The 67,116-nt window shown below is 36.9% G+C and overlaps 2 protein-coding genes across 2 annotated transcripts; both read left to right on the top strand.

The window, feature by feature from the left end:
* The first annotated feature begins 7,210 nt into the window (after positions 1-7,210).
* LOC145803952 (small ribosomal subunit protein eS6-like) lies at positions 7,211-12,357 on the top strand. Its single transcript, XM_082897341.1, has 4 exons — positions 7,211-7,228; positions 9,710-9,774; positions 11,287-11,344; positions 12,004-12,357. Exons 1-4 carry the CDS (start codon positions 7,211-7,213, stop codon positions 12,355-12,357), a joined length of 495 nt encoding a protein of 164 aa, XP_082753467.1.
* A 45,350-nt stretch (positions 12,358-57,707) lies between these two features.
* On the top strand, positions 57,708-65,985 carry LOC145804844 (ATP-dependent RNA helicase DEAH12, chloroplastic-like). The gene is made up of 2 exons (XM_082900050.1): positions 57,708-58,673; positions 61,940-65,985. Exons 1-2 carry the CDS (start codon positions 57,996-57,998, stop codon positions 63,449-63,451), a joined length of 2,190 nt encoding a protein of 729 aa, XP_082756176.1. The 5' UTR covers positions 57,708-57,995; the 3' UTR covers positions 63,452-65,985.
* The last annotated feature ends 1,131 nt before the right edge of the window (positions 65,986-67,116 follow it).

Here is a 67,116-nt window from a genome sequence, read left to right as displayed (position 1 = left end):
TGAAGGGTCCTAACTCATTTGGAATTAGTAGTTGTGAGTTGCTTCATAATCTCATGTTTAGGGCCATTTCTTGCATGCTAGTTTTGCCCTATCTTGGTTTGCTGTTTGGCCATATTTTGTACTGATAAAATGCTGATTTTGGGGCTTCCTTGCTTCTTTCTTCACATTCCACGTCCATATTGTGCACACATTGCATAGCTATAGGCCATTTCGGGTGCCTAAATTCGCATTTCGGGACTATTCCATGCATTTGGTGTTATTTCGCCTCATTTCGGGACTGTTTTACCCCATATTTCATTGCTGAAAATCCATTAGCATGCTTGCATGCCATTTCTGCCATATTGCATTGCGTATACCATTGCCTCGGTTTGCGTGCCCGTGTGCACGCATTTCGAGGCACTTCATTTTCGTCCATCGGCATCCTATGTGAGTGTGGCTGAGGCTCACTCATGTTGGTATAAGCCCATATCATGTTTTCATGCCATTGCATTGTATATACCATTGCCTCGGTTTGCGTGCCCGTGTGCACGCATTTCGAGGCACTTCATTTTCATCTATCGGCCTCTTATGTGAGTGTGGCTGAGGCTCACTCATGTTGGTATAAGCCCATATCATGTTTTCATGCCATTGCATTGCATATACCATTGCCTCGGTTTGCGTGCCCGTGTGCACGCATTTCGAGGCACTTCATTTTCGTCCATCGACATCCTATGTGAGTGTGGCTGAGTCTCTCTCATGTTAGTGTAAGCCCGTATCGCATTTCATATCATTTGCATTGTGTATGTCATGCCTCGGTTTGCGTGCCCATGGGCACGCATTTCGAGGCATCTCATTTTCACAGCATAGTGCATACTAGGTTGTATCTTAGATCGCATTTATGCATTTTCTCGGTTTGCGCGCTCGTGTGCACGCATTTCAAGGCGTCTCATTTTCATAGCATTGTGTATGTTAGGATTGTATCTTAGTTGCATTTCATGCATATCATGCATATTGCATCGTGTTCGGGATAGGAGTTAGTCCGGGCACGGGAAACGAGGTGCATTTCGTACTCCAAGTGACGGAATGTGTCTCAATTCCCCAGTCACCGACACTCCGGATTACCCATGATGGAGTTAGGTTTTTGTTGTGTTTTCATGTGCATTCATCCTATATTGAACTGTGCAATTCGACTCCTCGGCCATCATGCCTCGGTATGCGTAATTGATGGTACGAGGATCGAGACATGCATATATCTGTGAAAATACATTGCTATGCCCCTTTCCCGCTCTCTGTTGCAGCAAATGAAGAATCAGCAAACTTCCGAAGTTGGGTGCGCTTTCCAAGAAAAGGTGTAAACAGAGGCTAATTGGGGCATCCCGGTGGATTTCCGCGCAAGACAACCCGGACATGCATCATCCATCAGAAGCAAGGCAGTCCCTGGCTTGCATGCCAGTTTTATTAAGTTTTCTTAGTTAATTTGATTGATTAATTAGGAATTTGTATATTATTTGGACTGTAACCTTTGGACTGTAATATTCTTTTATTCGGGACTGTATATTTATTCGGACCCTCTGCGCGAGGGCACAACTGTAATAAGTGTGCGTGAGTGTGATGCATGTCTTCCAACCCCACGTCTTTCTCCCTTTTATTTATCTACTTATGATGGTTAGATTAAGGCATATTTAGATTAGCATACAGTATGACAGCATGTTTACATCATTCATCTGTATTACATGCACCGGGCTCGGCGCATCATACTAACTGCATTTGTATTTCAATTCCAAATTGAATACATGATTAGTTGTAGCATCTCATATGTCACGTTTAGAATAGCCGAGCCTACTATAGTTGCATTTTGCATGTGTTGCATTAGGCATTTCTGTATACTTAGGATTCATGCATGGATTTCTAATGAGTTTCTGTTTTGGCTTGGAGTACCCGGTGAGCTTTATGCTTTAGCATCCTTGCATGTGTGTGAGTGACTGCCATGAATAGCATACTTAACATGAGGCTATTTGCTTACATGATATAACTGCCTGAATGCCTGTGAGTGAAGGTCGGGTTACTTAAATTGGAATAAATCATCAAATGTTTTAAGCCTACCAACGGGTAGCAAACCATTTTCAAAAAGCGAACACGAAATGTTCTGTTCCAATTTAGGCGATCCAGTCTATACTTATATGCTGTGCGCATCACATAGTAACCTAGGCTAATAACCGGAATAAGAACTCACAATGTTTTCAAAAATGGATATCATGGTTAGTAGAGGCCGATCTTTGATCGGGCGAGCGGGGGTGCTCACGAAGTGACCTTCCCCAATCGTACCCAAGTTCCCGAGCCGAGGCAACTTTGGTGATGACGGACACGTGGCCTTTGGCACCGAGTCAGGGTTTCCTAAATTTCCCATTAAAAAACATTTAGGTGGCGACTCTGTATCCGGCAAAGCAGTCCATGTTTGGCACTTCTTTCAAAAATCTGTTTTCTCAAAAACGATTTGCCGGATTTGGACTCTTTGGTTCAGATTAAGAACCGTGAAACGAAATCGAGTCCGAACTGTAGCGAGGTCCCCCCGCGGGCTTGTTACAATATATGTCTATCAATTCTTAACAACATTCAATTACATCTCATGTCAATTTTGAACCCAAAAGTACAAAGTGTTACATATGCAATACAAATAAATGATGCAATCATGCTAGCATAAGGTATGCTAATTGAAAAAATGTCCCTAATCTAACCAACAAAGCAGGTAAATAAAAGGGAGAAAGACGTGGGGTTGGAAAACATACACACACTCACGCACGCTTATTACAACATAGCTGTCGCAAGGGACGAATCAAAGTCCAAATGTCCAAAATGTCCAAAGAATACTAGCTATTACAAGCCAAATGAATAAAATAATTAACTAACTAATTCTAAGTTAACTAATTATTACAACACAATGAATAATTAATTTAAACTAATCTAAGCTAATTAATTAAATATTACAAACCAATTAATCAACTATTCTAGTTAATTGAACACAAATAAACTAATTAATTAAACACATTAATTAACTAATAAAAAAACAGCTAATTAAACAGTTAAATGGCCTCCCGGGCGAGGGAGACATGCATGCTTGGTTAGTTTCCTCCCGGGAATCCACTACTTTGCCAGGTGCAACCTCTGTTTACACTTGTTCGGTTTCTAAAAATTGTGCCAACTTCCAGAATACTTCTGCTCTAACTCAGGAACACACTGGTGCCAAAATTCTTTCTGGCCGGTCGGCTACCATAGGTGGTCGGTCGGCTCTTCTGGTGGCCAGTCGGCTGATGAAGGTGGTCGGTCGGCCACTGGTTATCTGAACTTCTCTTGCTGCAGCAGAGAGCAAACAGAAGCAAAGCAGTATATTCTCAAGGAGTATATGCACTGCTACCCTCCTTATCATTACAAAAACTCAAAGGAGTGCAACTCTTGGCTCTCAATCCACTAATCAAGCATTTTCATGCATGATAGCCAAAGAATCAAGCTTGTACAAGCTTAATGAGTGCAACACAAACTTCAACAAAACCACCACCCTATCATGCATGATCAAGGGTGATGGTGACTAAGAAAATGGCACGTTTTCATCACTTTAAGTATGGAACGTCCCATATTTCTTGTGTTTGGATTAACGTTCGATCCAAACACATGCAATGCAACACAACACATGCTTATCTTGGCCAATTTTACTTGTCCAATTTTGTTTACCCATTTTAGATTACCAATTAATTCTTTAACCGGTTAAGTCCAAAAGTGAGAGTCCTCTAAGGAAAAGAGGCTTGAACCACAAGTACCTTAAGCATGAAAGAGACCTCATGCCATTGGTAATGAACTCCCGAAGGAATTAAACCATTAAGCATGAGAGGCTCATTTCCACACTCAAGCCATCAAATGGTTCGAAGCCACTTTCAAAGGCAAATGAAAGAGTGAAGAATAGAGGGGGGTTGCAGAATTTCAATGCTGAAATGGCATGAAAAATGGCACTAAATCATGCAAACAACTCATGCAAGTCATGCTCAATGACTTAAAACATCATGCTAGCAAAGAGTATTGCACTACAACCATGCAAACCACAACTCATGTGACCAAAACAGCCCAAAAGAGAGCTCATGCTGACCAAATCAGTGGCCAAAACATGCTGGAAATAAGTCACAATGTGCTAGAAAAACATGCTCACATGTTATGCCATTTAAGCTACTAAACAAGCAACTCTTAACAATCATGAAAAAGTGAAACAAGTGAATATGTGATAGAGCTAAACATGCTGAAATTACATGGAAAAGAACCTCATATCATGCAATCAACTCATGAAAATAGCATTTAAAGGCTCAAAACACAAGGCTAGTGAAGAGAATTACACTACAACCATACAAACCACAACTTATGTGACCAAAACAGCTCAAAACAAAGCTAAAGCAGCTTAAAACTAAGCTTAGAACATGCTGGACTTGAGCTAATTTAAACTATAAAAACATGCTAATACATAGAGCTAACTAGGCATGCATACTAGACACAAGGAGGGGAGGTTAACCCCTCCATTTTTGGACTTCAAAACCTAATTTTTCCCACTGAAAAAATTCTGAAATTCAGTGGTTTCAAGCTCAAAAAAAGGCGGTTTAGAAAGCTTTGAAAATGGTTCAAAACAAAGAGAGTGAACCACCCCTAACTCTCAAAGGGGGCCAAACCACTATTTTTAGCACATAAAAGCAGAGGTTTTTGAGGTTTAAAAATAGCCCAAAAATAGCATATTAAGATAGCTAAACAAGGAAATAAAGAAAGCTTACAAGCTAGAAGCCTTACCTCTTGAAGCAATTATTTGATTTTAGGCACCAAATGCAAGCTACCACCCTCTTCTACAGCTCCAACAAGCCTTCAAGAGTGCACAACTCAAAGGCAAGCAAGGTAGGTTGAGAGTATATAGGCAAATATGTAGAGATATGCAAGTTTGTATGTAAAAACTCTAGAGAGAGAGAGATATATAGAGAGAGAGAGGGAGAGAAATTTTGACTCTTGAATTTTTCTAACCCTCAAAGATGAAGGAGAGGCCTCCTTATATAGAAAAACAAGAACTAAGTTTGTATAGATTCCTCCATACACGTGTATGGTGATGGCCTTCAGTGGACAACAGCTGGCACAGCTGGCAAACAAATATCTGGAAGAGGAGAAAAATGGCCGCCGACCATCATCCCTGGCCGACCGGCCATGAACATAACCGACCAACCATCAATGTGGCCGATCCGCCACCACAGATGGCTGGTAGGCACAAGCGATGGCCGATATCTTGTGGGGATGGCCGACAGGCCACCCTCTCTTCCAGATCTGAAACAACAAGCTCTTGGTCCACAACCAAGCACAAAACAGACAAACTCAGAGGTTCAAAGGCAAGGTGCTCAACAAAGAACTTTAAGCACCCAAAACGAACACGAACATGCAAAACCATCAAGTGTTCAAACGATGGCGTCTAAGTCTTAAGGATGGTCAAAAATGGGGTGTCTACACATACCCACCCTTTGCTTCACCTCCTTGACCCCATTTGCCATATCAACAGTTAATATTAATGGATTTAGGGTTCGTTTGGGAAATGGGTCGGCTTTTTGGTTTTTTGACTTTTTGACTATTTTATGTGCCTAAAAAATCTCGTTTGGAAAGGATTTTTTGGCTTTTTTTTTTGACTTTTTGTGAGAGAAAAAATGTAATGATTATGGGTTAGACGTAATGCTTTGTTTTATTGAGCTAAAAAGCCTATTTATTCTTTTTGTGACTAAAATAGCCCAAAACCCAACCCATCTTCCCAAATGAAACCTTAATTGATATTGTGGAGGCATCATGCTTTTCAAAGTAATTTCAGAAATAATACATCCCTCTAATTTTGGAGCTCTAAAAGAGCACTAATGATGTAGGAAAAAAAAAAATCAAGGCCAAAACATCACATCACATGGGAATCACACACCAATTAGAACTATTAGAGCTCTTAATTTAGAGCTCTTAATATTTTTTCGGGATTTTTGATGTGTTTATTATTTATGTGTACCTTAAAGGATAATTTAGAAAAAAAAATAATAAGATGTATTAAGAATAAATTATAATCCTAAATAATCTAATAAAGTGTATTAAAAAATTAGACGTACTTAGCATTCGTTTGAGACGTGGATTGACTTTTTAGTTTTTTTAATTTTTTTTAGACTATTTTAGCCTAGGGCTAAAAAGTCTTATTTGGGATGAATTTTTTAACTTTTGTGAGATAAAAAATAAAATAATTATAATTTAGACGTGACATTTTATTTTATTAACTTTTTAACCTATTTTGTCTTTTTATAACTAAAATAGCCTCAAACCAACATCCCAAATATAACCTTAATGACTTTTTAAGTGCAAAATAGAATCCCCGCATAATAGGGTAGGACCTTCTAAAATTTGTTTGGGGGCCCTTTCGGATTTGGAGCCGAAACCAAACCCATACAGATGTGATGTGATCGATAACCCAAATACCCGACCCGATCCAAGTTTATCCCAATACCTGTCCTATGCTTCGTCACTGCGGAAAACGAGAGGGGTCGATCCAAGATGAAGGCGTTCTTCGATCGATTTTCCAAAAACTCTAATTTCACTTCTCACATAACTCAGTTTAGCTTTCCCTTATCCCACACTCTTTTTTTTTTTTTTTTTTCTTTTTTTTTCTTTGTCTTGCAGTTCAACATAGCAAATCCACCTACTGGGTGCCAGAAAAAGCTTGAAATCGATGATCAAAAACTGTAAGCTTCAAATTCATGTTATATATATATGATTCATAATTTTTGTTTAGTATCCAAAAGTAATAATAAAAATGAAAACTTCAATGTTTATCCATAAGATACATGTTTGATTTACAATCGACTCTACATTTGTTCCCCTAAATTGGTCTTATTTATTAAATCGTATATATGTATTTATAATTTTAACAAAATTACACCTAAGGTGAATGGAATTCAATATAATTATGATTATAATGTCAAAACCCTTACATGAACAAAATTAAGAAAATCAACAATACTCAAAAATTAAGACACGCATAATCTAAAGCCTTTTATTAATTAGAAGTATGTTATTTTAATATGTGAAAGTGAGTGCTAAATCTTGGGAGTGTGTTGTGTTAATACATCATACATGAGTAATGTTGCCCAAGCAAATGCAACACAGTAATAATTCAGTGTCAAATAAGCAACAACAATATTAAATGGCGACTTTTTGGAAGGTCAGTGGGGGCCCGGCACAAGTCTGCCCATGTATTTTTGATAATTACTACGCATGTATAGATAGTCCTGTGATTTTTGATAATTACTAAGTTAAGATACTGATACTAGTCTTCCTTTGGAGCCAAAAAGGAAGACTAAAGTATCAGTATTTTGGAGATATTCAACCCGCCAAAAAGTATTCCTTTGGAGTTAGTTGAAAAGCTAGCATATTCATTGAAAATAAGCTTACAAAAACAAAACCAAAAAAAAATAAAAAACTAATGCTAAAATGCTAGTTTGTTTGGCATATTTCTAGTGTTTTTTTTTGTGTGTGTGTGTGTGTGTGTGTGTGTGTGTGTGTGTGTGTGTGGCTTTCTAATGGCTTTTTAGAGTATTGAGTGTGGTTAAAAGTAGGCTTTTTGGCGAGAGATGGGTTTGCCAAATGACCAAAGACAATTTTAGCAAAATGGGCTTTTTTAGCCAATAAAGTTGGCTTTTAAGCCACAGCCAAATGAAGCCTTAGAATATAATATATATATATATATATATGATGGCAGGGTTTCACGTTCTGTATGTAATGCACTTTTTATCTCCATTATCGGTGGATAAAAAAAATGTATTTTTTGTATCTGTAATATGCTGGATTTTGCAGTCATTTGTCAAGTATGTTACTAGAGGCTACAATGGTCAATAATTGATCTTGATGCTTATGCTTCTTTTCCTTATTTGTTTTGCATATTGTATTCTTCCAAACAATGAAAGGTAAAGATGTATCTTCATCTTAAATGAAATGCCAACAAAAAGCATTTTAAAGGTCACATTATGGATTTAATATTGTTGGGTGCTACTCGCTGTATGGATGATACATATTATAACTATATCTTTGCAACATAGAAGTTACAGTGGTGGTGATGATTATGACGATGAACTTGATTATCATTCAATTAATGTCAGGAAGCTCAAGAGCACCGGGTGATACATAACCGAAGGTGCATTCTTCAGGAGTCTCGGCATACATGAAAGGTATACATACATGTATTATACCAGTATACATGAAAATACAAAATGTAAGCTTGTAACTTTAACTGTGGATGTTAGTGACTACAATGGAAGATGATAGTTCTCAATGAATACAAAATTTTCCCTCTTGAAAAAAAAGTTGTCATCATAGAACATCTTGTGCAATGTATTATGAAATTCAATTCAATGTTTTGAGTTTCCAAGTAATTTCTGGTAATTTTGTTCTTTGATCCAATATTGTAACTCAATTATTAGAAATTGAAATTGAAGAAAGGTTTTCTTAGTCTCAACCTTAGTTGCACGAAGCGGGAGCGGAGGCTGGAGCGGGAGCGGGAGTGGGGGCGGGAGCGAGGAAGCGTGAGCCGATAGAAGTTTCTTAGGTTGGGAGCGCCTTGAGAAGCGGTAATACATATATATATATATATATATATTTTAATACACATTAGAAGTTTTTTATAAATATTTTTGTTTTAACACACATTAATTATTTTATTTATTTATTATATTTTTTAAATAATGTATTATTGTTAATTTATTTTTTTATTTTTAATTGATATATATATTATAAATAAAAAAATATAACAAATAAAGAATAATAAAATATGTTAAATAAATAAAAAATAAAAATGGTTTGATTTATTTTATAGATGTTATTATATATATTTTTTATTATATATAATTTAATTAGATTTATTATTATATAACAAATTATATTATTTATTATATGTTATAAACGGGAGGGGGGAGGGACACAAATCAGACACAGAGAGAGGGAGAGAGAGAGAGGAGAAGAAGGAGAAGAAGAAGACGACGAAGGCGAAGGAAGAGAAGTTGAAGGCGATCAACACCGATAAAGACAAAGAGAAGATGAAGATGAAGGCGACGGCTAGGGCTAGAGCGAAGGTCGCAGACGAAGGCGAAGGCGAAGACGAAGGGTAGGGCTAGAGCAAAGATCGACGTCGAAGGCTAGGGTGAAGGTCGAAGTCGACGGCGAGACCAGGTTTCTCTCTCTCTCTCTCTCTCTCTCTCTCTCCCCTTTATGATCCCATCTTGGACTAAATCGCGTTTCTCTCTCCACAGAAACGCGATTCTTACACGTTTCTTTCTAGGAAACGCGGAATCGCGATTCTGAGTAAGAATCGCCACCTGGTTGCACGATTCCTACAACTAAGGGTAGGACCTTCTAAAAGTTTGTTTGGGGCCCTTTCGGATTTGGAGCTGAAACCAAACCCATATAGATGTGATGTGATTGTTAACCCAAATACCCGACCCGATCCAAGTTTATCCCTATACCTTCCTATGCTTCGTCACCACAGAAAACGAGAGGGGTCGATCCAAGATGAAGGTGTTCTTTGATCAATTTTCCAAAAATCCTAATTTCACTTCTCACATAACTCAGTTCAGCTTTCCCCTATCCCACACTCTTTTTTTTTTCTTTTTCTTTTTTTTTTTAAATTGTATTTTTTTTCTTCTTCTTGCAGTTCAACATAGTGAATCCACCTACTGGGTGCCAGAAAAAGCTTGAAATCGATGACGATCAGAAACTGTAAGCTTCAAATTCATGCTATATATATATGATTCATAATTTTTGTTTAGTATCCAAAAGTAATAATAAAAATGAAAACTTCAATGTTTATCCATAAGATACATGTTTGATTTACAATCGACTCTACATTTGTTCCCCTAAATTGGTTTTATTTATTAAATCGTATATATGTATTTATAATGTTAACAAAATTACACCTAAGGCGAATGGAATTCAATATAATTATGATTATAATGTCAAAACCCTTACATGAACAAAATTAAGAAAATCAGTAAAACTCAAAAATTAAGACACGTATAATCTAAAGCTTTTTATTAATTCAAAGTATGTTATTTTAATATGTGAAAGTGAGTGCTGAATCTTGGGAGTGTGTTGTGTTAATACATCATACATGAGCAATGTTGCCCAAGCAAATGCAACACAGTAGTAGTTCAGTGTCAAATAAGCAACAACAATATTAAATGGTGACTTTTTGGAAGGTCAGTGGGGGCCCGGCACAAGTCTGCCCATATATTTTTGATAATTACTAAGCATGTATAGATAGTCCTTTGATTTTTGATAATTATTAAGTTAAGATACTGATACTAGTCTTCCTTTGGAGCCAAAAAGGAATACTAAAGTATCAGTATTTTGGAGATATTCACCCCCAAAAAAGTATTCCTTTGGAGTTAGTTGAAAAGCTAGCATATTCACTTAAAATAAGCTTACAAAAACAAAACAAAAAAAACTAATGCTAAAATGCTAGTTTGTTTAGCATATTTCTAGTTTTTTTTTTTTTTTGCTTTCTAATGACTTTTTAGAGTTTTAAGTGTGGTTAAAAGTAGGCTTTTTGGCGACAGATGGGTTTGCTAAATGACCTAGGATATTTTTAGCAAAATGGACTTTTTTTGCCAATAAAGTTGGCTTTTAAGCCACAGCCAAATGAAGCCTTAGAATATAATATATATATATATATATTTTTTTTTTTTGATCGGCAAATATAATATATATATATATATATATGATGGAGGGGTTCATGTTCTGTATGTTATGCACTTTTATCTCCATTATTGGTGGATAAGAAAAAAATATTTTTTGTATATGTAATATGCTGGATTTTGAAGTCATTTGTCAAGTATGTTACTAGAGGCTGCAATGGTCAATAATTAATCTTGATGCTTATGTTTCTTTTCCTTATTTGTTTTGCATATTGTATTCTTCTAAACAATGAAAGGTAAAGATGTATCTTCATCTTGAATGAAATGCCAACAAAAAGCATTTTAAAGGTCACATTATGGGTTCAATATTGTTGGGTGCTACTCGCTGTATGGATGATACATATTATAACTAGATCTTTGCAACATAGACTTAATCCAAAAAGAGAATTGATGTTTTGGAAGTTTATGTTTCATCTTTAGACTTTCAAGACAAGCATTTTGTTCAGCTTGCATATCTAAGAAACAAACAATAGTTGACTAACTTATTTATCAAAAAAAATAAAAATAAATAGTTGACTGACTTTGTAATGAACAGTCGTGCCGTCTTTGACAAGAGAATCTCACAAGAGGTCAGTTGTGATTCGCTTGGTGAGGTATGTTATTGATAATCTTTTTTCATATGCTTAAAAAAAATTATCATTAACAATATGTTTATATGCTGAAAAGATGGGTCTGTATTTATTTTTTCTTTCCTTGTTATATATTTTCAATAGGAGTTCAAGGGTTATGTTTTCAAGATCATGGGTGGCTGTGACAAGTAAGGATTCCCCATGAAACAGGGAGTACTGACTCCTGGTCGTGTTCGTCTCTTGCTTCATAGAGGTGGGTGAATTGGGCCTTTTTTTGTGTCTAAAAGTGAATTGGCCAAATTCATTGAGGTAGGATTTGGACACCACATTGCATTTTGGCACTTTGTTTAATCAGATGTAGTAATTGTAATTTGTACCTACTGACTTAGTGATTATACAATATACATGTGATGTCTTTTATTTTTATCTTTATTTTTTTTTTTATCATTAGTTGGGCTGGAAATCCTTCTTAGCAAAAGTAATGACTGCATTGTCATGGTTGATTTTCTGCCACAAAATGCATGAATTGATTTTTTTTCTTATTTTGGTTGTGGTGGCTTTATTCATCATAACTTATGGTGGTTTGGGACTTCAAAAGCTTTTTTTTATTTGAGCTATAAGCTTGTATTCAAATGTAGCATTTGCTCTATCAAGTTGATTTCATGTCATGTTTATTTGGACAGGCACTGCATGTTTCATGGTTACGGAAGGCACAAAGGAGAGTGGAGGAGGAAATCTGTTCGGGGTGCGTCGTCAGCCAGGACCTCTCTGTTTTGTACTTGGTTATAGTGAAGAATGGTGAGAATGATCTGCCTGGATTAACTGATGTAGAGAAACCCAAGATGAGAGGTCCAAAGAGGGCATCAAAGATTCAGAAGCTCTTCAACCTCTCCAAGGAGGATGATGTCCGAAAATATGTCAACACATACCGCCAGACCTTTACTACAAAATCTGGTAAGAGTCGCTTGTTTCCTACCTTTTTAGTTATTAAACACAAAAAGCTAAAGGGGAGGTGGAATTTTCATTTTGCTGCCTGATTTCTATTTACTTTTCAATGTAAGGGGTCAAGGTGTTTGGTTGGTGCTCTGCATTATTTAAGTGCAATTTCCAAATATTGAATATAGCTAAAACACTTAAATTGGGGCAATAATGTTTTAGAGCTCTAAATTGGGAGCACTAGAGCATCACTAATGATGTGGCACAGGGGGCCCCACCAAAGTGATGTGATATTTTGGCTTGAGTTTGTTTTTTTTTTTTTTTTTTAGTTCATTAGTGCTATTAGTGGTCAAAAAATTAGTGGGATGAATCACCACCCTAAATTAGGGTGATAATGATTTCTTGTGATTGGTTTTGCTAAATTATTTATTTAGCATAATATATAGTTTTGTATATATATATAATACACGTAATATTTAAAGTAAAATAAATATTTATATAACTAAATTGTATATATGTATATACATATTAAAGCATGTGTATTAATATAACTAATTGATCTTTCTTTCTTTTCTTTTCTTTTCTTTTGATTTTTGATTTTTGTTTTTTGTTTTTTGTTTTTTGTTTTTTGTTTTTTTGTTTTTTTTTTTTGGGGGGGGGGTTTCAAATGTAATCTCATTTTATGTATTATGCAAATAGAGCTACACTCAATTTAAGATTCAATCAACAGCACTGATCAAATCGTTTTGATTGGAAAACTCGTATCGAATTGTGAATCATAAGACTCTAACAATCATGTTTCCAATATATTACTAAAAATTAATGGGAGCTTTTTTGATAAATCCCCTTTCTAAGAGTTTTATTCCATCTAACCCATATTCTTTTTGACTATTCCACTAGGTCCTATTTGAGGTAAGAAGACCAAAACACCTTCAATCTCTCCTGCCCCCATTAATGTTGATATTTAATGTTCATTGTGATTATGTTTTGGTCGTTCCCGTGACCATTCCTATTCCCCATATCTTTACTCCAGAAAAAGGCATTAACTACACACCACTATTTAATATTGATATATATTACACTCAAAAAATTAAACATGGTTCTTTATTGATTGTCATTATGTTTTGGTAGTTCCTATGCATCCAAATGTTGATTGTACGCGATGACGTGAATGTTCACATTAGATGACCTGAATGTAAATATTCACATCAGATGACGTGAATGTTCACATCAGATAATGTGAATGTGAATGTTCACATCAGATGACGTTGTGATAAGGTTCACATTAGATGACGTGAATATAAATGTTCACATCAGATGAGGTGAATGTTCACATCAGATAACGTGAATGTGAATGTTCACATCAGATGACATTGTGATAAAGGTGATGTTAAGGTTCACGCATTGCATCAAATTACACAACCACAAGCCTCAACTTTCTTTGAATATAAACATGACTGTATGTGATGACGTGAATATTCATATTAGATGACGTGAATGTGAATGTTCACATCAGATGATGTGAATGTGAATGTTTACATCAGATGACGTTGTGATAAAGGTGATATTAAGGTTCACATCAGATGAGAGAGAATGTTCACATTATTTTTAATGTGTTGTCAATTAAAAATATATTCACAACAGATGAGAGACAATGTTTACATTATTTTTAATGTGTTGTCAATTAAAAATATATTCACATTACATAATAATATAAAATAATAACATCAATGTTATTTAATTTGTGTATGAATATCAAAGAGTGACTAGTTTCATTCCTTAGGTATGAATCTCTGATGCAATACAATGGATGTTTAAGATGGATGAGTGGTGCAGGGAAGGACTATAAAATTGTACGTATTGCATTCCTAAGATGGTAGAAGTGTAAGGTAGTTGGAAAATGAGATACAAACTGGTAAGGTAGTTGGAAAGATTCCTTTTACAAGAGAGTTGGGCCATGGAGGCCAGTGAGATAGCAATAGGTAGGTATGATACAATTCCCAATTTATCACATGACTTGGTTAACCTTGATCTTTGTGTAAAAGCCACCTCTCCTCTCTCTCTCTCACTAAGACTAGTCAAAGTGGGGCAACTCTAAAGGAGTGAGTTAAGCAGTTTTGATGATCCCTCAACTCTAGCTGCCAACGCACAAGTCCATGGTGATTCCGCACGAGATCATAGGTTGCTCGAGCATTCCATAACCATGGCACCAACCCCGAAGGAGTCCTTAGTCCTTGCTCCCAACCTAGACAGGCCATACAATGTCAAAGTGCCATTTCAAAGTTGGAGCCTTGGCAAGGTAATATGACTATCAAGTGGGCAAGGTGAGGCTGAGGCACATGGTGCGCAAGTGGGAAGTTACAAAGCGAAGATAGTGAAGCAACCCAATGGTCAGGAAGCGGGTGTTGTGTGTAAGTTTTTTGAATGAAACTATATATTCAATTGTGTATATTTACAAAGAATTCATCGGTTTATATAGCCTAACCTATGACGAAAAAAAGGAAATACAAGGACAAGGAAATTTTGCCTGATTCCTAATATACATAAGCATGCCATATATACAATATATATTCTCACACCCCCGCTCAAACTCAAGGTGTTTAGTAGAAAACACTGAGAGTTTGCTAAGAAGAAACTGAAATCGAGCGGTAGTGTGAGTCTTGATGAAGAAGTCTACAAGTTGCAAAGTTGAGGAGACAAAAGGAAGCGAGATAGAGCCAAACTGCAGATGCTGGCGGACAAAGTGACAATCAATCTCAATGTGTTTCGTCCATTCATGGAAGACAGTATTGTGGGCAATCTAAATAGCACTGCGGTTATCACAATAGAGGGAGGTCGGAGAAGACTGAGGTACACCCAAATCAGAGAGAAGACAACGAAGCCAAACAATCTCAGCAGTGGCATGGGTCATAGCACGATACTCAGCTTCGGTAGTAGAACGAGCAACAACAGTCTGTTTCTTGCTCTTCTAAGAAATTAAGGAATCACCAAGAAACATACAGAAACCAGAAGTGGACTTACGATCATTGACATCCCCAACACAATCAGAATCAGCATAGGCCACAAGGTCTAAGGAAGAAGTGGACGAAAGTAGTAAGCCCTGAAAGATAGTACTTCAGAGATAACGGAGAGTCTGAACCAAAGCGGCCCAATGCGTGGAGCAAGGAGCAGAAACAAACTGACTAACCACATGAACAGCATAAGTAAGATCAGGTCCAGTGACAGTTAGATAAACTAAACAACCCACAAGCTCGCGATATAAAGTGGGATCAGCTAGAGGGATACCATCAGTAGAGTTGAGCTTCACATTAAGCTCAATAGGTGTATCAAAAACCTTAGTATCAGTAAGACCAACATGGTGAATAACCTCATTAGCATACTTAGCCTAAGACAGAAAATAGCCCTTTGGAGAAGAAGCAACCTAAATACCAAGGAAATACCGCAATGAACCCAGATCCTTCATTTCGAAGGTGCGGAAGAGATGTTGTTTGACCTCAGAAATAGCAAAAGAGTCAGAGCCAGTAATGATCATATCATCCACATATAGTAAGAGAGCAACAAAACTAGCTGAGGTATGTCTCAGAAACAAAGCAGAGTCAGAAACAGAAACAGAAGGATGAAACCCAAGTTCAGTAACAGTAGTCTGAAAGTGACATTACCAAGCACGAGGAGATTGCTTCAAACCATACAAAACACGTCGAAGACGACAAACCTGCCCAGAGGAGTGGAGAAGGCCAGGGGGAGGGCGCATATAAACCTCCTCAGTGAGATGGCCATTAAGAAAAGCATTCTTAACATCCATCTGATAAAGAGGCCAAGAACGAACAGCAGCGACAAAGATCAAAGTACGAACAGTAGTCATCTTAGCAACAGGAGCGAAGGTCTCCTCATAATCAATACCATACTTCTGTGAGAAACCTTTGGTAACCAGACGAGCTTTGCAGTGCTCAAGAGAACCATGAGAATGAGTCTTGACTTTGTAGACCCATTTGCAACTAATCAAATTCTTACTAGCAGGCAAAGGAACCAACTCCCAAGTACGAGTTTTCTGTAAAGCAGACAACTCATCCTCCATAGCTTGAACCCAATGAGGATCCTGGCAGGCCTCTTTATAAGACTGAGGTTTTGAAAAAGAGTGAATAGCAGACAAAAAAGTACAATAGGAAGCAGAAAAACATGTATTAGACCAACCCAACCTGTTTGGAGGACGACGCTCTTGAGTCGGATATCGAGGGGCAGCAGGATCAGAGTCATCAGAAGTAGAAGGAGTAGCAGTAGGGATAGAGACAACTGGTGGAGGGGAAGCTTTGCGACGAGAATAGACTAACAACGGAGAAGGAGATATAGTCAGAGATAAAATAAGAGGAGAAGTAGGAATAGCCTCAAGGGGGTCAGTGGAGAGGTGCTCAACAGGAGAGATGGAAGATGGAGAAGATGGAACAAGTTCAGAAGGAATAGTAGAGACGTACTCATCAGGGGGAACCTCAAAAGGAAATTGATCAATGTGAACCAAATCCTCTTTGGAAACCGGAGCAGTGGTAGGAGGAAGCTGAAAGTAAGGTAAATGTTCTAGAAAAGAAACATGACAGGAGACATAAAGATGATGGGAAATAGGGTCGTAACACCAATAGCCTTTCTGAGTAGGACTATAACCCAAAAAGACAAAAAGGACAGACCGGGCACTAAGTTTAGTCCTATCTTTCCGGGGGAGAAGGACAAAACAGACAGATCCAAACACATGAAGAAGGGAGTAGTTAGGAATTTGAGAGAACTAAGCCTCATAAGGAGACCGACCAGAAAGAAGGGGACTAGATATGAGATTGAGAAGAAAAGTAGCAGTAAGAACTGCCTCCCCCCAGAATGGAGCCGGAACTGAGGCAGAGAGAAGAAGAGACCGAGCTGTCTCAAGGAGATGACGGTGTTTACGCTCGGCTCGACCATTTTGGGCAGGTGTATCTGTACAGGAAGTTTGGTGAATAGTACCCAAATTGGCCAAATACTCATAGAATTCTTTTTTAAAATATTCCCCACCCAAGTCAGATCGTAACACTTTAATTGTAGACCCAAATTGAGTAGTAATCATAGACTGAAAAGTACGGTATATCTGATAGAAATCGAATTTATGAGTCATAAGATAAACCCAAGTGTAACGGGTGCAGTCATCAACAAAAGACACATAGTATGCAGAAATCCCTTTGGTGAGAACAGGAGAAGGGCCCCAAACATCAGTATGAACTAAAGAAAACGGTGTATCAGATAAATAAGTGCTTTTACGAAGAGGTAAAGCTGTCATTTTGGCAAGTTTACACCCCCGACATTCAGTAAGTTTACTAGGAGAAACTTTACCCAAGACACCTGATTGAGCTAAAGACCGTAAGTGATCAACAAACAAATGCCCTAATCTAGAATGCCACAAGTAAAAAGGACTAGACAGAGAATCTAATTGAAAAGAGGAAAGGGCAGTTAGAGAGGTTACCATAGGTAGATGCAAGCTCTCCACCACATAGAGGTCTCCAACTCTACGACCAGTCCCAATCTACTGCTGAGACATCCGATCCTGCATAGAACAGATAGAAGAAGAAAAGAGAACATCAAAACCAGAGACGTCAAGCTGACTGATAGATGATAAACTGACAGATAACTGAGGAACATAAAAGACAGATGAAATAGAGGCAATACATATAGCAGACGGTAGGACAGACCCAACAGATACAACAGACATACCAGACCCATTAGCAGCATTGACAGTAATAAGAAAGGGGGGAGGAGTACAATTTTGAAGTAAAGAGAGATGGGGAGTCATATGATGAGAGGCACCAGAGTCAAAAATCCAAACAGACGAAGAAATACCTGAAGAAGATCCAAGCAAACCTGAATGAAGAGATGAAACAATAGAGGCAAACGGGAATGGCTGGGAGGTAGACAATGTATACTGAAGCTGACTAATCTAAGCACGCAAGGAAGCCAAGTCAGGATCAGGAGTTGGAGCAGATGTAGTAGGACCGGTGGGAACCTGAAAATTACTCGAAAAAGAAGGGCAAAACTGGGTCCGAGACTGCTGAGAAGATGAGCTAAACAGGCATCCCTTCTTGGGACAACAATACTTCCAATGGCCCCTCTAATGGCAGAAGGCACACTCATCCGAAGCCAGAGACATAATAATAAATAGAAAACTGAGGGGTTCAAGTACAATAAAAAAATAATAGCTAAACCAGGGGTTCAAGTGTAATACTCAAAATACGAATGGTCAAACTGTAATAATCAGGAACTTGTTTGGTCCAATCAAGAATAAAAGAGAACTGGGTAATTTTAGAACTAGGTCACGGCTAAGTGAGATGTCACAGTGGTCAACTTCGAACCACAGAAAGAGAGAGAGGGAGAGAAGAGAGAGAAGAGTCGAAGCCGATTGAGAGGAACAAGGCAGACAGTTTCTTCGATTGTGCGAATCGAAGTAGGAGAGGACCAGCGATGACGATGACTCAATTTCACGGGTCCAGTGAGAGATCACGAAGGCAGGAACTAGAGAGACGAACCAGATGACCAGACGAAGAACAACTCAGGGCTTTCACTCGAACCAGATAAACACAGAAGAAGAAGAGGGAGTCACGACCTGCTACTCAGATAGATAAAAACAGAGGGCTGATTTCCGAAAGACAATTTTGATTAACTCAAAGACAACTTCTAGGGTTTCGGTTCAGAGTGGCTCTGATACCATGTAAGTTTTCTGAATGAAACTATATATTCAATTGTGTATATTTACAAAGAATTCATCGGTTTATATAGCCTAACCTATGAAGAAAAAAAGGAAATACAAGGACGGAAAAAGGAAATACAAGGAAAAGGAAATTTTGCCTAATTCCTAATATACATAAGCATGCCATATATACAATATATATTCTCACAAGGTGAGTAGATGGTCGCGGAATAAGAATGGTGCATAGCACTTGGGGAAGGGAAGGTTCATGAACCAATGTGAAGTGCTCAAGTGAGCATCTTCTAGGACAAGGCTTATACCTTAAGGTTGTGGGGTCCACTCCTTAGTGGTCGTATGACCAGTCAAAGAAATTCAAATGCCTATATAATGTAAGAAAGAGTAAAATTATAGGTAACGCTAAGGAATAGAATAAAAAAATTAACACGAGTTAGATAGAGGGAAGACATAGTAATGTGTAGTTTCATAGAAATTGCAGGCCTATACAAAGCATACTACAAAACAATATTCACGTAACCAAGCCCAAAGAGTTGCAACAAGCATATGTTGAGTTAAGCAAGTAAACAATACACAAATCTTTCAAATGTTGCACAATATAACTAAAAGATCACCTAGTAGATAACCATAATATACAAATTCAACAGAGTGCTTGCTGTCATCAACTAGATCTAACAAATAACAAATAGAAAAGCAAAAGCATACCACGTAAGTAAAAATGTACTCCAGTATGACCAACTTCAAAAGAAAGAGATTCCTCCATTATGTTGACCAATTATTGTCTGTATAGAAAAAATGAGATGGTTCTATTACTCCATAATAATAAATAAGCATGGTCACTTTGCAAATGTTGCTCACTCTAGTTCAGGATATTCAAATTTCTTCTAGGACATTTTAATTGTACAAACCATTTAATGTGACCAATTAGAAAATTCTAATCTTAATATAAAAAAAAAACTCCATATAAGACCCAATAACTTGAGCAATGAAACAACCCACTGACTCATTTTACGGGGCTTTTTCCCAAAATAAGCTAAATTAGCAACCTATTTCCCAAACTAGGCCTAGTTTGGGCAAAATTTCCAAAATAAGCTGAAACGCTATTACAAACCACGCTTTCACCGTTTTTATGGCCCAGCCGCTGAAGATTGGTGATATCGTAAAAGTGTGGTTACAAACCACGCTTTTAATTAAGAAGGCGTGGTTACAAACCACGCTTTTAATTAAATTTATTTTCTATAGAAAACGTGGTTAGAAACCACCCTTTTAAATAAAATTTGATATTTTCAGAAAACGTGATTCATAACCACGCTTTCACTAAAGAAAAGGTGAACAAATACTAACAGAATATCTTTCAATGTGATCTCAATAAGATATCAAGTAGATGAAAAGGGGAAGAACCATATACAATTTGAAGAAAAAATAACACATGAATGAGTGGAACTTCCATAAAACTCATGGTTTCCCTTTATGCTCAATCTCAACAATTATATATATATATATAGAGAGAGAGAGAGAGAGAAAGAGAGAGAGAATCCATACTTCTCTTGAACCAAACATGTACAGTTTGATGTGCATACATGACTAAGTCATCAGCTAACTCTGTTCATCGCCAACCAGACCAGCAGATGAAACAAACAAATGCATCGATGAAAGTGTCATAGCCTGGTGGCTTAATTTGTGAAGTTCATTCATTGTTTACACATATGTCACATTCCAACTTGTGCTCACACTACACAACCCTTGAAACCTTTTCTGAGTGCAATTTCGTCCAAGTTCCGACATTTTCTTTAGTGAAAGCGTGGTTATGAACCACGTTTTTTGAAAAAACCAAATTTTATTTAAAAGCGTGGTTCCTAATCACACTTTTTATAGAAAACAAATTTAATTAAAAGCGTGGTTTATAACCACACCTTCTTAATTAAAAGCGTGGTTTGTAACCACGCTTTTACGATATTAAAAGCGTAGTCCTCACTGGTCTTGTTTATTGCTTCCTTGAGTAGAAACACGAAGTCATGTAGCTCCATCTTGTTCTTCTCTATCATAAATCTAGCGGTCGAGTGAGTGAAGAGGTTGCCAAAGGAGTTTTTGGGTGGTTGTAAACCGGTTCTCTCGCGTAAGTCCATTGAAAGGGACAACAGGGAAGGTCTTAAGTACCCGTGTTTCGCTCGAGCAATGTGGATGAGAGTCCTCCATATGAGGGCTGTCAACACAAGGACTCTTGAAGGTTGGCGTTTGGGTGGCGTACCTGATTCAGAGGATAAAGATTTTGTTGGAATTAGATCTAAAATTTTATTGAAAATCAGTTGTATGAAATTATGAACACATTAATACATGAGTAAATAAATAAAAAAAATGAAAGTTAAAGAGTATAGGCTAGTTGAAATATTGTCCTAAAACCAAAAATCAAACATCATTTGGTTGTTAGCTGTTTGGTTGCATAAAGTGAAAAAATAAAATAAAAAGAAAATTTATTTTCTTCTTCATTTGGTTGATCAAAATTTTGAAAGAAAGTTAAAAGATATTTTGTAATTTTTTTTTTACAAAAAAATTGAAACCTAAAACATTAAAAAAAAAAAAAAACCTTGCTTGATGTAGACAAAAGTTTTAAAAATAAATAAAACGAAATTAAATAAATATATTTGGTGAGTTGCTGGAGATGGTAGTTGGTGGTGGAGTGTGGACTGTTATAGTGGTTGGTTGTTGGAATTGATGGCCAGAATGTCACAGGATGGTTGAGGGTTGTCGGAATGTGTCTTGAGGTTATGGGTGGTGAGTGTTCAATTACTAGAGCATGTCGAAAGGTGACCAGAGCTCACCAAAAGGTCGTCGGTGGATGGTGGCTAGAGCTAAGGGAGCACAGAAAGAAGAAATTTTTTTTAAAAAACAAGTAAAAACACTTTTTTGTTTTCAAAATTTTAAAATCCAAAAAAAAAAAATTGACAAAACATAGTATAACAACAAATCTTTATTTCTAGCTTTAAAAAAAATTAAAATTTAAAACAAAAACACAAAACGAAAATTTTACCAAAGATTGTACAAGAAATTTTACTTTCTTTCATTTTTCTCCCCTAAACAAAATCCCAAAAAATATTTAAAATTTTCTTTTTCCTCTACTTTCTAAAAGGTGTTTTGGGAAGTGGATTAAAAGCCACTTTCCAGCTTTTAACCCACTTCCCTCTCTCACAAAAAAATCAAAAAAAAAAAAATCAAAAAACTATTTTTAACTATCTTCTCAAAATACTTCTAAGCCTTTCATCCTACCCAATTTTAAATTTAATATTTTTAAAATAATCAAAATCAAACTCAAACAAATGGGAAACTTTTAAAGCTTCCCTCCTCCTTACCCAAAGAAACTCCAATAACTTCGGCTTTCAAAGTTGATATCGTTGCAGCATCGAACACAAACCTCTTAGTGACAAGCTTTTTAACCCCTTGGTCCCTCCGGGGATGCGGCTTGAGGCTAGAAAGTTCTCTCGCTGGAAAAAGAGAGAACCCAACTCGAAACTCGGCCACATTACTTTTTCAATCCCTTCTTTGCTAGCAATTGCCCATTCTTTGATGAATGTTGCCTGTGTAAACCCATCAGTGATTTTGTGTGAAATTCGCATCCCCACTGCAAATCCATCCTGCTCAAACGTACTGATCTGGATGGCGGCTACTGGACTCGGGTTCGAGCTAGCCATGGTCATTGCAGTGGGAGCAAAAGAATCCACCAGCTCAGGTCTTCCATGGACAAGCTCTGCGAGTGAAATGTTATGTACTCGTGCTTCAAAAACTTCAACCCCTTGGTCGTTACAATCAACCAAGAGATCCTCTTTCACATACTTACCTAACATAGAGGAGATGAAAAATGAAAAATAAGATGAAAAAATATGGAGCGAAGTCCAAATATGAATTAATCTCAATTATAGATTGATGTTTTAGGATAAAATTCATAATAAAATTTCCAAATTTGTACTGTTACTAAAAAAAAATAAAAGGAGAATAAATATTTCTTTAATGAACTTTTTTTTGGAATTTAAAAAAAAAAATACTTTTTAGATTTTTTAGACTAGTTGGACCTATTTGACACATATTTTTAAAAATAAGTCACTAAAACAAATTAAAATAAAATAAAAACTTTCTTAGGTGTAAAGAGAGCCTGAAACGACAAGTAATGTCTTTTTTGAGGTGATCCAAGTACTAACTTGATAACTCTAGTAGCTTCTTTCCATGCTTTGTAGCTAAGGCTTGTCATCCACAATAATAGGTTAAAGAGAAATTAAACTTAAAATTTTATTTTTTTCTTTAAAAAAAATTAATTTGTATAATTAGAAAATAATTAATAACTAACACTATTATATAGTAAATGAAGTATGTCCAATTGCCCTTTTAAGTCCATCTTTGTTTACCTGCTAGCGGATAAAAATGTGTTAAGATCTCAGAGAGTGACTTCTCTAACTGCTTGAGCTTCTTGACATTGCCATTCTCAACTTCGACTTCATGGCTTTTGTCATTTGAGAGGAAGAAGAAGATGATGCCGGGATAGGCGGGAGGAGCGAGCTGATTGAAGAAGGAAAGCTTGTATTTTCGATGGGTAGGGGGTGTTGGGAGTGATGGTTTTATGAACTTGCTAGAGATGATTTTGTTGGACAATCTTCACTATATTTAAAAAGATTAAATTCTGTTGTGTACAAAACAACAACAAGAATAAAAGAAATAGAGAAAAGGAGAGAATTTGTTTGATGACAAAAATCAAACTCGAAATAATAAATAAATAAATAAAACCACAGATTTTATTTTTTTACAAAAATAAAAATAAAATCTGATTAAATAAACATAATAAAAAACAGAATAAAATTAAACAACTTACTTGGTTAATTTATTTGAATAACTTTTCTGATCAAGTCCAGTGTTTAACACTGTGTCCTTAAGACAGATTCGTCCTCTCCACGGTGCTTTCAGAATTTGGACGTCTATCTCCCATAGGGGTGAGCAGCGGATATACCGATCCGCCAAAACCGACCGAACCGAACCGATCCGCCGCATTTTGGACGGATGCGTGATGACGAGCGGACGGTTGCGGATTGATTTTCTCCAATTCGCCAATTTGGCGGACGGATGGCGGATTTGAGATTTTGTGGCCGCAACCGAACCGCCAAACCGCCAAATCGTGAGCACCCCTAGTAATTTATAAAACTTTGTATTTTCAATTTGTTTAAATATTATGTTTGTGTTTTCAATTGAAAAAGAGTTTAAATATTCTGTTGAAAAAAAGTTTTCAACTTGAATATATTTTTTGAATTGAGAAAAATAAACGTATTATTCATCTATATTTTTTAGTTTTTAAATCTAACTCTAAAAATAATAAATAGAAAATATGATATATGCTGGTTGGTTTTTGTTTTCAAAAACATATGTAGACACTGCTCTGTTCATGATTTTGGTGGTTTGAATTGGTATTATATTTTAAGAATCACAGATTATAATACTTTATGTAGATGAATCATGCTGTGATTGTAATATGTGGATGAGGCACGCAGTGATCGTGATATTCTAAAGTTTTAAACTTTTTTTCTTTGAATAAGGCAAACAGTGATTGTAATACTTTTTTAAGTCATTGATTGTAATACTTTTTTTTTTTTTTTTTGAGGAAGTGCACAAGTTGAATTATGTTGAAAATTTATAAAATTTTAAATTGCCAAACCGATTCACATCCATCCGCCAAACCGCCAATCCGCTCAATCCACATCCGTCGGATTGGCGGACGGATGCGGATTGATTTTCTTCAATCCGCCAATCTGGCGGACGGATGACGGATTGAAGGTTCCGTGGCCGCAACCGACCCGCGCCCACCCCTAATCTCCCAGGATGAAATGATCTTACCACAAACAATAGCAGCACTATAAATTGTTTGCCTTACGAACACACTAAGTGTTTACACTCTTTCTTTCGGAAATAAAATGCAGCAAGATGAAGAATATAATTTGCAGAGGATGGAGTACGAAAATTTCAGTCAAATCCAAATGGGAGGCTAGTCTATTTATAGATGTAAAGGTGGCTTTTGGTTTTGAATTGAACAGGTATGAAACCTGTTAGATTCAAATTTAAACAGATTTGAATCTGTTTATTCAAACAGATAGAAACGGGAAGGGCTCTGTTTGGATGAGCAATAAATCCAAAACAGTTTAATTCTGTTTGAAAACGGGAAGGGCCCTGTTTGGATGAACAATAAATCCAAACCAGTTTAATTTGAATTCTGGATTTTATTTTAATAAAAAATTAAATTAAATTCAAATGTTTTTTTGGCCCAAAAAGATTAGAAGCCCAACCCAACCACACACCACGCACCCGCGCCCAAGCCCAGCCCAGCCCGCCCGACCGGATGGACGGCGGCGGCGGCGGCGCGCGCGCGCGTGTGGTGATTTTTGGGTCCAATGGGTCTAGCCCATTTTGCCCATAACCTCTCCCTCTAAAACACTTGGGTACCCCTTGGGGCACACCCCAAGTATCTCACCCTAAGCCTTATAAACCCTTTCAAAACTTCTCATCAAATCAATGTGGGACAAGCCAATTTACCACCTTAAGTAATTTCCACCAAAACTCCATTTCCATGGAGCACACTTTGGCTTCAATTTCCCATTCACTCGGTAATGGTTTTAAGCAACCAAATATACCACGTGAATCACAACGCGGCATAGAACGCGTTACACTTTGACCCGAGTAAATCGACACTCAGGGCCCACCTAAAAAATAGACCGAACTTAGGAAACAATTCTGGTTTTATCCAGAATTTTATAACCATTTCCAACAATCCCCCACATGAATGGAATTTGATGACAACGGAAATGCAACAATATGCAGACTTTAACGAAAGAGTATAAGTCGAAAATATCTTGCATCAGGATAGGTAGTTTTCGGCCTTGAACCTTCCCTAGTGATAACCTATCGGACTTACTGGCTAACCAATGGACGCGATGCCTTGAATTGTTCAGCCGTTTGTGTAAGCCAAGACAATAGATTTCACACAAAATATCTTCTAACACATCGTGGTTCTCACTGTTGTGTTCATTTTGGCCTTGAACGCGCCTGGTTTTCATAAGTGTTTCTAGAGAATTTAGCCTCTTCATTCTCATAGAACCGGCCCCAGTTCAACACTCATATAGGTGATTCTTATTGTGAGTATCTCCTTATACTCATCTTGATTTTATGCCTTAATCAAGATATAAGTAATCATTAAAAGCAAAGCTTATCCTTATACCCCTGCAGACAACATATGTTGCAGATATCACTCTCACCATAGGAATGGGTAGGGAATTTTTAATCCCTTGGTGATTTCTGGTGAGCCATACATAACTTAGTTGTCCCTTTGAACTTAGTTCTTGGGATCTCCAGTCATATAAGTAGGGTTACCATTATGACGACTCTTATGTAATAGGCTTTAATCCCATTCCCTTCGATGAACTATACACTAGCTCTTTTGTCAAACCTTTTGTTAACGGATCCGCAATATTCTCTTTAGATTTTATATAATCTATTGAGATTATTCCGTTTGACAACAATTGTCTTACAGTATTATGTCGACGACGAATATGTCGTGACTTACCATTATACATATGATTATGTGCCCTGCCTATTGCAGATTGACTATCACAATGAATGCAAATAGTTGGCACAGGTTTTGGCCACATTGGAATGTCTTCTAAGAAGTGACGAAGCCATTCTGCTTCTTCACCTGCTTTGTCTCAAGCAATGAACTCAGATTCCATTGTGGATCGTGCGATGCAAGTTTGTTTGGTGGATTTTCAAGAAACAGCAGCGCCTCCTAAAGTAAAGACATATCCACTTGTGGATTTTGAATCTTTAGTATCCGATATCCAATTTGCATCACAATAACCTTCAAGTACTGCTGGATATCGAGTAAAGTTCAAACCAAGATCACGGGTGAATCTTAGATATCTAAGAACCCGAATGATCGCTTTCCAATGGTCTTCTCCAGGGTTACTAGTGTACCTACTCAATTTACTGATAGCATAATCTATATCAGGACGAGTACAATTCATTAGGTACATTAGGCTTCCAATGATTTGGGAGTATTTTAACTGAGACACTGCATCTCCTTTATTTTTTGATAAATAAAGACTGATGTCTACAGGTGTTCTAGCTAAATTCAAATCATCCTTGATAAATTTATCAAGAATTTTCTCAATATAATGAGATTGAGATAATGCATATCCGTCAGATATTTTAGTAATTTTCATTCCTAATATAACATCTTCGACCCCCATATCTTTCATATCAAATCTTTTGTTAAGCATCTGCTTAGTTGATTTGATCATGTTTTGACTACTTCTGATGATAAGCATGTCATCCACATAAAAACAAACTATGACATATCCTTGGTCAGTGTTTTTAACATAGACGCATTTGTCACATTCGTTTATCTTAAACCCATTAGTAAGCATTGCATGATCAAATTTTTCATGCCATTGCTTAGGTGCTTGTTTTAATCCATAAAGGGATTTTACAAGTCGACAAACTTTCTTTTCTTGCCCTGATACTACAAACCCTTCGGGTTGTTCCATATAGATCTCTTCATTTAGATCACCATTTAAGAAAACTGTCTTAACATCCATTTGATGTATTTCTAAATTAAACAACGCTACTATAGCAATAAGCATGCGGATGGATGTTATTCTTGTCACAGGGGAATATGTGTCAAAATAATCCAGACCTTCCTTTTGTCTGTAACCTTTAACTACAAGTCTTGCCCCAAGTATGATTCTGCATAATGGATTCAATTTCATTATTAACAGCCTCTTTCCACAAAGGTGCTTCAGGACCTGTCATTGCTGCCTTAAAGCTTTGAGGTTCATTTTCTAACAAGTATGTAAGAAAATCTGGACCAAAGGATTTTGATGTTCTCGCTCTTTTACTTCGTCTTGGTTCATCATTAGTTAAATCCTGTTGGTCGAGACTATTACTAGTCTCTTGTGTTTGATTGTCATTAGTCTCTTGACTTTGTGTACAATCATAAGTTCTTTTCTGTGAACTTAATTCCTGTCCTTTCTTGTAAGGAAAGACATGTTCAAAAAACACAGCATTCCTTGACTCTATAATAGTGTTCACATTTATATCAGGTATTTCTGATTTATAAGTCAGAAACCGATATGCACTACTATTCTGAGCATAACCAATAAACACACAATCTACTGTTTTTGGTCCAATCTTAGTCTTTTTAGGAACAGGTACTTCAACTTTTGCCAAACACCCCTACACTTTTAAGTATTTGTAGGAAGGTGGTCGACCTTTCCACAATTCATAAGGAATGCTTTTGGTTTTCTTGTGGGGTATTCTATTAAGAACATAATTAGCAGACAATATTACTTCCCCCCTGTAACGCCCTCAAAATAATAACATTAAACCCAACAAATAAGACAGGCATTGATATTCAAAAGTTCTACATTTTTTCATTTATCAGAGTTTCATTACAAAAAGTATTACATGTTAACAACAAAAGCAAATGCCCTACAGGCTTACAGCTTTCCAAGTTAACACTTGGTTACAACAAAAGAGTACTAACTCATACACATTAAGCCCTTGGCTTGTATTTACATGTAATACAACAAAAAGTAAAACGACACCATTATGTCCGTCTCTAGCCTCCCAAGCTATGTCCTTGGAGGTGGCATGCTTCCTGCACCTGAAAATGATATTCCCATATAGGGTGAGCCACAGCCCAGTAGAAATACACTAAACCAACCATGAACAATGACTAAAATATTAGCAATTGATAGATGGCCAACACTGATACAATCACATAAATCACATATTTATGTCATACGACTTATGAGTCCAAATTACTTTTCATTTTCCCTTTTTCAACAGATAGGCATATAAGCCCTACCCACATTCTCAACAGATATGTATAACAACAATATCCACATTCTCAGATAAGCAAATAAGCTATATCCACATTCTACAACAGATATGTATAACCACAATATCCATAGATAAGCATATAAGCTATATCCATACTTCACAAAGATAAGCATATAAGCTCTATCTTCACTTCTCTAGACAAGCATATGAGCTGTATCTACGGAGTTCATCCCCTATCTTCTCCCAACACTATCCGGTTTAGAGGTACATCCCCTATCTTCCCCTAAACCGCGGAATACATCCCCCATCTCCTCCTCTACACACAAAGTATACAAACACATTGGTTCTATATACAATCACTCAATACATATAGTTAATGTATTCTATCAACCGTCAAGTTCCATGACACACGTCATTGATTAGTTTCAGTTTGCCTAATCATCATGCATTGTCTACAACAATCACGACTATCCTCCACCGATAGCCCAAAGCAGTTATTTCTAAACAGAAAATAAATGCACAAATGGATATTCAATCAACATTTCATTTCCTCATTTCTCACAATTAATTATCCCAATTAATTAAACAATGTAATTAGGTCAATTCCCATAATTAACATTTCAACCCTTAGGTCCCATTTCATCAATAATTCAACATTCATTCCATTTCTCTATGCCAAACATGTATCTAGGTTTATTATGAGTAAACCCCCAACTTTTGTAAAATTGCACAAAAGTCCCAAACTTTCACAAAATTACCAAACCAACCCCAACATCTCAAAATACTAAAATTTAAAGACAAAATCCATAGAGAGGAGTAGGATATCCCTACCTCGAAGTTTAAGCCACAAAGGAGATGAAGACTCGAAGATCAACGTGTTCCAAATCCCAACTTTTTCAGATTAAAACAAAGCTCTCAACGCCCTCTATCTTTTTAACAAAGGCCCTAGGCTAGATTCACACTCTAGGGAGATCAATTCTTAGAGAGAATGTAAGTGTAGAGAGAGAGGGTCTCGGATCTAGGGTTTGATCAAAAAAAGAAGATGAAAAAGTGATGTTCAAAACGCTACTGTCCGCTGATATAAAACACGCTCGCTCGAGCGAAGCCTTCGTCGCTCGAGGGACAAGACACAGAAAACTCTCGCTCGAGCCAAGAAGTTCTCGTTCGAGCCAAAAACTCAAAAGTGCGCTCGAGCGATAGAATGCTCGCTCGAGCCAACAACTCAAACCCTCAGGTCTGTAACCAGAAGCACGCTCGAGCGACAGACCTCTCGCTCGAGCGAAGAACAAACCAGACCGCTCGAGCCAAGAAAAGCTCGCTCGAGCCAAGAAACACAACTCTCAGGTCCAGAACCAGGAGCAAGCGCTCGCTCGAGCGAAACCACTCTAGCTCGACCCACCAGACACGAACTCAACTCTCGCTCGAGCGACAAACTCCTCGCTCGAGCGAAGTGCCAAAAATCTGGGCAGCAACACTAGGCTCCCAAACACAACCAACCTGAAACAAACCTGCCCAACACATCCTATAACTTAATATACCAGTTAAGAGGATGCAAACAAGATAATAAACAACTACCAACATCCACGGACACATGTCCGGATCACTGTACAACAAGGGTAAACCCGGGATCGCTATACCCCCACAAGTTCTGTGGTAAACCTGAACTTAGTAACATGGCATTCATCATTTCTTTTAGGGTTCTATTCTTCCTTTCAGCAATTCCATTTTGCTGTGGAGAATAAGGGGCTGTAGTTTGGTGAATAATGCCATGTTGTGCACAAAATTCATTTAATGGTGCATCATATTCACCACCCCTATCATTTCTAATATAAATCAATGAATTTTAAAAAAAATTCAAGAAAAAACCAAAATAATTATGACTACTCAAGTCAGAATTAATGTTTTGACAAAATCATATCCTCATAAAAAAATTTGCCTAAGAATCAAACAATTCAAAAATCCATTTAATTGTATACATTCTTGCAACTCAATAACAAATAAATGTCACTGTCATAAAAATATTTGTGACAGAAGAAAATTAAATTATCTCAACTAATGCAAGAGATAAACCCCCATATTAATAAAATGGTTCATGGTTTAACAAATTCTACTACGCAAGTAAAATAATTATTAACGACATCTCATATCACATAATTCAATAATCAACATAAAAGATTTCTTAAATTACTTCCCAATTAAACAGACAGATATAATTACATACATCTTCATGTTTAAATTTCTCTGGTGTTTAAACACCCATTCAAAATTGATTAGAAATATTCAAATTAACCTGCTTATGTCCTAAGTCGACATAACAATTTATTATTCCAAATCACTTGAAATTATTATTAAGAAATAACTTGAGTTGATATCATACATGCATATCAAACGCATCAACTAAAAATAATGAATTAACAAAATAAATTAATCATGCACGATCCCATCACTTGCATCATGAAATAAAAGGATTCTCAACTCATAAATAAAATCCAACGCATTTAAACTTTAAACTTCAAAATGACAAAACATACCTTCATTTAATAAGTTTGATTTGTACATAAATAAACAAATTAAATATGCATTAAAATGTTCTTGTGAATATATATATATATATATATATATATATATATATATATATATATATATATATTCCGACTCAAGTGCAGAAACAATTCAAGAATATGAATCCACATTGTAATAAAAATAAAATTAGTTTGTAAAACTAATATTTTACTCTAGAAACAAATTCTTCCATGTATACTCACGATGAACTATGATAAAGTCAAAATAATTAACACCTTTTCACAAAGGGTTCAAAAATAAGTGGTCTACGAAGCGAAACCATAAGTTACTTACAAAATTAACAAATTGTGACCGAGTCACAAAGTTACATGATTGATTAACAAAATTAATTTTCTAGTTACTAAAACCAGAAAATAAATTACCATGCAAAATAATTTTATTTTTCTTGTTACTAAAACTAGAAAATACTGTAATTTTATTTTCTTTGTTACTGAAACTAGAAAATAAAATACCACAAAACTATCTGATTACAAAAATCAGAACAAACACAAAATAATTTTATTTTCCTTGTTACTAAAACTAGAAAAATAAAATATCACAAGAATTTTCTGTAATACCAAATAATATTCTGAATTGTTAATGACACCAGTATTGTACTACTAGTTGTTGTCAAAGAAAAGAGACAGTATATTACTACTATCTGTCAAATAGCATAAATCACTATTTGTTTTTCCAACCAGAATATTAATTTGAAAACACAGAAAATTAAATACAATGAAGATACCCAAAAAGGAATCTGTCTTAAGATTGTTGGACAATCTTCACTGTATTTAAAAAGATTAAATTCTGTTGTGTACAAAACAACAACAAGAATAAAAGAAATAGAGAAAAGGAGAGAATTTGTTTGATTACAAAAATCAAACTCGAAATAATAAATAAATAAATAAAACCACAGATTTTATTTTGTTACAAAAACAAAAATAAAATCTGATTAAATAAACATAATAAAAAACAGAATAAAATTAAACAACTTACTTGGTTAATTTATTTGAATAACTTTTCTGATCAAGTCTAGTGTTTAATACTGTGTCCTTAAGACAGATTCGTCCTCTCCACGGTACTTTCAGAATTTGGACGTCTATCTCACAGGATGAAATGATCTTACCACAAACAATAGCAGCACTACAAATTGTTTGCCTTACGAACACACTAAGTGTTTATACTCTTTCTTTCGGAAATAAAATGCAGCAAGATGAAGAATATAATTTGCAGAGGATGGAGTACGAAAATTTCAGTCAAATCCAAATGGGAGGCTAGTCTATTTATAGATGTAAAGGTGGCTTTTGGTTTTGAATTGAACAGGTATGAAACCTGTTAGATTCAAATTTAAACAGATTTGAATCTGTTTATTCAAACAGATAGAAACGGGAAGGGCTCTGTTTGGATGAGCAATAAATCCAGCCCAGCCCGCCCGACCGGACGGACGGCGGCGGCGGCGCGCGCGTGTGTGGTGATTTTTGGGTCCAATGGGTCTAGCCCATTTTGCCCATAACCTCTCCCTCTAAAACACTTGGGTACCCCTTGGGGCACACCCCAAGTATCTCACCCTAAGCCTTATAAACCTTTTCAAAACTTCCCACCAAATCAATGTGGGACAAGCCAATTTACCACCTTAAGTAATTTCCACCAAAACTCCATTTCCATGGAGCACACTTTGGCTTCAATTTCCCATTCACTCGGTAATGGTTTTAAGCAACCAAATATACCACGTGAATCACAACGCGGCATAGAACGCGTTACACTTTGACCCGAGTAAATCGACACTCGGGGCCCACCTAAAAAATAGACCGAACTTAGGAAAAAATTCTGGTTTTATCCAGAATTTTATAACCATTTCCAACAGATTTCAACCTTCATTTTCATCAACTTTTCTAGATTGCTCATGATCATGAATGGCAAAGATGCCATTGCATGATATATATATATATATATTTAAAAATGTTGATCTGTCTGACATTCAAATGTTTGTCACATGGGTGGGGGTTGAAGAAGAATGGTGGATATATGCAGATATAGGTATGGCAATTATGGCAAGTCTCACTAAGTTGGACATCTATTTATTTATTTTTGGACCACATGTTATTGATGTTCATGTGTTGTCCGTCCTAACAGGGTTGTTGCGATATATGGCACACGTCGTGCTGTGAGATTATCTGTAATCCCATGATTTGATTTATTATTTTTTTTAAAATTGTTAAAATCATGTTAATTGTTATTTAAAAGAAAAAGAAAAACAAATGTGATCTTATTATGGGGTTACAAATGTTTAATTAATCTTAGGGGTGGGCGCGGGTCGTTTGCGGCCACGGAACCTCCAATCCGCCATCCGTCCGCCAAATTGGCGAATTGGAGAAAATCAATCCACATCCATCCGCCAATCCAGCGGATGCGGATTGAGCGGTTTGGCGGTTTGGCGGATGGATGCGAATCGGTTTGGGGGTTTGAAATTTTATAAATTTTCAACATAATTCAACTTGTGCACTTCCTCAAAAAAAAAAGAAAAGAAAAAAGAAAAGAGTATTACAGTCAATGACTTAAAAAAGTATTACAATTACTACATACCTCATCCAAAGAAAGAAAGTTTGAAACTTTAGAATATCACAATCACTGCATGCCTCATCCACATATTACAATCACAGCATGCCTCATCCACATAAAGTATTACTATCTGTTGTTCTTAAAATATAAAAACAATTCAAACCACCAAAACCATGAACAGAACAATAGTAGAGATTGTTGTCTCTGTATTGTTACATTTATATATGTTTTTGAAAACAAAAACCAACCACCATATATTATATTTTCTATTTATTACTTTTAGAGTTAGATTTAAAAACCAAAAAATATAGATAAATAATACGTTTATTTTTTTCAATTTAGAAAATATATTCAAGTTAAAAACTTTTTTTCAATAGAATATTTGAATTCTTTTTCAATTGAAAATACAAACAAAATATTTAAACAAACTGAAAACACAAAGTATTATAAATTACTAAGGGTGCTCGCGGTTTGGCGATTCGGTTGCGGCCAAAGGAACCTCAAATCCGTCATCCGTCCGCCAAATTGGCGGATTGGAAAAAATCAATCCGCAACCGTCCGCTCGTCATCACGCATCCGTCCAAAATGCGGCGGATCGGTTCGGTTCGGTCGGTTTTGGCGGATCGGTATATCCGCTGCTCACCCCTAATTAATCTGGTTTTTTATATAGATGATTTACTCGATAAATTTTACAATAAAAACGATTCAGATTATTGAAATATGCCTAAGACAAACTCTCACAGTGTAACGCCCTCGAAAAAAATACATATAAGGCCCAACTTAGAAGAGTAGGAAACAAGACATCAATACATATATTCCATTCATTTGAGATTGTATTACAAAAGGGTAAAACATGCATCATACATTCATAAAAATCCATCATGAATCTACAGCATGTAATACCGTTAAAGTTTACAAGTAAATGTCCTACGAGCTTACATCTTTCCAAGTCTTAACTTGGTTACACAAAAGATTAATTTTATACACCTTAAGCCCTAGGCTTTACAAAATACACAAAAAAAAGGCTATAAAGCCCTTACTTCCAAAAAGGGTCCTCCCATGCTATTGCCTTGGTGGAGGCATGCCCTCATTACCTGAAATGTTATTCCCAAATAGGGTGAGCCACAGCCCAGTAGAAATTATCTAATACAGTATATGAATTTTAGCAAGGGTATAAGTACATTATACAACCACAATCATTAGTGACCAAGATGTTCACCACTATGTCATCATAAGGTGCCAACTTCCTTTCCGTTTCATTATATAGACCAATTTCATTATCTTTTCAACATTTTAAATGAGACTACAACTCAATGATGCATGAACATTTCAAACTTTACTTTCACGAAAATTTCGTCCGCGGGCTGCCGTCAAACAGGACCCATGTAAACATAGGCTACACAAGCACTACAATTGTTTCACGAAAATTTCATCCGCGGGCTACCATCAAATGGGACCCATGTATCATTTCGGGACTTGCACCCAGGACACTCCGGCCAACTTAATTATCATGGAGGTCTACCCCTTTCTCTTTCCACATATCATCAATGCATATGCAATGCAATTTAAACACAACATCAAACAACGGAGCACTCCCCCTTGCTACTCCCACATAATCATACATATACAATGTAAATATATACGTAGTCATATTCAATGACAAACAATAATAGATTAGTTTCAATTTACCCAATCCTCATACAAAGTCTACAACAATTATAGCTATCCTCCACCGATAGCCAAAAACAGTTATTTCTAAACAGATATTCAATCTCATAACAGGTAAATTATCCAAATTTTCCAACAATGTGAGGTACTACATACATGATTTCACCATCTATCCCAATATTTGCTCAAATTCATGTTTACAACATCAACGTCAATTATTTATACAAAATAATTATGGTAATCGTTTTAGGGTAAAACCCCATCTTTTAAAATATTGATCCCAATGCCGAATCCACCAGATTAAACATCTCAAGGCCTCATTCTCAAGCCCTATACTCATTTATTCTACTTTTAGCCCAAATCCCTCTTTTTACTATTCACCCAAACCCTAGGTTTGTCCCAAATGTTTCCAAACTTCACCATTTTTACACAAGGACAAATAACCAAGCTAAAAATCATATAAAAGTGTAGAAAATCCCTACCTCAAAGAGAAAAGACGAGTTGAGCAAGAGAGAAACTCCAAAAGTGGCGAAATTAACTTGCACCCGGATGAAAATGAAGAGCTTGAAACCCTCTACCTTTTTGATGAAAGCACTAGGGTGTATAGAGCACTAAATCTAGGTGAAATCTTCGAGAGAAGGTGAGAGAGGCTCTCAACTTTGGGTTTTGAAATGAAAAGATGTGAAAAAGTGATCCAAAAAGTGTTTTTTGCGATCTGAAATACGCACAGTTCGCTCGAGCATCAGACAAAATAAGTTGTTCCGCTCAAGCGAAAAATGGCCGCTCGAGCGCCAAGACACAACGAACAAGACGATCACTGCTCGAGCGCAAGAATGGCCGCTTGAGCGTGGATAACACACTTCCAGTATTTTTGCAGACGACAGACCAACGCTCGAGCTCAAGAAAGGCCGCTCGAGCGCCAACCCGCTCAAGCGTAGAAAACATCCTTCTAATATTTTTTTGCAAACGCGCAAAGTACTGAAGGCAAGCAATTCACGCTCGAGCGCAAAAAGGTCCGCTCGAGCGGAAGACCAAAAATCTGGGCAGCAACAAAGGGAAAAAACAAGGCAACCAACCTATTCCAAATGCAAACACAACAATCCAAATACCAAACTCAAGAGATACAAGGGAGGAAAGGAAACAACAACAATATGAGAGCATGAAACCGGAGCCCGGAATACCATACATGAGCTGGGTCAAAACTGGGATCGCTATACACAGGCCTTAGATGACATAACAATAACCTCAATTCTTATTGTAACTTGATTTTTATTGGTTCAGATAATGAGACTCAATACTTTTATATTGAATTTTTAGAAACAACATAACAAGTATCATGTAATAAATAGTGTGGAGTACTGTTCTAAAACTACTAAATAATCTCTCCTATACAATGACCATCCCTATAGCATGATCAATGTTTGAAAAACATCTATGTCAATATGTATTCATTTTAAATTTAATTGTCAAGGAAAGTTCACATACATAGATTGCATTTGACATACAGTTAAAAATGTCACATTTTAAATTATTTTATTTTTTTAATAATTTTTTTTTTAAAATTATGTCAATTTTTTTAAAAACTTCTTAGGTCTGTTTGGGGTAGATGAATTTAAAAAATAATATTTTTTTTGTCAATATGTATGACTTTTAACATTATTTATTTATTTATTTATTTATACTTTTTAAATCCTTCCACATTAGACAAATCGAAAAAACAAAAGAATTTGACACAAATTTGAAGAAAAATGGGAAATTTATCAGAAAGTCCCATATGGTGAAATTGTATTTCATTTGGTCCCATGAATAATTTGTTTGATTGGGCAGTCCATAATAATAGAGATATCTTACTGATAACTCCTTTTTTAAATTATATTGTTATGTGGGGGACAAATATGCCCTCACATTATATGCTTCTTCTTCTTCTTCATGCTTTACTTCGTTTAAGCCTACCGATTCTGCCGAGACTCGATCGCTATTCATCTCCAAGCACTGAACTTCAATAGTCGTGATCTCTGATATGTCCATTGTTTTTTCCCCAATAATCTCAGTTTCTTCTCCATTTTCAATTTCAACAACATTAGTTCCGAACATTTTTGCAGTTTCTTTCAGATCACATTCGCCGACTGAGAGAACCGACGAATCAATCTCAGCGACTTCTCCGACGACGCCTGCCAAAGATTCGGACTTTTCGGCTTCCAATAGGGGAGGAAGCGGAGAATCTAACCATAGGTTCAAGTCAATGTCGAACAAAGCCCTATTATCTTCTTCGCCTCTCAAATCTACAATATTCGATTCCAATAAATCAAACACAGGGCTCGAAGATGGAGATGGATCTTTGGGGGTTTCAGGGGGTGGAAAAGAAGAGATTGTGCACAGAACTGTGGAACCAGTGTGGAACCAAAACTGAGATTGAGATTGAGATTGAGAACCAGAACTGTGAATCGGTGAGGAACCACAGTACAAGAATCGGTGAGATTGAGAATGAGAATCGGTGGAATCGGTGGAATCGGTGAGGTTCACGTTGATTCGTCACAAATGGCGATTGGAAAACAAAGGGTCAAACTGATGGGAAGCTGAACCAGTGTGGAACCACAACTGTGGAACCAAAACTGAGATTGAGATTGAGAACCAGAACTGTGAACCGGTGAGGAACCACAGTACCAGAATCGGTGAGATTCAGAATGAGAATCGGTGGAATCGGTGAGGTTCACGTCGATTCGTCACAAATGGCGATTGGAAAACAAAGGGTCAAACTGATGGGAAGCTGAAACGTGACACAATTCACGTCAAAAAAAAAAAATGTCAAATTACTTGTGTTCACGTCACAACCCACGTCTCATGTTTTGAGTCTTACACACTTACTAAATTAAAAATAGTATTAGTATGTTTTTTCGATCAGCGTGACACACAAACACCCATTCACCTTATCCCATACAAACCCACACCAAATGTCAATCAATAATACTAGTAGTGTCAAAACTGTCAACAAACAAATTAAGGGACCATCCAGTCACTAAGAAAACATTTAGGACCTTATGGATTACAAGTCCATAAAATGGGATTTACTGGTCAATTCCCCAAGAAAAATACTAGTGATTAATTTTTTTTAAAAAATATGACTTTTTAAATTAGATCACAAACCAAGCCTAACAGGATATATGTGTAATTATGTTCAATAAATTTGGGTTTGTTATAATTTTTTTAGATGACTAATATTTACCCCCACTTAATTACTTTAGCCCACCCACTTCTTTAAATCCCCACTTAGTAAAATAAAACCCCTACATTTTTTCTTTAAACCCCTACCTTAATACCAACTATACCCCTAATCCCAAAACCAAAACCAAACCCAAACCCAAACCCTAACCCCTTCTACTTCTCTCTCTAATTTGGATTCTCTCTTTGTTTTTTTTTGTTTTCTTGCATTCAAATCAAGTTTGAGTGAGAAACAGAGCAAGAGAAAAAACCCATCAACAACGACCACCATTAAAACCTCTATCACAGGCTATGACGAGTGATTTCTTATATTTCTTCGCCCTCTTCTCTTTTTTCTTCTTCATCCTCTTTTGAAAACCTTAGGCTCCGTTTGGTAAAGCTTTGTAACTATGATTTGAGAATATGAGTTGTATTTTGAGTTTGTATGTTTTAGAATTATAATTTGAGTGTAGAAAATTTGTTTAGTTATGGTTTTTGAATAAAGTGTTGAATTGAGTGTGGAATTGAGTTTTGAATTGAGTGTAGAATTGAGTTTTGAAAGTTTGATTTGACATGTGAAGTAAGAAAATTTGTTTGGTTATGAGTTTTGAAAAGAGTTTTCAAAACTTAATTCAAATTGTTATAACTCATAGCAAAACACATTACTTTCACATTATTGAAAATTTTGATCAACACTCATAACCAAACTCTTTTTAAAATTCAATTAAAAAAATTTATTATTTACAAAAAATAACATTAATCAATTTTTTAATTGAAAATACTACAAAGGAAATAATTTTTTTTCAAAATAAATATTCAAAAAATTTAAATCATAAATATTTAAATAATCTAAAAATTTTAATAAGTAAAAAATTAAAATAAATATTCAAAAATTGTAAATCGTAAAAATTTAAATAATTGAAATATTCAAAAAAATTAAAATAATTTAAAATTTTAATATTTTAAATTTAAAAACAACTTTACACTCAAATTGTAACTAAACACATAAAACAAAACTCAATTAAAAAATTATTTTTAAAACTCATAACCAAACACATAACTCGAAACTCCATACTACTTTCACAGCTCTACACTCAAATCGTAACCAAATACATAACAAAAAAATTAAAATATTTAAAAATATTTTTATAAAATAGAGTTTGAATTTATTTTTATAAAATATTTTAAAATTTTAAAAATTAAAATCGTAATATTTAAAAATTAAAATATTTAAAAATATTCAAAAAATTAAAAAAATTAAAAATTAAAAAAATCGTAACATTTTTAAATATTAAAATATTTAAAATCTTAACAAAATTAAAATATTTTTAAAATATTGATTTGAATGAAGTTTTGAAAAGAGTTTTGAATTATGTGTTTGGTTATGAGTTTTGAAAAGTAATGATTATGTTTTGAATTGAGTTTTGAGAAATGAGTGCAGAATTATGATTTGAAAACCCCAAACAAACACCACACTCAAAAGTGAGTGTGGAACTAGATTTTAAAACCTCCACCAAACGGAGCCTTAGGTTTTCATCTCTCTCTCTCTCTCTCTATCTCTCTCTCTCTCTCTCTCTTGCTCATTCTCTCTCACAATGGATATGGAGGTCACGATGGCGGAGTGGGTTTGGGAACACAGCACTGAACAAATCCTGAATGTTTGGCAACACAGTGTTAAACGTAACTTGAATGTTCGGAAACACAATGCTGAACGAATCCTTTTAGTTTGATAACACAATACTAAATGGGTCGATCTCTCTTCTTTGATTTAGATTAGGGGTGAGCAGCGGATATACCGATCCGCCTAAACCAATCGACCCAAACCGATCCGCCGCATTTTGGACGGATGCGTGATCACAAGCGGACAGTTGCGGATTGATTTTTTTCAATCCGCCTAATTTTGGACGGATGGCAGATTTGAGGTTCCTTTGGCCGCAACCGAACGGCCAAACCGCGAGCACCTCTAATAATTTGTAAGATTTTGTGTTTTTAATTTATTTAGATATTCTATTTATATTTTCAATTGAAAAATTGTTTAAATATTTTGTTGAATATATTATGAAAAATCGAGGAACTCCCCTAGATATTGATTTGTGATTATGTATCAATTTTAAATAGTAAATAACAATCCCAATCAAACAATCAAGACAAATCAACACAACGATTTTACGTGAAAAAATCACAATTGGAGTGCCTCCAATTATGATAAAAAAACCACGGGCAACAGCCACAAAACAATTCACTAAGAAGACATAAAGGAATTACACAAGTGTACTCTCAATTACCTAGCGAATCCACACCCGAATTGAACCGACCCCTATTTGCCTCTTCCGACCCCGTCTTCACCTTGGAATCGCCTTGCCCAACGTTGAATCCACAACGCCAATGTCGAATCCACGACGATGAACCACTCCGGAATCCACCAAAGCTTCAGGTTCAAGTTCCACAGAATCTACCAAAGAACACCACTCTCTTTTGTTGAATAAAACGAATAATCCTTTAATGTAAACTTCTTAAACTATGAGTTAAACTCCAACAAACATCAAAGAAACTAGTAAAATAGCCCCAGAAGAAAACCTTTGAAACCTCAAACACAGATCTGGAAGAATTACCCCAAAAATCTGACTGAACAGCGTATTTATAGAAAATAGAGCCGCGACTTCCACTCGAGCGCAAGAATGGCCGCTCGAGCGGACTGACTAAAACGCGTGTTTTTGCAGATCTATGCTCGAGCGCAGGAATGACCGCTTGAGCGGGAAAAACCAACTCTCAGCACTTTTGCAGACGGATCAAACTTCTGGAACCCCGGATTCTCCGACATTATCAGTGAAGTGGCAAACTTGAAAGAATTAGGATCACAAACTCCTCTGAATAGGGCACAATTCGGGTTGGATTCGCATCTAAAAACTCAAAGCCTCACTGAAATAAAAGAGCAAATAAAATTACAACTGAAAAGAGTTTTGTCAAACGGGATTGCCAAGAAAAAAAACCTAACATTTTCGATTGAAAAAAAGTTTTCAACTTGAATATATTTTTTGGTGATTTGAATTATTTTTATATTAAGAACTACAAACTGTAATACTTTATGTGGATGAGGCACGTTGTGATGGTAATATGTGGATGAGGCATGCGCTGATTGTAATATTCTAAAGTTTCAAACTTTTATTTCTTTGGATGAGGCATGCAGTGATTGTAATACTTTTTTTAAATCATTGACTGTAATATATATATATATTTTTTGAGGAAGTGTACAAGTTAAATTATGTTAAAAATTTATAAAATTTTAAATCGCTAAACCGATTCGCATCCATCCGCCAATCCGCTCAATCCACATCTGCCAGATTGGCAGACGGATGCGGATTGATTTTCTCAAATCCGCCAATCTGGCGAACGAATGGCGGTTTGAAGGTTCCGTGGCGGCAACCGACCCGCGCCCACCCCAAATTTAGATATGCAATAGGGGATGCGGGTGCTTATTGGTAGAGGTGATGACTGATTGCGATGGAGGGAGTGGTGATTGTGATGGTGAGGAGTGGTCAGAGATGGTAAAGGTTGTAGTGATGAGAGGTGGTCAGAGATGGTGGTGGTCGCGGCGGTGAAAGGTGGTCGAAGATGGTGGTATTGCTGGAGGTGATTAGGGTTAGGTTAGAGTTTGGAAATTAGGTTTAGAAGATTAGGAATGAAGGTAAAAGTGGAATTTTAGATTGAGACAAAATTGAAATTAAAAAAAAAATTAAATGAGATAGGAGGTCTAAGAAAAAAGTTAGAGGTTAATAGTAATACTCTTTTTATTTAAGGTGGACACTGTAATTTACCTTATATTATTATACATTGTATTCTCCTTGTTTGTTAATTTTTCATATTAAATTATATATGGAATGATCCTGCGATTTGATGTTTAAAATGATTTGATTGTTATTTATGTGACTCTTTATTTATCGGTTGCAATCAACAAATGAGAGATAGTCCAAGGTTTAGATGTAGCGAGTGAAAGAATGAAATATTGTTGAAGGATGAGAATGGACAGTTTTATAACTGAATTAATTAATTATTTCTTTTTCATCATTTCCTGTGTTGGTGGGGTACATATTATATTATATCAGTCCACATATTTAATTTTTTAATTTTCGGTTAGAAAGTTGATAATGTGTTTTATTCAAAAATCAAAATGGAACAAATAATAAAATCAAATCAAATAATTAATTTGAAAGTTAATTTTTAAATTAAATAATTTTATTTAAAAATAAATTTTCAAACAAAAAGAAGATGTCCTCTGAAAAAAAAAATCACGTGTCGAAATAGGAGCTCCGATTGGGCCCAAAATTTAGGGCTTATGGTTGTTCAAAAAACAATGGTGATTTTGACTTGGCTCGGGTATTTTAAGTTCAAATTTTTACTTTTTTTATTTTTATTTTTCATCAGTAAAAGATTTCATTAGTGAAAGCCAAAGCGACATTTACAAGAATTCATCCCAATCAAAACTTACATCTAACAAAGTAAAAATTTATACTTGAGGAGCTCATAAAATTAACTATAGATTTCGTTTGAATGATTCAAATTATTCAGTTTGTAATTTACATATATATCACTTATAAAAAGAAAAATTAAGTCGATTCGATAAACATAACCTTTTATAATCACTCTTTTTTTTCCAACTTCTTTATCTATATTTTGAACTTGTAAAATTATCACCATCTTATTTTCACACATAACATCATCACCATCACCATTACCATCACTATTACTACTACTATTACTATTAATACTTTGCATCTCTCTATTTTCTCTCACATCATCACAAACCCACCGACAACCCAATCTCTCGTCCCTCTGCCAAACCACTACATACTCACCCCACTTTCCATTCATCTCACTAGATTAATTACCTCCTATGCCACTAGATTAATTACCCTCCTATGCCACATAAATTGCTTTATTAAAACCAAATGGACTCTGCCAACACCCAATTCACTACAATGCCACCAAATCAACCACCACCCAAATGATCAAAAATCTAATTATCGTGTGAGGATATTGCAATTTGGCAATAGCAAGATTAATTCGGAGTTCCTTTTATGATGTTGTTATTTATTTCTATATTTATACTTGAAATAAGAAACAAATATTTAGAAAATAAAAACAAAATAAAAAAATATACATGTTTGGTGAGTTATTAAAAATAATGATTGGCTGTTGTTGGCTTTTTGGCTTTCGAAGGGTATTTTTGGAAATACGAGCATGCCAGCAAGGATCAATCAGTCCTTACAGAAATTATAATTGCCAACCAATTATCAGACGATTGTGTTTTAGTTCTTTCAGCCTCAATGAAGAGGACTTTTACTGGTGGCTTGACTTAGGAGAAATTAAGCAAAATAACAGTTAAATGACGAACAATTGAAGTATTTCATTAAGATGAAAACTTACAATGATCCAAATTCAGCCTCATTGAGGTTTACAGCAACAATCTACTTGAAACTACTCCTATGAACGAAGTGCAGTGCAGGAATGTAAAGAACGGGTATTTAAAGTGCAGGAAATGTAAAGACTGGAAATGTAAAACTGGAAAAGAAAATATGAAGTAAATGACTGGTTTGTTGGATCTGAGTCTGGGGGTTTTTTCTGGGGGCTTCCCTGTTATTTATACTCCTCAAGGATGACCATCGAACTGTACTTCAAACCGTCGAACTGCTCCTCCATGATTGCTTGATCATGCTGCCTTAGAAGTAGTTCCACTACGCCATTACTTGCAGTTGGGCTTCCCTCCTATATTTGAATTTGAATGTGAGTAACCGTTGAAGCCACGTCACCTTGTATCTCTTCGCTGATCCAATGCTACTCAGACTACGCAAGAACCAATATTAACTGCCACATGTACGATCATGATCGAAGATTAAACATTCTTCCTGTATTGCCCTTACTTTGCCACGTGTCGAATTATGATTGGCTTTTACAAAATATGTAGCCAACATTACCTCCCGCACTAATATACCCAATACTTGGTGATATTAGTGGATCAAAGCTCTTTTTCCCGCATTTTTTGTTTTTAGAACGTGCATGGGGTCTATACTCTGGAAACGCAACCGTCATTTATTGATGATCATTTGCATTAATTCACTTTCAATCTTTTGAACACCCCAATACCTTAGCACTCACACAGACTGATACTTCTTCTATGGCCGAATCAACTTTCTCCTCCATTGATCGAGCACACAAAGAGTCATATGATGATACTATTCCTCCTCGAAATTTTCATGCATTAATTAGCTACCTTTATCTACCTTTCCATATTCAGGTCATGGATGCCTTTGCAAATCATCGACCTTTGGATTACGAACATATTGCCCTTAATCTTTTGATTCAGAAACTTGCGAATATAGATACAAGAAGTTCTTCCTCTGACTCACTCTTGTGCTTCGAACAAACTACTCCCAAATCTTTGATTTAGAAAGTTGCAAATATGGACTTGGGAGACTCTTCTTCACAAACCTCTGCATGGGATAAAGTTGCAACTTCTTCATCTTCTGGGGTTTCTGACTGGACAAGCTGGTCAACCCCTGAGACCTGTGATTTGAGGGAATGAATCAACCATCATTTTGTTAAGTTCACTGACCCTTTAGAGTTTCCTTCTTACGCTCGAAGTTCAGTGGTCTACCCCTACGTGCCCATTGACCATCGACGTAGTTTGGAGGAGAATCTGCTTGTGGCATGGTATACATCTTCCATGCCTACAAAGATATTGCACGCTGCCCAGCGCCTGGAAGAAGCACAAGGATACAATCCATCATTCTTAGCCCAGAAAGCGAAGATTTGTTCTTCTGCCTGGCTTGATTATATTAATGCCTTTGTTCCTTCTGCTCCCGTGCCATCTCCCATAATAGAAGCATCCACACCTTCTTCTCCATCTTCTGAAATAGAAGCATCTACACCTTCTCCTCCGCCAACTCTCTGCTGGACAGAGAGACTGAGGCTTGCCTTTTCCATGGATAAAATCTTTCCACCTTACAAACCTCCACTATCCCCTACTCCAGCCGAGTGGAAACAAGCTCAACTTCTGCTTGCAGCTTTCTCTCACTTGCCCTTCAATGTTCTTGAGGACGAAGTCCCTCTCAAGAACCTTCGATGGGTTTGTGATATTTTGACTAGGGGCTATGTCCTTAATCCCCTTGCCCAAACAGAACTTTATATGTTCCTGGACCAACTTCCATTGCTCCTCTATTGGCATCGAAATTCTATGGCTACTACACAATCTTTAGACCAACTTTCGTCTCTTCGAATTCATGCCCAGTACGAAGCAGAGAACTCCATCGAAGAATTCGATGATTTCAAGAATAAAGATTCTGCGTATTGGGATGATTTGGTTATAGACGAATTGGAACAAAGATTGAGAGAGGAAGATTTCGAAGTAAAGGCTGAAGAGCTCTACTACGAAGTGAGAGCACATCAACTCATGCAGCCAACGTTAAAAGAAATAGAAGATATAATAAAGAAAGAACAAAAATTCATTGATCATTGTTGGACTAAATGGTCATCAATATAACACTCTAAATACCCTCCAATGAGGTTATGAAAGATAGTGTTCATAGCTCTCTGATATGTAGCTCCAGCATTCTTCAGGCCAAATGGCATTTTGACCCATTCAAAGGTGCCAATATTTCCAGGACATCTGAATGCTATCTTGTGGATATCCTCCTCTGCAATGCAGATTTGGTTATAACCAGAGTGTCCATCCATCATTGATAAAACTTGATGCCCTGCTGAACTGTCTACCAACAGATCCACTATAGGCATAGGGTACTCATCTTTTGGAGTTGCTAGATTTAAGTTTCTGAAATCAATGCATACCCTCATTTTACCATTCTTCTTGACTACAGGCACAATATTAGATAGCCATTCAACATACCTGGCTGTCCTAATAAAGCCTGCCTTGAGTAGTCTAAGAATCTCTTTCTTGACTTTCTGAATTACTTCTGGACTCATTCTTCTTGGTTTCTGCTTGTATGGCTTGAAATTAGGCTTCATAGGGAGCCTATGTTTCACGAATGACCTATCCAATCCTGGTAGTTCATTATAAGACTATGCAAAGCAATCTTTATATTTCTTTAGAACAACCAATAACTGGTCCCTGTCCAGATCATTCAAACAAGCACTTATATAAGTGGGTTGTTGCATAGAACCTTCCCCTAAATTTACTTCTTCTAAGGGGTCTTGTGTCTGAAAACTTATTGAAGCTTCTTCCTTGGTTTCTTCTACCTTCGAAGCAACCTTCTCACTTTGTTTTGCTCCCAGGTTCTTTAGTTCAACATCTTTGCCCTCCTCCTCATAGGCAAAATCTGTCCATAAGGCATCTTCTTCTTGTACTTTCTGGACTTTTGTTTCAATGTCCAATGCACAGTATTTACCAAGGTCAAAATTTTGACCTGTTGCTGCTCCTGTTTGCAACCAATTATCATGGCTTTTCTTTCTTGCTCCTGTACTTGCTGGACTATTGATTTTACATCCAATGTTGAAAACTTAATTAGAGCCAAAGACTTGGCTTCTTGTTCTTCATTCCTTTGCCTACAACCAGGCATCATTGTCATCCTTAACGACAATCTCTTCATTAGCACTTTCTTGGACTAAATGCTTCAAGTGTGTCACTTCCTCATCAGCCGTTACTTCGGCTGAGCCATCAGCTTTCCTCAGTATACTGAGTGGTGTCACTCCTTCAATATACAACGTGGCCTCTGCAAAGTCTGCACAGCCTATGAAGGGTTGAGGATCTGCATCAATTTCCTCTGTCTCTCTATTGCCTAAGGCCATCATAATTTTCTGATGTAAAGAGGAAGGCACACATTTATTAGTGTGGATCCAATCTCTCCCAAGTAAAGCATTGTACTTAACATTACTGTCGATTACGAAGAATGCTGTCATGCAGTCCCTGGTTCCCACACTCAAGTTAATGGGTAGAATCCCCTGAGCCATCTGTTTGTCTCCAACAAAGCCAACGATGGTTGTGCTGGTTGGGATCAACTTGGGATTCTTTTTCCCTAGTTTCTTTAAAGACGATTTTGGTAGTAAGTTCACTGCTGCCCCATTATCTATCAGGACTCGATTCAATTGTATCCCATCGAAGAAAGCCTTGATGTACAAAGGCTTGACATGTTGTGTCATAGAATTCGAGGGATATTCAAAAGGATATGAAAGGTTAATGCTCACCTCTTCTTCGCTCTCATATTCAGTTTCCATTGGGGTAGCCATTCCAGAATCATCCTGTACCATACTCACTTGTGAATCTTCATTAGAGACTGGAATTGGATCAACTTCTTGACCATCTTGGTTCTCATCTCCAGCTTCGAACTCATAAGGTAGTATATATACCATATTGACTGATACTGGAGGAAATGAGCCAAACTGGATGGCTGTCTGTGCCTGTTTCCCCTCTTGGCTACCTTGATCAGTTACCTCAGAAGCATCCTCCATACTGCATTCTGGCACTTCATTGCTAACAGGTTCTTTCAAATGGTTTTTCTCGACTAGTTTTTCAACCAGAAATGTTTGCTCAGCCATGAAGGCTTCGAACATTTTTTCCTCCGCCATTTCTTTCTTTTGGCTTATGCCAATTTCTTTTTCTGTCTCGCAATCACTCTCCATCAGAGCTTTCTCCAATCCTGCTAAGCTAGACTTCTCTCTGGTTTTTAGTTCAGAATGAACCTTGGCCAACTGTTCTCTACTGCAACCCACTTTGCTTTGTAGAGTTGGCTTTGGAGTATGGTCTAACTTTGGAGTTTTCTTTCCTTCTGTCTGGACCAATAAAGAGCTCTCTCCATTTTCTTTCATATATTTCTGGTACTGAGTGTACCTGCGTTGAATCTTTCTCCTTTGTGATCTCGAAATGACTGGGACCATATCTGGTTCCTTTGTCTTTGGGTGTTTAAGCAATACCCAATTGTTCGGAGCCACCAAAGGAGGCTTGACCATCCTGCCTTGGTTTCCAACATCTCTCTGGGCAGGCACTTCCTTAGGTTTGTTTTGCATTATAAACCAGTCTGGAACTCCAGGTACCCATGAACTTACTGACTCAGATGTTGAACTGCTTTTTTCTACCTTCGAAGCCATCTTCGAAGCTGGCTATGAAGGTAAGTGCTTGGCTCTGACCTCATGTTTCGAGCTTGATTCAGACCTTCGATGAAGGTAGCCACTTTCTCTCATGCGTGAGGCTGGTCTAGGGGGCCAATCTTTGGCTTTGATCCCATGAATTGAGCCTTTCTCCAGTCTTCTTTCAGAATGGCTGCTCTTTATTCTGTAATAGTTAGGTGGCCTGGATTCATATAAGGGCCTCTTGCCTTTAGCATGCATTCTGTCCATTGTAGGCTCAACCACTAGTGGTCGCTGCCTATCACTAGCCGGATACAGCCTTTTGTTGTAAGCATTGGTTGATTTAGGACGTCTCTGTACATCCCTGTAATACTGCTTCCCATCAACTGGAAGCCCTTTCAACCACTTATAACTCAGTCTGCACCTGGGACACATCCTTTGCATTACTGCTGCTTCTAAGGAATCATCATCCAGTGATTCTTCATCAGAGTGTTCCCTCTGGTGTGAGAAACCTTGTCCAATAACTGGCAGATTTCTGGTGTCCTTTTTGATGGCTGTCTAGTTAGCAACATGCATCTGCACATTGACTTCTTCTAATTCTGTCAAGGACAAGTTCTGGAAGTCTGATGTAATGACATTGGCTGCCGCCTCTCCAACCTCTGGAAATGGATTACTGTCGATCCCCATGGCCTTTTCTGTTTTGGCTGGGAACTTCAAACTTCATTTCCGAATTTGTTCTTAGATCCTGTCTCGAAAAACAATGCAGTTTTTAGTCGAGTGAGACCAAGAGTTATGCCATTTACAATATACTTTTCCCTTAAGTTCATCTGGAGATGGCAATTTTACTCCTTTAGGTAACTTAAGGAAGTTGGCCGCAAGCAAATGATCAAAAATGTCATCTGCCTTTGCTAAATCGAAAGAATACTTTCTGTGCAAGTCTTTCTTTTTAAACTGCTGGTCAATTGTTGTATTCTTATGAATTAATGCCTCACAGATCACAGGTTCTTTGCCCACAATCTCTACTGCATCGATCTCATAATTAGGATCTCTATAATATGTCTTGTACGATGCATTATTTCGATTTTGTTCCTTCTCTAGTAATGCTTCGTACCTAGACACCTTATAGGTTAGTTCCACCAAATCTCTGAATTCAGTTGAGTCAAACTTCTTTCGAAGCCTGAACTCTAGGCCATTTTGAGCCAATCTTACGAATTTTGGCTCTAGCAAGACGACTCTACATTTATTTCGAGCCTTTTTAAATCTAGCAATAAACTGAGTAGCCTTTTCTTCAGGCCTTTGACTCAATCTAGCCAAGTCTGCTATAGAAACCTCTGGCTCCGATTGGAAGAATTGGGTATGAAATGCCTCTTCCATTTGTTGCCAATTTTGAATGGAGCTAGGTGTAAGGTTGATGTACCATAAAAATGCTCCCCCAGTTAGAGAATTTGGGAATAATCTCAATTTCATATAGTCATGATTAGTAAATTCACCGCATTGAGCAGCAAACCTAGTAATATGCTCTAATGTTGATTGGTTTCCACTCCCATAGAAAAGGGTAAAATCTGGTATCCTGAACCCCCTTGGGTATTCATGTACCCTATCTACCTATTCTGGGTATGGTTTTCTGTATACAGGAGTCTGGACCCCCTGAGCCATCGGTCCACACATCTCTCTAACAATATCAGCAATTTGGTCCCTAAGGACCATATTTTGTGCCTGCTGAACCACTACTGGAGGGACAAACACAGGATTTGGTGGACAAACTTGTGCTTGTGGTCCTCTTGGTCCATAAGGTGGTACATTTGGGACTGGTTGTCCTTGTGGTGCAGGTTGCTGTTGGGGGTGTGGGTAACCCCTTTAAGCCTGTCCTGCGAAAGGACTTGCGAAAGGTGTTGGAACAGGTGTTGTGTCCCTTCCATTTGCAAGCCAACCTTCCAACCCCCCGGGTATAAATTCGAATAAGGGATTATTATATCCCCTAGTGCCAGGCATGGCTTCGAACATGGGATTTGTAACCATTCTTACGTCAGTTTCTTGTACTTGACAAGATCCACCAACTTGTGTGGCTTCATTGTTGAATACTGAGGCATTTTGGCCTGCTATAGGCCTCGAAATGGGTTCATACCAAGACTGAGGTGATGGTCTTTCATAGTTCTGATTACTAGTTTGACCATTAGAATGTCCATTAACTTGCATAGGCTGTTTGTCTCTAGCCAATCTTTGCTGAGGGACATTTAAAACTTCTTTTGTGTGTCTTGTGTTTGTTGGTTGGTGGTTATTCATTTGATCCAAAAAGGATGTTGCCCACCTTTTCATTGTGTTCATTAATTGTTGTCCCATAGCATCTACTAGGCCATCCCATGGATTTGTTGACTGAGTAGATGGAACAGTGGATGGTCCAATTCCTTGGTTTCGTCCAATATTATGAACATATGGTTCTTGTCCCAAAGTACTTGTCACGACCCTAACCCGCCCCTGTGGGTTAAGGACGTAACTAGCCAGTAATCATGAGATTACCTACGGCCTCAAACTGATCCAAACGTGTTTTAACAGAGTTAATGGAGGCCAAATGGAAGCAAATCAAAAGTTTGTCCATAGAGCTGTGCTTACATGGCACATCAAAACAACCGTATACATAGACATTAATAACTCACAACAGTAAAATAGTAGCATGAGTTCTGTATAAACAGGATCATATAAGTCCAAGTCAACCCATCAAAACTATATACAGAATTACACAAAGTCTTCGCCATCGAGACAACATAAAATAGATAACAAAAAGGCAAAGACAGGTCTCATGCGTGAGACACGAGGGCTGACTCTCCAAAACTTGGGTTGTTCTACACAGGCTTCACTGAGGCTGGGTCTGGACCTCTCTTGGCTCACCTACAAAGACATGAATGAGCGTGAGCGGTAGCCCAGTGAATAATATCAATTACAGAATTTATACGATGAGACGTAGAACGACATTTTCCAAACGGCCTTGGGCCCAATTCATATCTATAGTTAACATATATAAGGGTAATTTAAATCAAGTAACCGTAGTTCCATACATACTGGCCTTTGGCCCACTCAGATTTACATTCATGACGAAACGGCCTTCGGCCCATTTGATTATGTCAAAACGGCCTTCGGCCCAATCATTCATTTCAAAACGGCCTTTGGCCCACTCATTCATTTCGGAATGGCCTTCGGCCCATACATTCGTATCAAAATGACCTTTGGTCCATTCATGCTTATCAAAACGACCTTGGGTCGATTTATGCTGATCAAAACAACCTTGGGTCCATTTATGCTTATCAAAACGACCTTGGGTCCATTTACGCTTATCAAAACGACCTTGAGTCCATTTACGCTTATCAAAACGACCTTGGGTCCATTTACGCTTATCAAAACGACCTTGGGTCCATTTATGCTTATCAAAACGACCTTGGGTCCATTTATGCATTCATATCAGACTTACGTCCACAATCCCAATTAGCAATTCATAAAGCTTTAAAGGGAGTAAACAATTGGACATTCACAAGCATTTAAATATCGATATTACTCACAGTGATCGTCTTGTGGATTTGCCCTGGAGCTTGACCCTACACATTTCATGAACACAAAAGGGTCATTAACCGTTCAATCCGTTCTTTAATTCACATATTCCTCTTTAGGCCTTATTATTATCTCATTAACTCATTTACAATGCTTAACATACGCCTAAGAGTGCTTGCAAGTGAAAGAGAACGGAAAACAGAACATAAAATGCAAGAACAAGATTTCAGCAAATAGGGTCCCCGCTCGAGCGTGGACTTCCCCGCTCGAGCGGACCCTTAGGTCTGCAAAAGTACTGATTGCCTTCAATCCCCGCTCGAGCGCGAACTCGGCCGCTCGAGCGGACTTTCCTGCCTACATAGCTCCCCGCTCGAGCGTTAACTTCCCTCGCTCGAGCGGGAACCAGGTCTACAGAAAATGCTGGGAGCTCGATTTCTCAGCTCGAGCGGAAGCCAAAATTCTGGAAATTCCAGGTTGTGTTCTTGAGCTTCAATTCGATTTCCCAGCTACCATTCCTGCATGCAAAGGCTCAAATCTCAGATATAATCATACTAACATGGTTCCCATGCAAGATTATGGCATTATGAAGTTCAATTTCTTGGCTTACCTACATGCATGTCCCAAAACATGACAAACTCAACATTAACATAACAAACTCATGCATTCAAGCTCATATCTTCTCAAATTGCACATACATGTGATATATTAGTCACATTCCCAACTTAGATGGCACAAATGATGAGCATAACATGAGCTTCAATTGAAATTGTACATGGATTATACATTTACATGCTCCAAACATGCAAATTCAAGGTACTTACTTACATGCATGTACATAATGGCCTCCAATTCAACCAAACCAATTCAATTTCCTCATAATCAAACTAAATCATGTTCTTGACCATTATTCCAACTTGAATTCACAAAATTACAACTTAACATCCATGAATTCACTTACCTAGAGGCTTGATTCTTATAATCTATGACCAAAACTTGAATAATCTTCAAGGTTCCCAAGCTTTGAGCTAAGTTTGCTCAATTCTCTTCTCTCCCTCTCTCTACAGCCGACTCTCTCTTCTTCTCAATGGTCTAACTCAGATTTTGAGCTCAAATGAGTTAAGGAGAGTGTAATGCCTCCATACATCATGCCCCACTAACACAATATTCTAATATAAAATAATAGGCACTTAATTCATCAATTTAATCAATTTAAATTGACCAGAATTAATTTTCAATTAAATTTCACCGTAGGCTCTAAAAATTATGCCAATCACAATGGCGTAACCAATTTCCGGTTCTGTGGCCGATAAGGCCCTCAATTTAATTCCCGAAGCGGATTATTCAAACAGATATTCCTACGGTAAACAGATACGAATTCAAAATCACATATTATCACATAATGGCACACAAAATCATGCTAAACACATAACCATAAACAAATTAAGGACCAATTTAGCATAATACAGAATAGGGGTATCACAGTACTGGTCTGTTCGACCATAGGTTCTGATAATATGGGAGTTTCCACAGGATGTGTTACCACATTATCCTTTGGATTAGGTATTTCTACCTCTCCTTCTACGCCTTCTTCCAAGCGTTCATTTTCTCATTGTCTTCTTCGTTTAGCCATTTTAACGAGTCCCACTGGGCGTGCCAAAAATATATGTTGACTTTTTGGCTTTCGAAGGGTATTTTTGGAAATGCGAGCGTGCCAGCAAGGATCAATCAGTCCTTACAGAAATTATAATTGCCAACCAATTATCAGACGATTGTGTTTTAGTTCTTTCAGCCTTAATGAAGAGGACTTTTACTGGTGGCTTGACTTAAGAGAAATTAAGCAAAATAACAGTTAAATGACGAACAATTGAAGTATTTCATTAAGATGAAAACTTACAATGATCCAAACTCAACCTGTTGAGGTTTACAACAACAATCTACTTGAAACTACTCCTATGAACGAAGTGCAGTGCAGGAATTTAAAGTGCAGGTATTTAAAGTGCAGGAAATGTAAAGACTGAAAATGTAAAACTGGAAAAGAAAATATGAAGTAAATGACTGGTTTGTTGGATCTGAGTCTGGGGGTTTTTTCTGGGGGCTTCCCTGTTATTTATAATCCTCAAAAATGACCATCGAACTGCACTTCAAACCGTCGAACTGCTCCTCCATGATTGCTTGATCATGCTGCCTTAGAAGTAGTTCCACTACGCCATTACTTGCAGTTGGGCTTCCCTCCTATATTTGAATTTGAATGTGAGTAACCGTTGAAGCCACGTCACCTTGTATCTCTTCGCTGATCCAATGCTACTCAGACTACGCAAGAACCAATATTAACTGCCACGTGTACGATCATGATCGAAGATTAAACATTCTTCCTGTATTGCCCTTACTTTGCAACGTGTCGAATTGTGATTGACTTTTACAAAATATGTAGCCAACAGTTGTAGAAGGTGGATAGAAGTTTGAGTGGTTGGAAGAAGTGGTTAGAGGTCACAAGGTGAATAGAAGAGTGCGAGAACGGAACCTAAGGATTACTAATGGTTATGGAAGTAACTAGAGAGTCACTAAAGATCGATTGAGTTTACTAGAGGGTTTATGGATAGTGATAAATGGTTAGAGCTAGTGAAAATTTATTTTGAAAAGAAATAAAAATAAAATTGATCCTACTATCATGGGGAAAAAATAAATACTAACTATTTTTTACATTTATAATTTAAAAAAATTAAAAATGAAAATTTCAGAATAAAGTGAAAAGTTACTCTGATTAATTTTTTATACTAGTAATTATTTAGAAGTTTCGAAACACTATATGTAGACATTAACTTACCTAATATTTCAAATAAAAAAGTGATATAAATATCTTCGATTTAACTTTTCATTGGGGTTGTACATAGTCAAGTCAGCTTGATTTTGTCACTGAACTGTCACTCAAACTGATCTACTTTGGGTGGAGAAGTGTTCATCTAATTTCGACTTAGATAATACTGAAAATCATGCACATCGGATGTTTGGTTTGACGGGAAATTTTTTAATCGAGTGATCATTTACCATTTTAGTTTTATGACTTTTGTTCTCTCCTACAAAATCACATTACCAAACACATACACGAAATGACAATTTTGAAAGGAGAAAGATAAAGAGATGAATAGATTGTCTTGGAGAAAAAGATAGATGAGACCAATTAACTTTCTTAGGCCTCGCTTGTAAACATGTTATTTTAGTAATTTTTTTAATTTTTTGATTAAAATATGAGGTGAAAAAAATTAATATATTTGTAATGACTTTTTAACTTTTTACAAAAAAAATGTGTAAAAAGTTGAGAAAAACGAAAATCTTTAACTTTTTTGTATAGATTGTTGATTTTTTGATTTTTTTCAATAATATTTTGACTTTTGAGCTAAAACAATCACTTGTTAAACAAAGCCTTAAGTAAGGTTGATTGAGAGATAGAAAGAAAGTAATTGACGGGATAAAAAAGAATGAAAGTAATGAAGGGAAAAAGAAAGAAAGTAATGAAGGGATAAAAATCTGGGTGAATCAATTGAGAGAGAGGAATTATCACTATAAAAAAATTAAAAAAAAGACCCCAAGACTCTCTAATAAAGTCACACATGCTGATAATAAGTCTATATATATACATAAAATATTTATAAAATAAGCCACAGACCTCTCATAAAATATGGGATCCGCATCCTAACATTATTGATTAAAGAAATAAGATATGGTCTTCCAAATTAATAAGGTGAAATCTTCACTAACTAATGATATTACACCACGTGAAACGTAGATTTGAATTGATATTTTTGATTGATCGAATTTCAAATTAGGTGAAATGTTAAGAATTTAATACTCAAATGATGAATCATTTTTTCCCGTACATGACACGCGATTATTTAATCGAAATCGACTATATTGACGGGTTTGATCTGGTGAATTTGACTAAGTCAGATAATTTACAAACAATTCTACTTTGTATATTGATAATTATTTGATAATTCCAAAACACTGTATGCTATTACTTACCCAATACTCCAAGGCGCCCTTAGTTGCTTTCCTCCATAGTCTATGGGAGCTCTCCAAGAATCAGAAATATCTTATGCAATCGAATGAGAGATGTAATATTCAAATTCAAGTCAAATTCAATTCCTAGGGTTTGATTATTATAATAAAATAAATTTTAAATTTATTAATTTAAATATTAATCTTTTGATTTATTTTTAATCTAAATTATTTATCTATTTTCGTTAAGAAAAATTGTTAAAAAATAATATTTTAGCCATTAAACTCAATATGGTATACGTAAGCACTAATAAAGAGACCCGCAATCCTATAGAACGCCCAATTGGGATGTGATAGAATTCTCATAAAATATATTTTTTGTTGAGTTTAATGATCAAAATATTATTTTTTTATCAATTTTACTTAACAAAAATAAAAACACGATCTAGATTAAAAATAAAATAAAAAAGTAAAGTTTAAATTGTTAAATTAAAAATTTATGATTTATTTTATTACAATGATTAATTTTTTTGGTATGGAATGGTATGTATTTTTCTAATTTTATTTTGCTGGAAATTTTTTTATTACACACAGCTATTATGTCTTTGTTATAATATAAAATTATTTAATTATATGTGATATTATAATTACGTTTTGTTTGGGAACTTATTATTTTAATATTTTTATGAAAAGATATATAAAAAAATAAAAAGAATAATACTATAATCTATAATGACATTTTAATTTTAATTTTAATTTTTTTTTTGTTTTTTTTTGTTTTTGACTAAAATACTTCATTGAGTCATCTTTCTTTTATTCTATTGAGTCATCTTTCTTTTATTCTATTGAGTGAGTCATCTTTCTTTTATTCTATTGAGTTCATTGAGTTATCTTTTTTTATTCTATTGAGTCATCTTTCTTTTATTCTATTGAGTGAGTCATCTTTCTTTTATTCTATTGAGTTCATTGAGTTATCTTTCTTTTATGGGCAAATTACATATACACCCCTCGAGATTTGGCTAAATTACAGATACCCCTGAGGTTTCGGAAATTACATCCCGCCCCCTGAAGTTTGTATTTTCATAACAATTTGCCCCCTGAGGTTTATATTTCATAACAAATTACCCCCTAATTTCTTATGCAAATATAACATTCAGGGGGAAATTCGTAATTTCTCAAACCTCAGGGGACATCTGTAATTTAGCCAAACCTCGAGGGGTGTATATGTAATTTGCCCTTCTTTTATTCTATTGAGTTCTGTAATTTGGTAGTATCGAGAAGAGAGTTGTGTCCGTCGCTTACTTTGATCTCTCACTCCGACACGCAACTCACACACCACCTTTCCCCCACTTCTTTTCAAATTTTCTCACTGTTTTCTCTCAATTTTCCCTCTCTTTCTAGGGTTTAACAGTTCTTCGCTCCCCCCCCCCCCCCAATGGATCATCACCACCGCCATCGTCCCTTCTTCTACTCCCCCTCCAATCCCCACCCACATTGGCTTCCTCTTCCTCCTCCTCCTGCTCCGCCTCCTCTTCCGCCGCCTCCCTCAGCCAACAACCACCGCCTTTCATGGTCGAACTCCACTCCCGCTGCCCCTTTTTCCCTACACCCGACCTCGTTTCCTTGATCAATCAATGCAACCCTACCACTCACAACTTCTTTGTCAATCCCACCGGTCTCGTCGCCGGAATTTTGTTTTTCCGCCACTGCACTGATGCCGCCGAAGCTATTGTTTTCTTCTGGGAACGCCGGATCGCCGGCGATCATTTCATGACTCCGGTGTCTGAGGTTTTGGATGATGAATTGCAGGAGAGAGTGAAGGGTTTGTTTGTTTGTCATGTGGAGAGTTTATTGGAAGGAGAGGTTATGCAGAGGATGGTGAAAAAGAGGGAGGTTTTGCAGAATGAGGCTGAGAATCTCTCTGCTCGACTTCGGAAGCCGCAGAAATTGGGTTTGTTATACGGTGAGTTGCCAGGGAAGGCTAAAGGTTTGCGAGATGAGATTGGGTTGATTACGAATAGGATGGAAGAATTTAGGTCTGCTATGAAGTGGATTCTTAATTATCTTCAAGGAAACAACTCTAAAGATTCAGTAATTAGTGGTGAGACTGAGGTTTTTAAGTTTGAGGACGGTTTGGATTTGAGTAGAATTCATTGTATTGTGATGCGTGAGTGTCGAAGACTTGAAGAGGGATTGCCAATTTATGGATTCCGGCTTGATATCATTCGCAAAGTCCGTTCGGAACAGGTTTGGCATTGCATTTATTCTTTCATTGAACAATTTGTATTGGCTAAGTTAGCTGGTTTGTGTTATGATGTTTGATAATTGAACCACTATTGCATTGTTGATTAGAATGCAAACCAACATACTCTGATCAGGGACGGAACGAGGATTTTCATCTGCGGAGGCGCAAAGACATAAAATTCAAATCTCAGTATATAGTATATATATATTAACTAATACCCTTAGGCCATGTTTGTTTGGGTGGACATGAGCTTGGGATTGGACTAATAATCCAATAAAATTATTAATCCGATATTTGGTTAAACAATTGAAGTACGGACTAATTATTTTAAACTTAACTATTAGTTAAGATAGGATACATAATCCAACGACTATTAGTCATGGGAATGTTAATTCAGTCCGCCTAAACAAACATGGTCTTAAGGCACTCGTAAACAAATTTTTTAATTTTGTTTTGTTTTCTACTTCTTTTTAGAATGAAAATCAATGAGCATTTATAAAAGTTCAAATAATGCCAAAAAAAATTAGAACTCTAATACATTTTCATATATTTTTATTAGTTCTATATATTTTTTTGGTCTTGCTAACAAGTGTTCTTGGGTACAAGAAAATGATAAAAAAATTTAGAAACACAGTGCAGTTTTCGCTGAAATCAATGCACCTTTTGACTATTTTATCTATTTTCAAAACACTTTTTTATTTCAATCCCAATATTCAACAATGTCTCTGGCCACTTGTTAGCATTTGCCATATTTTTTTTACATAGTTTAATACAAGTTTTACACACACTCGCGCGGGCTCTCGCTTGCGCGCGCGCACACACACACACACATTAATATTTACTAACATCCATTGGATTATGGTTATCAGTATGCACCAATTATTTGCCTGTCAATAATATTAAGTCGGCATTAATCAGGGGCCATCTCTAGCCATATACAATGGAAAGTGGGCTTTCAAAGTAATATTACTGAGAACGTTTCAGTTGAGTGGGAGGGCCATGGCCCCTCATGGTCTCCTCGTTCCATCCCTGGCTTTAAGTGATGGTTTATAGTTATGGCTTTTCCTCTATTGTAGGTTTTAGTGCTTCACTCATATTGTTTGTTGTTTTGAATAAAATCACAAGCAATATGGCATTACTACATTGGTATAACTTAAAGCAAGTCACTATATGTGTGAATTATCTAAACACCATGAAGTCATTTAGGTTTGAATAATTTATATGTTATAGATTATCAATTTAAAATTGTCCAAATCTGTCATCCAAGATTTTTGTTATTCAATAGGAGATAGCAAGTTTTGAGGTGAATGTGTGGATCTTTTTAAAAGTACTTGCTCCTTATTGGGCCTAAAAACTTTATATTTCTTCTTTTAATTGTTTTCAAATTGTTTTGTGGTCGATTTTGCTCTGTGCTTTTATGCATCCACCCTGAATGGTAAGTAAATAAACTTTAAAATCTTGATTACAGGCTGAAAATTTTGATGTTTGTGGAAAAGGAATGAAGTAAAGGACAAATTGGTGGCAATAAGTAATTGTTTTACATTTTCTAAGCTGCATGCTAATCTTTGCAGAGCTATTTAATGCAGTAAAAGCTTCATTTTTGTTTTTCCGATCCTTTTTTTTTTCTGTTTTATTTTTGTATCAAGTATTTATTTATATGAAGAATGCATGAAGGGAATTGGAGCGACCAGCCTAAGGTTAATTTTTTGACCGTATTTCTTAGTATTGACACGTGTGTTGGGAGTTGTTGAATTTCTTTTCTTTTTTCTTTTTAACAAGTAGAAGTATTTCATTAAAAACACAATAGAATGGGCATGCAACCTATATAGACGTGCCATATGCAGCTATGGTCCTTGTAAAAGGCAAACAGAACCTGAGATCCTTTAAGTCAAGGGGCGGTGCCAGGATTCCATCATTGGGGGGAGGCCAAAAAAAAGGAAGGCATTGAGCAAGTCTAAGTGGTCGGGTAAGGATAGGTTTAAACAGCTTAAATTATTATTGAAATCAACATATCACTATTAAAGATAAGTTAATAAAAAATGAGTGTTGAACTTCATTGATTCACCACTATAGAAATATAAAAAATCAGAAGTAATATCATGAGTGAAGAATAGATATTGCATAATTCACCTAGTAGTACATGAATGGTTAATTAATTGCAAATTGCGTTGGGTACATAGACTTTTGAAGCTATTTCACAGTAATGAGTGAAAGAGTAAAATAGTTAAGTGAAAGGAGGGAAGACTAAAGAGGGAAAAGAGAAAAATGGAAAAAAAAAATCTGAGTGAAAGCATGAAAAGAGTTGTTTGTGACTGAATGAGGGAAAGAGGGAAAGATAAATAATTAATTGTTTAAGAAAAAAAATACCTTTGAGGGGGTCATGTGTATTCAAATATACGTATGGTTAGATGATGTAAATTCCACATATTTTATACACATGTATTAAGGCTATGTAGAATTTGGTAGGGGAAATTTTTTTTAAATCATGAGTTTACTCTCCTCATTGTGCAAATTTTGAACCAAACCTATAAACTCACTCTTTATCTGTATATTGGAGGCTCCACTCTATCAAATGACTGCTTTCCCTCCTAATAAGGGGACTTACGTCTAGGTCCTAATAGGTGGACTTATTATCCAATAGGTCCTATGACAAATAATGGCATTTTTTATCAAACACTACTAAAAAACGTCACTAATTATAAGTTTTAGCAACCGTTTAAAAAAATCTTCACGAAAAGATGTCACAAATTTTCAACTTTTAGCGACAGTTTGAAAAATTCATCACAGAAAAGTCACTAATTATAAGTTTTAGCGACAATTTATAAAAACCATGACAAAAAAAAGTTACTAATTGTCAATTTTTAGCGACAAATGCAAAAAATTGTCACAAAATTATTTTTAGTGACTATTTTGCTAGGACTTATTTTCAATAGGACTTGATGAGAATTAAGTTCAACTATTAGGACTTATTGGTAGTTTACCTTTTATTTGTTATTTTGTTTTTGTATCAATCTCCCCATCCCCCTTATGATATTTTTTATTTTTTGGTAATTAGTACAAAATTTTATTCTAGTTTATAATATTATATATAAGTGTATTTGAGTGAGTATGTATACTAAAGTTGTACATGGATCTATGGAACACCTTCATCGACTTCTGTTTCACATTGCCCTTGGGATGGTTTAATGTTCATAAAAGGGTACTAAAGCATTAGGGGCTCAATAGTATGGTATCAATTAAATTTTGCTTATTTTCACAATTCTTGCAGGTAATGGTCTTGATTGGAGAGACTGTTTCAGGGAAGAGCACACAGTTGGTTCAGTTTCTGGCTGATTCAGGACTAGGTGCTAGTGGTTCAATAGTATGCACCCAGCCCCGCAAAATTGCTGCTGTCTCTTTGGCAAAAAGGGTTGGTGAAGAAACTAACTTGTGTTATGAAGGTAATTCAATCATTTGTTATCCAACATATTCTCATGTTCAGGCATTCAAGTCCAAGGTAATATTTATGACTGACCACTGTTTACTTCAACATTACATGAACAATAAGAATCTGTCTGGAATTTCATGCATCGTTATAGATGAAGCTCATGAAAGGAGCTTGAATACTGATCTCCTGTTGGCTCTGTTAAAAGAGTTACTTTGTCAGAGGGGTGATTTAAGGCTCATAATAATGTCTGCAACAGTTGATGCAAGCAAAATTTCGGATTACTTTTATGGTTGTGGAACCTTTCATGTGGTTGGGAGAAGCTTTCCTGTTGAAATCAATTATGTTCCAGGTGAATATGGAGGGACTTCTGGCACTTTAAAATCCAGTCCTGGTAATTTAGCTCCATATGTTTTTGATGTTGTTAAGATGGTTACTGAGATCCATAAATCAGAGAATGAAGGGGCTATTCTTGCCTTTTTGACTTCTCAGATGGAAGTTGAATGGGCTCGTGAAAATTTCCAGTCTCCCTCTGTTGTCTCGTTAGCTTTACATGGAAAACTATCCCATGAAGAGCAATGTCGTGTATTCCAGGACTACCCTGGAAAGAGAAAAGTTATTTTTGCTACGAATTTAGCAGAGACATCCTTGACTATTCCTGGTGTCAAGTATGTAATTGATTCTGGCATGGTAAAGGAGCGCTGGTTTGATTCAAGTAGTGGTATGAATGTCCTAAGAGTTTCCTGGATCAGCCAGAGTTCAGCTAACCAGCGAGCTGGCCGTGCTGGCCGAACAGAACCTGGAAAGTGTTACCGGCTCTATTCGGACTGTGATTATCAGTCTATGCTTTTTCAGCAGGAGCCTGAAATTCGTAAAGTTCACCTAGGCATTGCAGTTCTAAGAATTCTTGCCTTAGGGATTAAGAATGTACAGGAATTTAATTTTGTTGATGCCCCCAGTGCCAAGGCAATTGACATGGCCATCAGAAACCTTGTGCAGTTAGGGGCTATCATATCCAAAAATGATGCTTTTGATTTAACTGAGGATGGACATTGTATAGTTAAACTGGGTATTGAGCCTCGGCTTGGAAAACTTGTTCTTGACTGCTGTCAACATCAGTTGTGTAGAGAGGGTGTCATACTTGCTGCTGTTATGGCAAATGCAAGTAGCATATTTTGCAGAGTTGGTACTAGTGACGATAAATTAAAAGCTGATTGTATTAAGGTACAATTCTGCCATCGTGGTGGAGATCTGTTCACTCTGCTTTCTGTCTACAAGGAATGGGAATGTATGCCTCAAGGGAGTCAAAATAAATGGTGTTGGGAAAATAGTGTCAATGCGAAGTCTATGCTATGATGCTATGATGCTCTGCTAGAATTAGAAAGTTGTCTTAAAAATGAGCTAAGCATCACTGTTCCTAGTTTCTGGCTTTGGAATCCTGACGTTGTTTCTGAACACGATAAATGGGTGAAGAAAGCGATACTTTCTTCCTTGGCAGAAAATGTAGCCATGTACTCTGGATATGATCGTCTTGGTTATGAGGTGGCTTTAACTGGAGAACATTTTAAACTTCATCCTTCATGTTCATTGCTTGCATATGGTCAGAAGCCTAGCTGGGTTGTATTTTCGGAAATGCTATCTAGGCCATATCAATATTTGGTCTGTGTAACTGCTTTTGACTATGACTCTTTGTTTTCCATTAGTCCTCCTCCTCCATTCAATATCTTACAGCTGCAGAGTCGGAAGCTGCAGGTAAGGGTGATTACTGGATTTTCAAGTGCGGTTCTAAAGAGATTCCGTGGGAAATCAAACAATAGTTTACTTCGTCATGTTTCTCGCATTCAAACAACTTTCATGGATGAACGAATTGGTATTGAAATTAATGCTGATAAGGATGAAATTCACTTATTTGCCTCTTCAGAAGACATTGAAAGGGTTCTCAGCCTTCTGACAGATGCCTTGGTGTTAATGTACACCTAAACCCTACTCCACTAAACCTAACCCACTACACCACTCCACCTCCACTTCACCTACTCCACTACACACTCCACTTCACCTACTCCACCACTCCACCTCCACTTCACATCTCCATCTCCTATATAATGTACATACAATACATCAAAACAGATATCAATCAATAATACATACAATTAATTCTCTTTCTATCAATTTATCTTACATGGTATCAGAGCTATAGGTTAAAGATCTTGGTGTTCTTCGCCTTCCGGCGGGCGGCAACCTTGCCTTGACCGCCTGCCGGATCTCAACCAATTCAAACCTCCCTCTCCCTCTCGGCACCTCACTGCCACAGACACCACCGCTGCCATCACCACGCCACAGTAGCAGCAGCCACGGGAAGCACCACATCACTCAATCAATTCACAGACCCATGATCATCAGCTCAATCATCGACCACTACCTCGCCGCCGCCATCCACTTCTCCACCACCACCAGCAGCCTCATCTCCGCCGCCGGCCTCTTCGCGTCCACCACCCGTAGCGCCAGTCGCTTCTCCGCCTCCGCCCTCGAGGAGATGGCTGACAAGTCCTCTCTCCCTCATCAATAAAAAAAAAAAAAACAAAAAAAAACAACCCAATCAAAAGCTTTTAGTCTAACATGGAGTTGGGTTGGCGTTCAAAAGAGACACACAGCACACTCGGGTGAGAGCGGGGGGAGAAGAACCCACATACAGAACAACACACCACATGTTAGCTTCACCACGGCAGCTTCATTTTTGAGCTTCACACCGCACACACTAAGCTTCACCATACACAAGACACAGGCACGGCCTCATCTCTCTCACTCGGTTTTGAAAAAAAAAAAAAAAAGAAAAAAAAACACTCATGCACTGAGATACTGAGGACACACATGTGCATGGCAACTCTTTCCTTCTCCTATGACACAGATATACACATACACTAAGCTCTCTCTCGCATGGTCTCTTCCGAAGCTCTCTCTCTGTGGCTGGTTCTCTCCTTCCACACCACACACATACACACTGACAAACACACACCCTTGGAGCTACACAACACACCCAGATACACTCCTACAATTCACACCCCAATCCAAGATAACCTCCTGACACAAACCCAGATTTATAGCCCCACCAGTTTGGTGAAACATCTTTACTTTCATTTCCTTCAACATCAAAAACATGATTTGCAGATTCTTCCACCAACTCCAATACACTGTCCTGATTATAGTTTGTCTGTGGGCATTCCTCGACTTTTTTGACAAGTATTCCTTCAAGATCCTTAGAAGAATATGTCTGCACAAATTTCTCTCTCTCTCTCTCTCACACTCACAAGCTTTTTTGAAAATCTTATCACCACCACTGAGCTGAGACTTGGCTGTGTGAAAATCTCCACCGCCATTCTCACATGGGCTTGTTCCCATCTTTTCATACAACCCATCTTTCCCAAATTGTTTAATCAATCAGTCTGATCCCACTATCCCCACTTTCTTTATTTTATTTTATCTTCATTTTTCCATTAAAAAAAAAAAAAAAAAAAAATCTCATGTTCCCCACTCAACTTTCTTTTCTTTTTTTTTTTTTAATTTATTTTACTCCATCTTTGACAAGAACACGAAACACAAAATGGTTTGCACACCCATCATCTTCCTTTTCCATTAGTGATAGGACCCGCTCCAACACATTTGAATCTCCCATTTCCTTTTTATTTTTTTATTCCTTTAACCATCACACACTTCTCTTCTTTTTTATTTTCTTTTATATTTTATTTTCTCACCCTACCTCTCTATTTTTAGCCTTCCATCCGGAGAACTTGGGTTTGAGTAAAAAAAAAAAAAAAAAACAAAGCTCCACACCAAACTCATTTTATTCATGTCGGGGCTCACCCCGATCCATATTTTACACCACAAAAAAAAAAAAAAAAAAAATCAAAAACAAAAAAAAAAAAAAAAAAAAAAAAAAAACAAAAAAAAACACAACAACAACAGATTTGTTTTCTTTTCTGCAGAAGGCCACCCACCGACCTCACTTCTTCGCCTCTTCCGCCGGTCTTTTCTTCTTGCCTCCGTCTTGGGCGGCCCTTGACGGTGTTGCCTCAGTGCTTCCTAGTCCACCGAGCACGTTCACTCCCCCATACTCCTCCACTGCAGCATATGGCGGACCTCCAAATCGGAACATCACGGTGGCCTTCTGCTTCAGCTCCTTGTTTTCCGCCTTTAGCACACTTATCTCTGCTCGCGCATCCTTATACATGCGCTGGAGCAGAGTCAGTTGGACGTTTAACTGCTGCACCTCATTTGTTCTACTCTGCAGCCGGTGCGACAAGTTTGTGACCGCAGTCATGGTTTCCATACATGACTTCAATGTATACTGATTGGCTTCAATATCCGTTTGCACCGCCATTTTTTGCTCCACAGACCGCATCGGAAAGTTCAACGGAGCAAAACCAGAGGTGTTTGGTTGAGGTTCACTGGCCACCGCCCCAGTTATTTCTCTTGTGGACTCGTTCAGTTCTGGAAAGAGCGTGAGCAGACCATGGGAAGAGGATGCCATGTTCTGGGTAGCTGGACGGGAAGAAGAGGCCATGTTATGGGTTGCTGAGTGTTTCAGAGAAGGGTTGGTTACAGAATGTTTACAGAGTGTTACAGAGTTTCTCTCTCCGCAAATGCAGACTTTTTTTTTTTCAGAAGTTTTTCTTCGCAAGTTGTTTGTCTTCGCCTCAGCCTCAGCCTCCGTCTGATAGCCAAGGCAGACACGCGCATCATGCGCCGCTCGGCGCTCGACGACAAACTGGGCACGCCTTTTGATGGCACACTTTTTTTATGGATTGGGCACGCCTTTTGATGGCACGCCTTTTGAAAGATTGGGCACACCTTTTGAGGGCACGACTTTTGAGGGCTTGATATCTATATCCATGTATATCTTTTGGGCAGCCTATATACACACTCATACAGTGTCTTCTACACCGGTCAGCTTTATCAATCCCTTTGTTTCAACCTCAACAGGTTTCTATCTTCACACCTATTTGAGTTTGAGGGGGGGTTATACA

Source organism: Camellia sinensis, chromosome 12 (assembly GCF_055761805.1).
Source record: "Camellia sinensis isolate YWXY chromosome 12, ASM5576180v1, whole genome shotgun sequence".
NCBI lineage: Eukaryota > Viridiplantae > Streptophyta > Magnoliopsida > Ericales > Theaceae > Camellia > Camellia sinensis.
This window is presented reverse-complemented; position numbering and strand designations above follow the sequence as displayed.

Bases quoted from the DNA above. Each gene is read 5' to 3' on its own strand.
- LOC145803952 (XM_082897341.1), top strand. The intron at 9,775-11,286 runs GTAAGCTTCAAA...TGTAATGAACAG, and splicing joins ATCGATGACGATCAGAAACT to TCGTGCCGTCTTTGACAAGA. The intron at 11,345-12,003 runs GTATGTTATTGA...TTATTTGGACAG, and splicing joins GTTGTGATTCGCTTGGTGAG to GCACTGCATGTTTCATGGTT.
- LOC145804844 (XM_082900050.1), top strand. From the start codon at position 57,996: ATGGTCGAACTCCACTCCCGCTGCCCCTTTTTCCCTACACCCGACCTC. The intron at 58,674-61,939 runs GTTTGGCATTGC...CAATTCTTGCAG, and splicing joins GCAAAGTCCGTTCGGAACAG to GTAATGGTCTTGATTGGAGA.